We start from the raw sequence: 72089 nt of genomic DNA, 5'->3' as shown, positions 1-72089 counted from the left end.
ACCGGCAGTGAAACTACTTTCACTGCCGGCTTAATAAATCCACCGATAGTGAAAATAGTTTCACTGCCGACCCAATATATCCACCGGTAGTGAAACCCTTTTCACTGTTGGTACAGCGAGGTGCAAAAATTTTGTTTTAGTTTTGCACGTGCATGCTGAGAAATTGAAGCTTCCATAACAAAGGTGATGTATAATTGCATCTAAAACAAATTCATACATAGTAATTAATACAATTTAGCTACTTTGTCTTAACGATTCGCCCTTCATTATGATCACGACGTACATAGGGAGATTCACCCTTCATTATGATCACAAAAAGTTACTTTTGAAACTCTCTTTTATTGGTGAAGTTTCCCTCCCCATTGCGCAACATCTACTCCAAATCATCGACGTCGGCATCGGCCAACACCTCCTCTAGATCATCATCGGCCAACACCTCCTCTAGATCATCATCGGCCAACGTATCTCCGGTAGGTGACATATCGATGTATTCGTCGACCGTTATATCGGTGCACATGTCTTCGTCTTCTCTTCCAATGTATTACCCTTCTTGTATGATCTCAGCTTCACCGTGCTCAGTCCAACGGGTATATCCAGACATAAAGCCCCTTGGTATCAAGTGAAAATGTATCTGCTGGGTGGTGGAGAACTGCTTCTTGTTCTCGTAATCAACGCATAGACAACACATGTATTGAGACTGTGTATTTGACTTGTGCGCCGCGGCTGCTATCAGGAAACCCTCCACATCGTTCTTGTACTCTGCGCTCACACGGCTCGCATCGTACATCCATCTTCTGTTCATCTACAATTATATCATTATTTTAAATCCAAATTCAAAATATCTAGAAGATTTTGCGATCACCAACAAAAAATTATCTCGCCATCTCCTACCGGCAATTGGCCCGGGTTGGAAGAGCCACATTTTGTATGCTTTCGCGTCCGCTTCCGATGAGTATTTGTTGGTGCTATCCCTAGAAATTTTCTTTATTATTTAACCCTTATATATGACTCATTAAAGCAAAATGAAAAATAAATACGCTCATACTTAAAGTTTCCATATTAGAGATTGCTAATTAAATAAAATATAAAAATACAATTGGATCTTGCTACATACCTAAATATCATGGCTAATTTTTCTAATTCATTAAAAATCAAAAATAAATATGCTCATATCTAAAGTTTCTATATTGTAGACTTCTAAATTTATTCCTATGGTTCATTAGGATCAACTTTGAAGATTTGCCTAGGTCTCTATAAGGATAAGATCAACTTTAATTTTTTAGTAACATTTTGAGTTAAAATGCTAAATATAGGATTAACTTTGGGGATTCCAACTTACTTAAGCTCAAGATGCTCCGGCTAGAAGCTTACTTGCTGTTGAGTAAAAATACAAAGTTCACTTATCCTTAAAAAAAAAGAAGAAATGCAAATGAGAAAATGGAGAGTAAAGAAGGGATTTTGTTTGGATAGCTAGAGAAAACTCATCTAGACCTCCTTGACTAAAATTGAGCTTGAGTGGTGGGAGAATCAATGCAGAAGAAGGGATGAAACGGTTGTTGCCATAGGAGATTTTGTGTGAGAGAGAGTACTAAAATAACTCTGTTAGCTCAAGGTAGAAGGTGGGGGAAAGGTGGATATCACTGCCGGCTCATATAATCCACTAATAGTGATGTAGAGATATCACTGTCGAACAGTAGATTAAGCCGGCAGTGATGAGATATGGGTGCATCAATACCGGCTCAATCCATCAGCCGACAGATGATCTTTATAGGGTGTGCATCTAAGACATTGTAGTCTATACCGTGTCCATATTTTTTTTATGATTTGCTTTTGCTCCTCGACAGCAGCCGCCAAGTACCTTGGATGGCTGAGAAGGCAAGCTCCCGTCCACGTACTAGTGGCGGAGCTCGTGTGCTTTCCAGCAAGGAGCAAGGCGACAATCAGCCCGGTGACCTCTGATCCAGTCGTGGGACGACCGTCTTTGTATTTGGAATCTGTTTTGAAGCAGCTCGATCGGCTGATTGGTGCTCTTGCGCAGTCTAAGGCTAATGTTGTTGATGGCGAAGACGGTATTTAAACATAATAAATGAATTCTATTTATGAAAACAATTACATATAAGGCTAATGTTGTTAATGATTATGACGGTAAATATTCAAATATAAAGATTAAAGAACATATCAATGTTCAGGCCTTAGCTAGATATATATTAAATACTATCTTAGTAGCAAATAGTTATAATTCATAATATAAAATTTTCAATGCATAATATACGATAAGCTTCCTTAAATCCGTTAATTTGAAAACTATAGGTACGATAATCAAGACAAAAAAGAAAACATTACCCCAAATCTTTAATATAAAAGTTATTGATACTTTATAAAGTATAAGCTATAATCACCATCCTATCATACCTTGATGGCGGTAGTTTCAACTCTGAACCCCTACTAATTAGAGCCTCGTGATCTAATTAGATCATCTAACTAGCTCACACCCCACGACATGTTTCATGATAAACTCGAAAACTACCTTTATGACTAACCAGTTATGAAATGGCGTTTGACAGCCCCAAATTATGTCACTACATATTCTGAGAATCAATGACGATCTCAGATCTAAGGATCCTGCCGGTATACCATTTATGATAATAACTGATGGCATATCATAATAACAATCCTAACAATATTTCAAGGTGGGTCTATCCAATATTATGCTCCCTAATATAAATGTTCACATTATTAACCTGGTATCTCTATACCTATGATCCATAAAACATAATCATCAATCAATACATGTATTGATCTTATATATCATCATAATAATATGCGACCAGAAATCAATTAAGAATAACATTATGATATAAACAAAGAGTTTCATAAACAAATCACATACTTACCGATCAAAACAAATGATAGTCATTCTTAAAATATCCTAGTAACAAATTCACATGGCTTCAAATGCAGAAGCCAACAATTTATCCTCTGAAACATGTTTCATGTCGGAAATCGTGAAAAATAAAAGACATCATATATTTTTAAGCGGAGCAGCATATCATATGGTCGCAATGGGAGCATGCAATGTAAAGCTCACTGTACCGCGGACGTAACGTAAGCACGGATCGAGTGGTTGTGAGCATGGAACGTTAGTGAAAGACATCGACGTGGTAAGAGAGGAAGGACAGAGAGTCCTCAACGACCACAAGAAGGCAACTCGTGATTCACTGTGTTTTGCACGCAACACTTCTATATATATGTGTGTGTGTACGACTAATTCTAAAAGAAAGTCAAATGTTGGATTGCAAGAGATAACTCTACAGTTTATTGGTCATGCATATTTGACGAGAAGACTAACAGGAGTGTTATCAGGCCCAATTAGAAAGAAGATATATTTACAAAGAATAAATGCTCTAAGTAAAAATGTCTTATGCGCACGAGATGTGCAATGACATGAAAACAGAGTAGGTAAGTATGTCAGAAGTCATTGTACTACAGAATCATTAGGTCAAGTCTTTAAAAAATGTTTCTCAGGGAGAAAGCCCTTATATTTTGAATGTAGATCCAGCTGCTAGGAGAGCATGTGAATGAATTCTACAACACAAATTGGCAAGAAATTTATGAATATATTCGGTCAAGTCTTAAAAAAACAAAAAGCTAGAGCTACCCTCTCAAATTAAAATAAAGAGCTCCATATATGGGCTGAGTTGGATAGCACAACACAAAAGATAGTCTAAGAGCACCTCCAACGTAGTCCCGAAGGGGAGGATGGGCGCCCGCAACACCTCAAAGCTGGTGCTTCTGCTGTGTGTAGAGTCCCATTTTTTATCCATATAAATTGTTAGGATTAGATTCAGAGTTAGAATGGGATGATTCATCACCGTCAAATTCTTCAAACCAATCAAATACCCTATGGTGTCTACGCTTGTCACTGGATCCACGTTGCATCAGATGGAACTTTGATCTAGACGATATATGTATTGCGGGGCAGTCATTCTCGGTACGATTGTTTGCACGACTTGCTTTGGTGTTTTCTTTTCCCTTCATTGATTAGCAAACACAGATGGTCATATGGCTATATATCACATTAGAGTGGATTTAACAATTTGCAAGACTTCTATTAGTGGCATTCTACCTTTCAAGTAGAGATGGCAATGATCGGATCAACTCCAGACGGAGTAAAACCATACATATCCAAAACCCGCTAGTCCCAACCTGATCCGAATCCGAAATGATAAATGGGTAAAAATTGGCACCGATCCTGCACTCGTGGGATGCTCGTCATGTTTCAGGTGCTGGTCAGTTTTTTAGCTATAGCATTAAGCTCAGTGTAGCAACAGCAAATGAACAGCAACCATCAACATTCCCGTAAAATCCACCCTTAACACCACGCCACACGTAGACCCCTAACAGACAAAACATTGCTTAATTTACTGTGGAAATAGTTTAGTCCGTGCTTGTCTCCACAACATTTGTTTTAAGTTTGGCTATTGACTATGCTATGAAATAATGCATATATTATTCAATCAGCATCTGGACATACCTGAGTGTCCTATGCCTCATCACAATCTCAGACTCCACCAGAATCCTCAAAGGACAAGCCTCAATGTTAAATCTTGTTTAATGGTCAACGGCTCGGTTGTTATATGATATTTTGGATCTCTCAAATAATCGCTGCATGAAAACATGAAATACGTCATGAAAACACTTCATCAATTCTGGAGGCTCCAATCGATAAGCCAATTTTCCAACTCGTGCATCTCGGGCAAAGCTTCTCTTTGATATCAAATCTCACAATGCCCTTGGTGTGAGATATCTTGAGAACTATCTGATCATCAGGAGAGCTATCTCTCGAGCACAGGTTGAGGTTTGTCTCCAATGAAAAAATGGAGCACCTAACAACACATCTTCACAGACCAAAAACTACGAGGACAGATCTATCCTGATGGTAGCAAGAGTAACAATACGGTCTATAATACCCACATTCAACCCTCCCTTTTTCCCATTAGTAAGAACTTGTTTCACCAACCTGCTAGTGCTTATTATCGGGCAAGAACACCTGAATTTTTTTGATTGGGATTGTTTAAGCAATTCCCGTAATCGTCGACCCCTTGCCAATTGATTCTGACTTGTTTTATTGAGAGAACCGCTAAAGTAGTGATAAATCCTGCGGACCCAATGCTTTATTTCTGCCTTAGTGAATCCTGATTCTGTATGAATATAGATAAAGGAAGGAAATAATAAATAAGGATCCTTTTTTCACCTTTTTTATTTTTGAAAAGGGAGCTTTATTAACTATTATCATTACATCAAACTGATACAACCGCACAAGAGTTTACCTCTAGCCTCTGCATTACTATCTGCACACAGTCACCTGATCACCCACCTGAAACTCTGTAGGACAGAGAAAGGTGACTAGAGAGATGGTGAATAGGAGCCTCACCAAATTCTTAGATGATCTATCTTAATCTTTCATCCGACACGCCTCAAATAAAAACGTAATCTGACACCGAGAAGAACCAAACTTAATCTTCCAGATCTTAGAATAAGGTCAAGCAATTAAACACCAAGAAGAACCAGAAAACTCAGAAAAATTGGCTCTAAAAGCTTTCCTAACTCGAGTAATCTAACAAACTAAAATGCTTGAGGAATCAAGAACTCAAGAAGCATCGTGCTTGAAGCACACTTTCAAGTCCTCATCCAATAACTAAGATACAGAAAGCAAATTATACTCAGATGCTTCACCAAAGTCACATCTTTAAGAGTAAAACTCACACTTACCTTTATTGTACATTTGGCCTTTACTATTCCCTTTCCGTCATCCTCGAATGTGATATACTCATGCCGCTTATTCAGGGTGAGGCTAGAGAACTCTGATGCATCCCTAGTCATATGGCACGAATAACCGAAGTGAATGAGCAACTTGTTCTCCAAGCCTCCACCTGCCTCTTACACAAAGTAAGAAGATCCTGAATACTCAGTGATGGGGTAAGTTAGAAATTTCTTGGGAATCTAGCATCAAATCACTCGAGGAGAAAGAGTAAAAATAGGTATGTAAATCTGACCCAACATGTTGGGCGTAGGTACCAAGATGGGGAAAATGTGGGTTGCCAAAATGATGTGACTCAAAACCTCTGACACACGGACCAAAATCATAGGTACCATAGTATGGTCTATATCGGACACCACCTTTAGAAGGAAATTGGAAAGCGTCAAAAACCCATGAGTGAGGACAAAGAAAAGGCTCGTGTACACCAAAAGAATGACGAAATATATCCCAAGTGCTCCACTCCCACTCACGTTGCTCATCTCTCATGTGACAAAAGCAGAACTCAACTAGGTGACCCTTTCTCTAACAGTAAATGCAAAAATAGCGTCTCTCAAGAACTGGCCTGTTGATCACTCTAGAATCTCTCATAAGGGCTTTCCGCTCAAGCTGAGGAGCTCTCCTGGGTTGTGTTTAAGCAAGCTCTCTCATCATAGGTTGTGGTATGGGATTTTTCTTTTCTAGCACAAGCTGTGTATCAATGATTTTAGATTTTTCAGTCTCAAGAGCACTAGATGTAGTGAATACAGTCTTGTCAAGCATGTTGTAAGCCACTCCCTCAACCCTGTCCTTCGTTTAGTGTTTATACCAAAAATGAATTTAGTAGAAAAGTACTTTATAACCCAAACCTAGAGCTAATCCTACCTTATCTGCACATATCTTACTCTTGGCTAAAATCAAATCCATATTGCCCTTGCCTTCTGAGCACTTCTCCACAAGAGAAAGGAGGTACTCATTTTCAGCCATGAGCTTCTGAACTTGCTATCTTACCCAGCTAAATTTGTCCTTAAAGATGATACAGGTAGAACAATTCAGTTACACATCCTTAGAACACCCAACACTCTTCAACCTAGACTCTAACTTCTTAATGCACTTGAATTTTATTCCAATATCATTTGCGAGCAAAGAGCAATTTTTGCAAGCACCTAAAAGAGTGGGTCTAGACTCCTCTTCAAAATGATTCTTCTTAGCAGTCTCAAGCCGGTTGGCAACTTGAGCATGCAAAGTTTGTGTAGGGATCAGTGATGTCTTAAGATGAGGGATGAATTAGGATACTTAAATCTAATTGGCTCTAAAAACGTTACAAGATAAATCTATATCAATTTCTATCTAAATGTGCTCTAGGTTTATCTAGTATGTCCACTCTATCGATCAAAATGTTTGCAAACTATAGTCAATCCTAGCAAACTACTCTAGGAATGTAAATACGCAAAGGTAGATTGCAAGTATGTAAATACAAAAATGTAAAGATGGTAGAGAGAGCAAACTCGGCAAAAGAGATTTTTATCTCGTGGTATCAATGGCATAAACACCACCCTATTCCGCATTGGAGCTCCACCAAGGATATAGTCCTAGTCGCCAAGACTCTTCCGACCACGACTCTTGAGCCACCAAGACCTCATGCAAGATGAGCCACCAAGTCATGGCCTAACCACAAGTCTCTCTTCCGATCACTTACTATCGTCTTCACTTCGGAGATTGAGCCATCAAGGCAAGGTTTTCCACGTCCCTGTACAAGCGTCTTACTGCCGCTCCGCACCAAGTCAGAGGGTCAACAAGCATGAGCCACCAAGGATCACGGTGCCGGTGAGTCACCAAGACTCTAAAATGTCGGCATACCACATGTACAATGTAGGATTACTCATTGATCTACTCTCTAGATAGCAACAACTAGCAACAACTCTCTATAGGCCTAATAGCACTAATCACTCTCTAATCTTATACTTAATTACCTTGGATGATCACTTTAAGCATTTTGGTGGCTTGGATGTTTTCTTAGGTGTATATATGCTTCTCTGGACTCCACTACGCTCCAATAGCCGAGTGAGGAGTATTTATAGCCTCAACCCCACACACTAGCCATTGCTCCAATAGCTACAACAGACTATGAACACCGGATGATCCAGTGCCAATAGCAGTACAAACACCAAACCATCTGGTATGTATAGCAGTGAAAACTAGCCATTAGAACTCCACTCAAGCTCAGACGCCAAACACTATAGCTAATACTTGAGCTCCTTAACCTCTCTAGCCACACTATGAACCAACCTATCTTGACTAATCAGCGCATCAGTTAAACGATCTACCTCAATAGAAAATTGATTATAAGATGGTTGTACCTCAGGTAAATCAGGCTCGAGGTCATCATTCTCACCCGCCATGAAGCATAGGCGGGTGAAGTCCTTATTCTCCTTCTTGTTCTTCACAAGCTGCTCCTCCTCTTTTGAGCTCTTATCCTCACCTGAGGAAGTGTCAATGTCGCTGAGCACCGCCATAAATGATCGTGAAGTCGTCTTCTTGGCCATCTTGTCATGGTTCTTGTAGAAAGGTTTCTTGTTCTTCAGGTGCTTATCATAGTCAATGTTGTTGTCTCCCTTCTTCTTGAGCTTGGGGCAGTCCGCTTTGAAATGAGTGATGTCACCACACTCATAGCAAGCACAAAGACCGTCTCTCCTCCGGTCTTGATGATTGTTATAGAAGTGGGTAAATTTCTTCACAATCAATGCTAGATCTTCATCATCAAGTCCATTCACCTGATGTTCTATAATAGAGATCAAAGAAGACAAAGCACAACCACAAAGTGAAGGAATGGCACAAGGAAACCCACCTTCCGCCTGACTGCCACTACTAGATCCTAAAACCAACACCGTGCTCTGGGACAGGGGATTTCATAGACCTATCCTACCCGTCTTGGCTATCTCTGTGGACTTAAGCTTGCTAACAACACATCATAGGTCAGAGTATCATAGCTAGAGGACTCCTCAATGATAGAGATCTTTATCTCCCAAATTCTACAGTCAAGAGCATAGAAAAGCTTGATCGCCCTCTTATAATCAAAATAAGGCAAAATCCCGGTGGCTCTAAGATTGCTCACAATCACAACAAACCTCGCAAACATAACATCTAAAGACTCTATGGGACCCTGCACAAACATCTGATACTCCTGATTATAAGTGCTCTGACGCCTAGTCTTAATCTGGTTTGTGCCCTCATGAAAAACACTAAGTGTAGACCAAATCTCTCTAGCAGTGTGAAGGTGTTGATCCTATCAAACTCTTTACGACTTAGAGTGGTGAACAAGATATTCCTAGCCTTATTGTTGGCCTCATATTGATCAGTTTGGACCTAAGAAGTATGAGCAGTAGGAATTTCATAGTTGGAGTCAACAATTTCCCATATAGCCACGTGCTCTAATCCTCTGAGCTCAAGGTCAAAAGTCTAGTTTAAATTAAATTAAAGTAAAAAAAAATCTGCTTTATGTATCCTTAAATCATATAAATGGGGGTAAATGGGGGTTCTGATGTCTCATAGAACTTGGCTTAAGAGATAAGACTTCATGCACACCTTCCAATACGAATAGTCATGACCCTCAAAGAACGATATTTTTCTATTTCTCTCTATTCTCGCATACGGATCACAAAACCGATTGAAGTCAACTAGTGATCAAACTTGGCTCTGATACCAATTGTAGGACTGATAAGACAACTAGAGGGGGGGGTGAATAGGAGCCTTACTAAATTCTTAGATGAGGGTGAATAGGCTATCCTAATCTTTCACCTAATGCGCCTCAAATAAAAATGGAAGCAAGAAACTGAGAGAAACAAGAATAAATGGCACCGAACATCTCTAAAAGGATAGTTTTAATCATAGCTCCAATGGATGGATCTGAACCCTAAATTTCATATAAAACCATTCCAAGTGTCATAGCTCACAAAAACTTGCAACTCGACGAGGAAACACTCAAATCCAAAGAACTAGGCACCGGGTGAAGAAGCTCTCCAATTTGATGAATCTAGAGGTAAGGGATAGTTCATAACCAACTTATAAATGATTTTTATCCCTCTAGAAATAAGAAGAATAAATTCAACACGATGGAAAAATCCAGCTCTCCAACAAAAACGAAAATCACACAAAAATAAATAAAAAACTTGCAATCATGCAAGGGAACCTAGAGAGGAAAACTAGAAGGAGATAAACACACAGGTAAGATGCAACACAATATTTATTACTTGCAAAGGAACACCCTATTTTTAGCTGATTACAAAGTGGTTTTAGATACACAGCTCTCATCAAAATTATAGACGAAACATTCCTCTATTTCTCTTTTAAAATCCTAGAACTCAACTCTCAAATGGATGACTCAATGATGCTCTCACAGCCCTCCCCTCATTTTTATAGGCCTTGGGAGCTTTCTTGCCTCCCATGTTTCCTAGATTACTTGCCTCCCAAGTAACCTAAATTTCTTGAATTATAAGTAACTTAAATTTATTGGATGCCAAGTTTTCTAGATACTTACATCCTAAGTAACCTTCCTGATAATAACACGTGTATTCTGTCTTGCTATCTCAATCACTGGCAAGTCTCTCCCACTTTCGATCCCTTGGACCGCCTTGTCACTTGCACTAGCATCTCTTTCGCTTGATTTTGTCAACACACCATCTTCATCTACCTTATCAAGCTTTGCTTTGTCTCCGCGTGTACAGCTAGGATCACCCTTGACTCCGCCCGACCTTCTTGATCGTTCGGCACCAAGCACCCCACTTAGCTCCGATCATCCTGCAGTCGACCGTCAAGTTGCATCCATCATCTATATATCGTAGGACAAGCACACAAGCTTTTCAAACTCTATTTCTCTCCATCTCTAGTTAGTCATAATCATAATCATGCATTGTGATATATAGACATGCTCATACAAACTAAATTCAACTCAACTTAAACTATATCAGTGATGCATCACATAAAAAACAAGGTACATATCCTCTTGGTTTCTCGAACTCCAAATCCCATATCCTAACATCAGCATAACTCTCATGTATTGACGTATCTTAGTCACATGCTCAGTCATCTGTTGAACCCAATCTAGTCCCAAACTGCCTTCTCACCTACTGCATCGTAGCAAAATGGTGATATGAACTTCTTTTGCTATAAGAGTTTCAAAAGGTGCGGAGCGAATACCATAATGTAACTATTATTACAGGCAAACCTCACTAAGTAGCAAATGTTCCTCCCAACTGTCTTTCCAAGATAAGACATATAATCTTAGCATATCCTCTAAGACCTGAATGGTATGCTCAGACTATCTATCTATCTGAGGGTGAAAAGCAGCGCTAAGGTTCAATTGAATATGCAAGACACTCTACAAGTTACCCCATAATTTAGAAACAAACTTAGCATCTATGTCAAGAATAATGTAGCGGGGTATTATAATATCTCTCGCATGTAAATCAGTGCTAAGTCACCGGCGAACTTGTGGAATGGAAAGGTATAAAATATGCTACCTTACTCGATCAATGCACATAAACCCAAATAGCATCTCTTCTCCCACGGCGTACGGGGTAAACATAAAGAACTCCCAACTTATGAAAATAACCAAAAAATTCTGAAATATTTTTCTAACATAATCTGCCATGTCTATCACATCACAAAATTTGAACCAAAAACAGTATTTGTACGAGGATAAACAAAAATGGCAATATTCATCAGGGATAAAAAAAAAACTCCCACTTTAAATAGTTAAGGGTAGTAAAATGAGATGAAATTTTGTATGGTGAGTTGAATGGACAAAATGAACAGTGGGGGTAGTAAAATGGATGTTCTTTACAATGGGTTAAAAATATTGAATAAGACATGTTGTCGTGTCGAATGTAATTTGCAGTGCACTCAGAACGTTGAACCCACTGCTAAGTGTTCATGCTTGTACGAAGAAATCCAAGGGCAAAACAGAAGTTTGCACCTTTGAAAGCGCAAAACAATTGGTTTCATATTTCTCACAAAAAAAGTTAAATGCCGTTTGGATCCTTGGCCAATGTGTGAACTGTGAACAGGATGACCAAACCACAATAATATACGTAGGTGACACAAAGTACAAACGAACAGCTATTACATAACATTTTTATTGACCAGCAGAACAAGTGAAATGGCAGAAGGACGAACAGCACCAACATAAATTCGTGAAAGAAACACGCTGAAACAAATGATGTGCAGGAAAAGGGAAACAAAGCGGCGGGACGAAAATCTCTCGTCTGCCCAGCGCATCATGTGACCGTCAAACGCAATCACCGGTGGATTCCACCGCCGTAGTGGATGTTGGATCTTCTGTCATCACGGCAGCACCCGTGTCTCCTTCCGCGGGCAGCTCCGTTCTCTGCATCCTCTCCGCCAAGGTCTCCATGCCCATGTATGACAGGAGGAGCCAGACGTAGGAGAGGTACTCGCCGCCTTTGCCCAAGCTCTTGGCGTGCAGGTACCCCCTGCACCTGGCGGCAGAGAAGCAGAGCATCTCCACCCACACGCCCTCGATCACTCTCCACGTCTTCTCCTTCTTCGCGTCGTCTATGCTCATGAGCTCTTGGGCGAGCACCCAAGCTTCGCGAACAAGACCACCTGAACCCTTGGTGCTATCCTTGGTGCTCTTCACCTTCTGGATTATCTTCCGCGCCAGCTCTTCCTTGCTCCCGAGCGGCGCCTTCTTTTCCGTCTTCTTCTCTCCCGTCGTCTTCTTTTCCGCCTGCTCCTTTCCATCCTGCGGCGGATTGAACAACAATTTTTTGAGCTCATAGGAGGCGGCCTTGAAGAGTCTGCGCCTGGTGCCGGGCATCAGCATCTCCGGCTTGACGAACAGCAGGTACGCCATGTAGTTGGACATCACCCTGCTGCGGCGGGTGGCTTCGCTGCCTGTATCCACGTGGTCGAAGTAGCAGAAATCCGTGGCGAGGTGCCAGAGGAGGACGCTCTCGTCGAACGGCCTCCGCAGGCTCTGCTTGAGGTTGAGTGTCTTGTTATTGTCGCCGCTCAGCTCCTTCTTGACAGTCCACTGGCCGCGGCAGTCGTTGAACCACCGGTAAGTAATTGTCCGCGCAATTTGAGGTTGAGTGTCCGCGTCATGTACATAATAGTTCTTGTCCTTCCACCCGCCGGCGACGTGGTCGTGGACGCGCTGGGTGATGCCGCGGGAAGGCTCGCAGGGCGCCGTGCACCAGAGCCGGTCGAGGTAATCCCTGCACCTCAACCGGCGCGCGAGCTCCATGAGCCACCGGTGCTTGTCGTTGCGGGCCAGGTACCCGATGAGGTTGTACTGCGCAACCTGGTCGTCAGGCAATGGCAGCCCCGATCCCAGGACGAAGCAGGCCGAGATGAACTCCAGGACGGCGGTGCAGCACAGCAGGATGTAGGTGACCGTGACGTCGGCGCCGTCGTACGCCCCCCTGTGGCTCTTCTGGAAGAGCCCGATGCCCACGAACGTCAGGAACACGACGGCGGCGCGCAGCAGGCCGCCGAAGCTCGCCTTGTGCTTGGTGTAGAGACGGTCGAACGCCTTGGAGAGGGCGGCGTGCACCCGGTCGTGCGCTCTGCCGTCGTCTCTCCGTTTACTTTTTGACATGTACATTAGGTTGCTGAGGCGAATGGAGTACGGGTAGTTGAGGTCGACGAAGAAATGGTAGGGCTCATGCTTCACTCTGTGGCCGGACTGTCCGGGAAGCGTCTGGCTATGGCTCTCCCCCCGAACGTACGCAGCTGCAGCTTGCACGAATTGATCGAGCGAATCGACGTTCTTGCACACAGTGCCGTCGTCGCGAAGGGTTTTCTCCAGCGATGAACCGGAAGACTCCGCGATGCTGCTGATGCTAGCGTGCTTGAGAGCCCATGGCTTCTCCAGGCACTTGAGGATCCCGGGGACGAAGAGCAAGATCGCTGCTCGCAGCAATATGTCGTCCCCGGACCACCACGACTTGCGGAACACGTAGATGGCTACGGTGATCTGAGATATGACAAAGGCAGGATTAAAATTTAGCCAAAATTTTGACAAATTTTCGGGAATTTTAGAGGTAGAACGAAATATCTAATTTTGAAACTTTTTTACTGACTCGTGGGACTCAAGCAGAGGGCAAAAAATAATTGAATTTTGACAAAATTTCACAAATTCACTGATGAAAAAAAATTGTAAAACGAAATTGAAATCTTTGGACAAAGGTGAGTTATAAAGTATAGGGACAATTGTAAGCCTTTTGTTCTAAACAACGTCATCAGAGAATATTTGCTTTCGCCGTCTCCAAAAGCTGATTCTTTTTTCTTTTTGACAGCGGAAGCCGATTCTTCAAAAGCTGAATCTCCAAGAACCAAGGCTATTTGGCATCGTAACTTCGAGATGGGCTTGCTAAATTAATCCTAGACTCTACCCGTTTGCTTTTTTATTAATCTTTTGGGGCCAGAATGCACAGTCGCAATACAAAACAAACAACCATAAGTCCATTCAAAATTATGTCAAACATGCCCGTCGAATATGCAATAAAGTGGTTTTTGGAAATTTTATTTCAAATGTATATGTATTTGGAATTATGGGTACCGTAGTTTCTTTAATTTCAATTTAATTTTTCAAATAATGATGATGTACTTTTCAAATCCTAAGCTGCATATTTGTTTTTACTTAACTTATACTACTTGATCTACAAATTCTTAACAAAAAATATAGAGTATCTGTATTTTTCTCTAGTTAAAAAAGTAATTTCTATTTTTTATCTATTTAGATGCGTGGAGGTTTCTAAAAGAGCCAGCAATCGGTGTGTGCCTATCTATATCTGGTACCGTGCATAAGCATTATTTGGTGTACATAAGCACAAACTTTTAGTTTGTTTACCAAACTACTATAAATTTTTTTTAAAATATTTGTAGATACAATCCTTAAATTACTCTACTTATCATTTCATACTGAGAATAATAAAAAAAAATGAGATTTCAGAAAAATGACAATTAAAAAAAGGAGCAGGAAAAGGACAAATCTTATTATTGACGACATATCAATCTTATCCCATTTTTGTTTCGTTTAACATACTCTAGATTTGAACTTAAAATTTTAAAGGATATTCAAATACACAATAGGCTACATCTGGAATTTTGTGAAATCTTTTTATATTGATTTGCTGTGATTTGTACAAATGTTTCCCAAATGGCTCTTGTGCTATATATATATATATATATATATATATGTGTGTGTGTGTGTGTGTGTGTGTGTGTGTGTGTGTGTGTGTGTGTGTGTGTGTGTGTGTGTGTGTGTGTGTGTGTGTGTGTGTGTGTGTGTGTGTGTGTGTGTGTGTGTGTGTGTGTGTGTGTGTGTGTGTGTGTGTGGACGTCCAATTTGTAGAAATATAATTCAATATTTGTATAAAACAATATATATCCCAGATACTTGATAAATATAAATGTATATTAGACCCAGCATTGAATCGCGGTCTCTAAAAACAGATTTGACTAAACTATACTCCTTAAACTATGTGTTAGAGAGAAAGTAAAAATAAGAATCTTGACATTTTCAGTGACCATTATACTAAAATTATCCTGGGCTAAGTAGCCTCTTGGAAGCCCGAGTAGCAGCACTCCAAAAAACCTTTGCCCCCTGGATATTTTTTTAGTAAAATGATTAATCCGATGAATATCTAATTTTCGTTTTTGAAACCGGGGTAGTATGTTAATTAGATCCATAAATCATGCATGCATGTAACTTGGCCGTTGCACTAACCTGAGACACCGCGATTAAAAAATGCCGTCCCCACAGCTCGTTGTCCTCTATGCTGTAGGCTGTTATGCCGTCCTGCCCGCCGAGGTGCAGCAGGAGTATGGGCGCCCAGAGCGTGTCCAGGTGCGCGCTGCCGGGGTGCGTGAGCAGCTCCTCCTCCTCGTGGCGGTTGAAGAGGATGGCAAGGGCATATATGGCTACGGCGTCGCCGCCTTGGTAGGCCAGCCAGGTTACGGATCTCAGCCATGGCGGGATGCGACGCTTGCGCAGGAGCGCGGCGACGAAAAGGAAGTACTGGAGAAGGAGGCTGGCAAGGACGAGGAGTCGCAGCTGCCACTCGTCCCACCACTGCACGGCTTCTGAGAAACCCATGCTCTCAACTCTAGCGCGCGCCTTGCTGGGGATATCTCCGAGCTCGTCCCTCCCTCTCCTTTAAATACTACGAGTTTATCGTAGTATTAGCACGCCCCTCTTTTTGGTTAATTTGGAAGGCTTCTTTTTTCAGACACAAGGCTGTCCACCAGCTTTGAACAAATTAAAGAAGCTTAACGATGTCCCGAGACACACAGTAGGAGAATTCTCAGACACAAGGCAGCAGCCCAGCCGAGACGTGGCCAGGTATTTTCGTCAGTTTCTCTTCAATCAGTTCTGTTGCGTTCATGGCTTATTTTTGCGGATTCGAGTATTTTTATTTGTGTGGACACTTGCTGAAGCAGATTCTGTCGGACGCCGGAGATTGGGAATTCAATTGGAGTTTTTTAGTCCCGATTACTATTGTAACAAGGAGTGTTTCCTCGGTTCCTCCCACCTTCCTCATATGCAAGGGATTCGAGGGTCTATTGTTCTTGCACCAAATCAGATCAATAGAGTTGAGAGGTTCTGTGTAGGGAGAAAAGGACCATATATACTATATATAAAAGTTTAAAGTAACATGCTAAAGAAAATGATGATGATTATGAATGCAAGCAACCGTTGGAATCTTTTTTCTTAACTTGTCTGATATACACCTCGAACAACTAACGTGAGGTTTTATTATTAAACACAAAAAAAGAAGAAACATTACATGCTCATAGCTTTGGCATAAGGGCTTGCCGTACAACACAAGTAATTCTACTACTGGCTTAACGGAATATATTCAGAAAAAAAGGAGTGCTTTACAAAAGGATGTCAAAATCAAATCTTTGTCTTTGAGATTATTTTTCCTTTCTTTTTAGGCTAACTGACTCCACGCTACCACAAAAAGGGTCATTTGCGCTCTCTCTTCACTGTCAGTTCAAAAATAACCGGTAGTGATAACGTATCACTGTCAGTTCTTAAGCTTCAGCCGCACATAAAAAACCACGCCAACAAGAACCGACAGTGATATTCAAATTATCATTGCCAGTTGTAGCTAAGAATTGGCAGCGACATTAGTTCATCAAAAGACATGCCTTTTATAACCGACAGCGATAATGGCTATCACTGCTGGTTGTGTTTACGAACAGATAGTGACACTCAGAAATCTGTACGTCTTCACACACGCGCCTGCTAGGTTTCACACGCCCGGTTGCTCAATCATCTTCCCAGCGACTTTAAATGTTTGCTCTCTCTCTCTCTCTCTCTCTCTCTCTCTCTCTCTCTCTCTCTCTCTCTCTCTCTCCCACCGCCAGCCGCCTCCACCTCCCGTGCGATCCATGGATCCGATGCCGCCTCCATCGCTGCCTCCAAGGATGCCTCCCACACCAACGTCCTTGTCCGAGGAGGAGGCCCCATTGGATGAGGCACCCTCTACCTCTGATTCTGGCATTTCGCTAGGATCCCCCTCGTCAAACGATGAGGTGTGGGATGTATTCATCGATGAGCCACCAAGGGCCAAGAAGGCCTGGATGAGTTCAGAGGAGGAGGATGACACCGATGCCACGCCGAGGACGACAGCGGCGACATTGACGGCGATGAGGATGACAACGACGACGATGATGACGAGGCCACAAACTTCCGTTCGTGGGTCAAGTTTCATCTCGACCATGACTAATTAGCTAGCTTAGGGTTAGTCGACGTGCATGTTCGGGTTTTTGCACTATTGTAAGCATGTCGAAAACTTTTGCTATAATTAGTATAAACTATTAATATGATCATTAGTAATGCTAATCTCATTTAAAATCTATGCATGCATATTTCATTTTTTATTTTATTTTTGTCATGGATTGAGTATACAAATTGAGTGGAATATGATCAATAATCGACAGTGATAGATTGTATAACTACCAGTTTATGTTACGAACCGGTAGTGATACAATTTATCACTGCTGGTTCTGGAACTGACAGTGATAATCATGGTGATAATCATGGATTATCACAGCCGTTTATTCACCGTCGGTCAAAAAACCGAAAGTGATGTCAATTTTAAACCGATAGTAATGACAATTTTTGTTCGACATTTTTAATATTCCTAGCTTGATATAAAATTTTGGTAAACATCATCCAACATTTTCAGAATATTTGATTCAACATTTTCTCAAGACTAGTTGATTCAAACTTTTTTAATTACAAGACTTGACGGTGCAACATTTATTAAAGACTTGTTAATTCAAAGATTTATAACATTTCCAGACTACTAGATTCAACATTTTATTAATGAAGTCAATATTTATACTGTTCACTAGTAGATCACAATCTAGTTCGTTTATTGTGCAGAAGAGCCCTAAGCCAATAGAAGTCCAGCCAGCAAGAAGACATTATCCGGTCAGCGTTGCCCTATAGCGTCCTGACCAAAACGACCATGAACAAAGCAATATGTATGTTCTGCACAAGTATGTGAAATTAATGGAAAGAAGAGAAGTTTTTTGTTAAAAAGGTAAATAAAGAACAGCCAAGTTCCTACGATAAAGGGCCCGTGTAAACTGCTTGCATGAAATTAAATCATTGTTCTCCTTGTAATGTGCGGTTGTGTTGTGTGCGTTTTTTAGTGGGTGCTTTTCTGTCCGGAGGATAAGGATTTTGACACACTATCATTTCACTGACATATAACCCAGATAAGCTGATAATCACGGCGACTAGCATTTTTCTCCGCCTTTGTTTTTGTGAGGATGATGCTGCACTCACACTGTTGAATGCAACCATAAAGAGTTCACGCTTGTAGAGTTGGTTTCCCATTTCTCGAAAAACAATACTTAATAGTGTTTGGCCGTTTGGCTGATGCGTCAATTACAAGATGACCAACTACATTACAGGTGTTACAAATGACATAGAATAAAAACAAGCATACAAATACATAGCATAACCTTTATTGATCGGCAGAACAAGAGAATAGCAGCAGTAGAAACACCAACAACACGTGTAAATGAAAGAAACAAACTGAAACAAATGTGCACAGTGCGGACAAGGAAATCGATGAGGACGAAACTATCCCCACAGCTTCTCATCACTGCACAATTTTCCCGTCAAGCATTCTCGTCGCCGGTGGCTGTCACTGGTGGAGCCGATGTCGGGCGTGCGGCGCCCATGTCTCCTTGCTCGTGCAGCTCCGTCCTCTGCAGCTTCTCCGCCAAGGTTTCCATCCCCATGTACGACAGGAGGAGCCGGACGTAGGAGAGGTACTCCCCTCCCTTGCCCAAGCTCTTGGCGTGCAGGTACCCTCTGCACCTTGTTGCGGAGAAGCAGAACATCTCTACCACACGCTCTGGGTTAGTGATGAACGTGGAGTGATTCTTGTATCTATTTTAGTTCAGCTCAATCAACTAATTAATTATTTTAATTAGACAAATAACTAGTTAATTAATTAATGACATAGATTCATAAATATCTATCGACGCTCTACGTGATCTCTACTCTGATCATCCTCCACATCTTGTCCCCCTCCTCGGGGATGCATAAACGCATGAGCTCCTCGGCGAGCACCCAAGCGTCGTGACCAACACCTGAACCCTACGAGTAGCCCCTCACCTTCTGGATTATCTTCTGGGTGAGCTCTGCCCCGTGTAGTGGTAGCTTCTCGTCGTTGTCCTTTTAACTCATTGTACGCATCCCTGAACAGGCTGCGCCTGGCGCCGGCCATCAGCATCTCCGGGTTGAGGAACACTCGAACAGCAGGTACGCCATGTAGTTGGAAATCTCCTTGCTGCGATAGGCTGCTTCGTGGACAGGTGGCACAATGGCCGCGGCCTGCAGGTGGAAGCAGAAGTCCCTAGCGAGGTGCCAGAGGAGCACGCATTACTAATTTATCAGTTAGTGGTGGATAATAAGCAGTAATAATCTCTGATTATCACTGTTGGCTCGAGGAACCGACAGTGAAAAAGGTTATCATTACCGACTCAAAATTTTAACTGATAGTGATGCTCTTATTATTACTGTCGGCTGAATCCTTGAGCCAGCAGTTTTTTGAATCCTCTTCTCTCTCTCCTACCTCTCTGTCCTTTCCCCTCTCTCCCCTCTATCTCTCCTCTCTCTGTCTCTCTCTCCCTCTTAATACATGCATACAATAAGACACATATTTAATTTAAATCAATAATAAAGACACATTCATTAATACCTAGTAATTCATATCATTCATTAATACATATTAATTAATGTCCTTCATTAATATGATGTTATTTGAACACATATACGTTGTCCCAGGTTGACTTCTTCCTTATCACATACTCTCTACTAGAAGGTATGGTGTCATCTAAAGGTCTCTCATACGTCGACGACACTTGTGCGTTGTTTGAAGTGTTGCGTTTGAAGAATCAAAAGAATTAGTTCTTAAACACGTATATAAATTGAAAAGATAGCATCGATATGTAATTTCATACCTTAACATCATCAAACATGACAGCGTCTCCGTCTCCACTGAATGCGTGCATGAAAGTAAGAATATAGAACCCGCAAAGATCGTTACCGGTTAACTACCTCATACACTTCAAGAGGAAATGATTTGTCAGTAGAATAAATTGAACCTTTTTATTTAGTAGGAAATGCAAGATATGAATATTCTCTGCATACCGGAAAGTCGGTTCTACATCATACTATCTTTTAAACTTAGATGCAAATCGATGTGAATATGAATACCAATTAAACTTAGATGCAAATCGATGTGAAGATTAAATGATCGATTTTACTTATTTAGCATGTCGATGAGGACTTGGTAAGTTGACTTATCTCTCTTTTCTGAGTCCAAGACAATAATCTTGCTCAAGTCTAGGTAGATGACAAGAAGGATTCAATAAAAACTGTAGAAAGATGTCACCATAGCAAATTAATATTAGAATCGAATTGTCTGCGCAAAAACATATTCAAAGTTGTAGGGTAAGAATACGAATGTCTTGTGTTGGTGGTGAAGTAGACACTTCAATAAGTAGTCATCGGTGAAGTCCGGACTCGTCCGTACAAGTTCCTCGTCGACAAGCCCAGGATTGATGAATCCTACTTTATTATCTAATTCTTGTCTGCATATGTGGATCTCCATTCTACAAAAGAGAGAAGTTAGCCATGCAATTTCAAAGTACAAGATCATATAACGTGAATTATATACATAAGTTACTTACAGAGGCCATGCTCTGAGCCCATGCTCTGATTATGGATATGTTGAGACCATCTTCCTGGTACAATTCATACAAGCACTCGAATTTCACCCAAATGAAGCTGTCCTTATTGAGGAAATATTCATCTCTATATCTTATGGGAAACGCCTCTATACCCTTCATGGACTGCTCCAAGTACCACAGATGTAATCGACTCATTTGAGTTGTAAGGTTATTTTGAATATCTGGTTTGACCAAAGATTTGGCCAACTCAAATGGCCATCGAACATCCAACTTTGAGATTTCTACTCATGTAACAAATTGTGCTAGTTGCTCTACTATTAATATAGAATTAGCCAAGAAGTCCCTAATGCTTAGAGCATCCTGAACGATTGGACCTAATTTGGTCTTAGCTTGCTTCTTGCTGATATGTTTATAGTCAGTTGATGGCTTACTTGAAGCCACCCCCATCTATTTAACTTTGGCTATATTCATGAAAAAATTCATGCTATCTTCAGGCACAACAGGCTTCAGTGGATGTGCTAGAAGATGAAAATGAGCCATTACACTAGCATCCACAATCTTTTTAGTTTGCTCCAAATTAAGTAAATAGACATCTTTTGGTTCCTCCAACTTATTAGATGACACTGACTTCTTAGATGATGTCGTATTTTTTGATGTTGCGGAACCTGATCGTGTTTTCTGAGATGATGGTTGGCTTCTTGATGGTGCTGGCTTATTGAGTGGTGGACTTCTTCGAGGTGATGGCTGAGGAGGTGGACTTCTTCTAGGAGATGTCTAAGGAGAGGGAGATCTACGAAGCGACGATGGCCCTAGGTGTCATGGAGGGTAGAGGTTCTTGGGAGCTATACTTGGTGGAAATTTCTCCCATGTGATGAATGTGTGCTCGTTCTCTCTTATAGTGTTCGTCCCCTCCTTTGCGGGGTAGTCCACCTCAACATGACAGTAATAGTCAACTGCCTCGTCTAGTTCGACCACGGCGTAGCCCTCTAGTATCGGACATCCGTGAAAAAGTTCATGGGCACCGTGGGGATAAGCCACGCTAGAAGCCACCTTGATGGTAATATTCTTAGCACCAATATATAGTTCACACGGTGTTCGTGCTGTGATGTGATCCGTGGGATATGTGATGGAGTCAGCTCCCGGAACTCACGTGGACGCATAGGTACTCCGACGACCACCGAGGCTAGAGCCTACAACATTGGGAGATGCTACCGACTGTTCTTGTTCATTCCCAATGGTGCTCCATTCCCTCTTATGTTGTAGCATAAGTTCAAGAATCTTCATTATCCGAGCTTGTTCTGCCTCTCATTCTACATCTTCCTATACTTGGGATCTCTTTCAACTATTGTAACTGTCGACGACATCTGGGAATCCATATTTCCAACCCATCACACCAACTCTTTGTGTGCGACCACCGTGCTCCTTGTTTCATAGGGCCAAGGTGATCTCGTCCCTATCCCTATTTGGTTTGAAAGAGCCTTGTGCAGACTATGTGTGGGCATTCACATGCCTTTTTGCAAGATTTTACATCACTTCCTGGTCTTTAGAGGTTGTAAAGCATAAGCTTCCATCACCTAAGTAAGAAGCACCCCTCACTCAACTTATGTGCTTCTTTCGACAATTTGTACTCTGCAAAGGCTTGCCAATGGTCTTCCAGTTGTGGCTATTTGCCAAAATCTGGTGATGCATCTTTCTGTACATAGGTTCTATTCAGTGTGTCCTTCCAATTATTAAATGAAAGGCCAATGATCATTAGCGCCATACGCTTAACTACTTCCATATCTGTCTCCTCAGGGAACTCGAACTTCTCTAATATGATTGGCCATAAGATATTGTTCTTGATTGAATCAGGAACCACATGCGGATCACCTCATTTGCTAGTCCACAATCTATAGCTGATGCGTATGTGATCCTTAATAACTATCTCACAAACTGACTTGTACAACCCTAGAACTTTCTTTAGTGCAGTTGGCTCCCCTACTGGTGAGACCTCTGCGATGACAAATCGTCCTGTAGGCATCTTCGAGGGACTTCGGACACGATGTCACTCTTGGGATTGCTCATTGTCGTGATCCTCCAGAGCATCAGACATCTACACATAAGCAAAAAAAAATTATTGAGAACCCATACGGTCATATGTACAACAGATGCATTCATCTACCTATGAATTACCTCATCGCTTCCAGTGGCGTCTGTTTGGTCCAGGGTTAGGTAGTTGCTCGGGCTACCTTCTTCAATGTTTGATGACGGCACATCTCCTTCCGGCACTTAGGCCGGATCAGAGGAGCCACCTTCCTGAGTGTTCTGCATATGATGACGATGAGCGGTTGGTGGTGCCATCCCTTCCTAAGTATTCTACATACGATGACGACAAGTGATTGAGTGTTCTGTATATAGAGAGTTGAGAAAGGAGGAGATAGAGAGAAAGCCGACTAGAGAGGGAGAGAGGCTAGAGAAACAATGAGATAACCGGATGGGAGTCAATAGAGAGAATACATACACATACAATATTGTAAATGAGTACTTATGACCACATTTAACAAAAAAAGTACATTTTCATGACCACAAGTGACACATTGATCTTAGGCCACAATCAAGAAACGTTTAGCGTTTCTTATTGGAACTGCCCAACTAAGCACCTAAAGCATGGTTACTAATTTTTTCTTGATTGAATTGCCTAACTGAAAACAAACGACCAAAGCATGAGCTCTGCCTAACCTCCTACTTTCTGTATTGAGAATACCTCTATCATTTCTCAACTTTGCATAGTCCCAAATAAAACAAGTTACATCATCTTACATAGAAAATAATGATGATTACAACTAGAATTAAAATTATGGCATATTTATATGTGAAATTACACTTCTTCTCCTTATTTCAATGTTAGACGATTTTAGCTTCGCTTGAATGACTTGACTGTTGTATGCCATAACAGTTTCATATTTGGACTTGTATCCTTTATAACATGTTTATTTGAATCCATTAACTTGTGTGTAGCATGCCTCCGAATTGGAGAGCACTCCACTTTGCCGACCACGATGAACAACATACTATGTTATAGCAGTCCTAAATTTCAGAAAATATTCATGAGTAGATAGGTAAACTATATATCTCTTACTACAGTCATAAAATAAGATAGGTAAACCAACTTTAAAAACTTGGGGTCCATTGCAACTTGTGAATATTTTAGTAATGTAGTAGTTTTTTTAATTCATCAACTGAAGGCAGGAGTGTTCATCAACGACCATTACTAATTTACTATAACAAATAATACTGATATATTTAGCTAAACTAGAAATTGACTCTTTGTATATATAGTTTTAATAGAATCACAGTACATGAACTATGCATTCTCTGAAGTTCAAATATTTGAGCCACATAGTACAGAGAGCTAAACTGAGAGTTGAAATTAGAAAAGAACTTATAAAACTCTAACTGACATGTTTTGTTCTCAATAACAGATCGAGTGCAAATGGTACGTACTATTACTCATCTATAATTCCTGGTCTAATATTCAAATCAGATAACAGGATAATCAAGGTGATAGTTATGATAAAAAAGAAATTGTCAACTCAAGAAGAGTTTTCATGACAGAAAGGCTACCTTCTATATATGCATAAAAAGAATTTGTCAGTTTTTGAACATACATGTATATTTCAGCAGATGCATAAAAATCTTATTTAGTATTGCTCAAAAGAAAAGGCTTCCATAATCAAACAAGCGGACTTGCAGTAGCTTCGCCTGAACCGTTGTGTTAAGATATGCAAAGTTGAGCATAAATGGTTTTCGAAAACAGGAGGGGGGGGGGGAGCAGAGGGAGACAAAACAGACATTTGAACCAGACAATCTTAGCACCCATCAATACAGAGAGTCAACCCACCTGGTAGGTTTTGTATGTCACGGTGCTTGTTCAGAGAGAATCTACATTTTTCAGAGAGAAACTACATGACTGCCTTTCTGGAAGAACGATACCCAAAGCAAATGACTAGGACCAATGCACAAAAAGGTAAAGAGTATCACTACTGCACTTGCCGATAGCACCTCTTGCCACCGCCGGGGAGCGGAGATTAAGGATCGGTGGCAGTGGAATATCTACACGGCTATAATGGGCCGAAAAAGAAGTCAAATTAACCACTCATGTCAAATTAGCCTTCATATGCAGCAGAGGGCCTTCTATCTACTGAGTTAGACAAGCCCGGCAGCTGAGAGCAGAGAACCCCAGCGGCGTTCGTGCACCAACATCGCCGCACTGGACAGAATAACCTGGTCGATGAAGTAAAAACCGAAATAGTCACTCGTGTCACAGCAGCCTTCCTACGTATGAAAGCCATACCATTTTGCTTATACTTTTTACAGGCAGAACATATGGGCATGCAATACTAGTCCCAGAGCAGCGCCTGGATGAACTACATCGGGGGCATGGACCAGATTCTGGAAATTTCATGCTAGGGACAAAGTATGCAAAGTACACAACTGGACTCAGGAAGCGATATAAATGGAGTAACTATACCAGGGATAAAGCTATTGTCGAAAACATGTTAAGACACGGAAGTGTAGCGTGGAAAGAAGACATGTTGAACCCTGAACATCAATCAGTCTAATTCGCAAATGAGTTGAACATTACACACAACTTTCTTTATACAAATCACCCTAATGAACCTTCTATCACAATCATTCAACGTAGAATAGGAATCCATATCATTGGTGGTTCAGCTTCATGTTAAAGATCCAGAGAAGACATCAACACATCCACAATCTGAAGGGGATGATACGGAGGGGGATGAGCGGGTGGCGTACCTCCACAGAGATGGGGGTGGGCGACGGGTTGGGGATGAGGCTTGGGGTTGCCGATGAAGTTGACGCCATGGAGACGGCTTTTTGATGCGTGTGGTCGTTGGGTATGCAGCACAGGGCAACGAGGTGGCGCGGGCTCCAGGGATGAGGACTGGGATAGCGGCGTCGAGGACAGGGACGATGGCATCAGGGAGGCTCTGGGGTGGCAAGCGAATCAGCTGCGGCAAGAGGACAGGGATGGCGGGTCCGAGCGATGCTCTGGGAGAGGGTGGCTCTCCAAGTGGCTGGGATGGCAGGGCCAGTGGCACTCCGGGGAGGGGCCGTTGAGGACAGGGACGGTGGGGCTATGAGGAATGCGGCTTCAGGAACGTGGATGATGGCATCGGGGAGGTAGGTGAATCGGCGGTGGCAAGAAGGGGAAGAGACTGATGGAGGCATCATCATCGGGGAGGAAAGCGAAATTTTTCTAAGTGTTGGGGAGGCTCAGGGGCGTAGTGCTTTTATGGGGGGGGGGGGGGGGATTCATTGCCGGCTCAAGGGGTACCCCTGCAGTGAAAGGGGGGCTTCACTATCGGCTCAAAGGTTGAACTGACAGTGAAAGGGCGCTTCACTGCCAGCACATGAGGTCCACTAATAGTGAAACCCCTACCATTGCAGGCTGAGGGGTGGGGGGAGCAAAAACATTTTGGTGCTACGTGCACGAGCGTCGAACCCATGACCTCTGTGCCAAGTTCGAACAAACAAACCGTTGTGGTACTTAAGTGTATTCGACTTAGATGGAATTGAGCAGCTTTATTAAGATTCAGTTAAGGTCCAATTAATCACCAACCCCAAATATTCATGTTAATTTTGATTTCAACTTGCTATATACCTAAATTTCATACCTACAGTTTGCTATATACCTAAATTTTATAGATAAATTTTTTAATTTATTAAAAATGGAAAATAAATACCCTCATACCTAATTTCTATATTAGAGCTTGCTAACTAATTAAAACTATATAATTGGAGCTTTCTATATCTAAAACAAATTCATACATATGAATTCATTTCATTTGGTAAACAAATCAAATTAGTCATTCATTAATATATATTAATTCATATCCTTTATTAATATGCAAATAAAGCTACTTAATCTGGCTTAATGATTAGCCCTTCATTATGATTATGGTGTACATAAGGAGGTTCATTGGTGTCTTCCATGAGACCTAAATCGACGTCCTCTACGAAAGGAGGTAGTGAGTCAAATTGATTGTAGTCTTCCTCATCGACGACATTCTTCACTCCGATAATCCTTCTTTTTCCTTGAAGATACATGTGGTTCCGCTCTGTGTTAGCCGGGTCCAGGTCCTTTACATAGAAGACTTACATAACATCTTTCACAAGTACGAATGGTTCGTCTTTGTATCCGACGAGTTTTTGGTCCACTGTAGTCATACTGTACTTGTCGATCTTCACGCCCCTTAGGAGTCTGACCCATTGGCATCAGAAATAGGAATCTTTAACACTTCATAGTCGAGCTCCCAAATATCCTATATGAATCCATAGTAGGTCTTCCTATTTTTATTGCAGTTGTAGGCATCTATATGAATACCACTGTTTTGGTTGGCGCTCTTATTATCTTGTGCTCTCATATAAAATGTAAAGTCATTTATGTCATATCCTTGGAATATGAGGATTGTTGTTGACGATACGTGAGCCAACACATTCAACTACGCACACGCTATCTGCTTATCCATCACCTGTTTACGTAACAAGGTGCCAAAATGATCTCTGTGCTCTCACGCGATCCAAACATCAGACTTCCCTTGGTTTTTGGTGCATAGCATTTTCTAGTGTTCTTCGACATACGGGCCCACTACAATTGATTGTTGTAGAACTGCGAAATATGCTTGCGTGAATGAAACGGGGTTGTTAGTGCGGAATGAGTTTGCACCTATCATCCCTTTCCCCTGTAGCCTGCCATCATGGAGAGATACATGCACACCAATCGATTTGAGATTCATGTAGTTGACACAGAAATCAATGACCTCCTTGGTTCCCTAGCCCTTGGCCATGCACCCTTTTGGCCGATTTCGGTTACGAACATATTTTTCAGAACTCCTATGAACCTCTCGAAAAGGTACATCTGAGGTAGAAACACGGGGCCAAGAATCCATATCTCTTTTACAGTGTGAACGATGAGATGTACCATGATATCAAAAAATGATGGAGAGAAACACGCCTCAAGCTGGAATAGAGTCTCGACCACATCTTCCTGTAGCTTATCTAGCTTGGTTGGATCGATGGCCTTCTGTGATATCGTATTGAAGAATGAACATAGCTTTACGATTGAGTTTCAGACCTTTAGCGATAGAATACCTCTAATTACAATTGGATGCATCTGTATCATCATCACATGATAATCATGCGATTTCATGCCAGTTAATTTCAAATCTTTTATGTTTACTAGTCTCTTTAAGTTGTCGAAGTAACCGGATGGAACTTTGATTCCATGTAAGCACTTATATATTGCAATTTTCTCCACCTTGCTTAGACTGCAACTAGCGGGACCAAGATATTTGTCGCCTTCTTCTATATCTTCGAGATGTATATCCTATTTAAGTTTCAAACGTTTTAGGTCCGTATGTGCTTGGAGTGTATCCTTTATTTTGTCAGGTATGTCTAGTAACGTACCAAATAAGCTATCACACACATTCTTCTCAACGCGCATGACATCGATTGCATGTTAGTTACATTTATATCCAGCACTTAGCCGCTCTCCTCGTTTGCTCCATTCAGCATGATGCCGCTCCTCCTCCCAGTTCGCTGTCTCCTCGTCGCATGTCGGTTCGTCGCCTCCTCGTCCTCGTCGTGCATCGGCCCACCGCCTCCTCGTTCTCGTCACGCGTCGGCTCACCGCTGCCTCCTAGTTGCCTCCTCGACGTCCCCATGGCGAGCAGCAGTGGCGGTGGAGGTGGAGGGCGTAGATCTAGGCAGCGTGGAGGCTGCCGCTCCATCCTATCCTGCCGCCCGGGTCCGGGTGACCACCCTCGTACTCCCTACCTCCAGATCCTCAACGGCGTATCCCTTTCCTGCCCGGAAGGGCCACGAAACACCTGGGTTAATTCTCAAATTTAAGTTAGCAAATTGTAGTTAGCAAATTATAGTTAGAAAATTGTAGTTAGCAAATTATAGTTAGCCAATTTAGGTCCTGAAATTATATATGTATTTTAGTTCAAAATATGTTGGCTTATTATTAGATGTGTATGTCATGATATTAGATGTGTATCGCTATATTGATGTTTTAGATGTTACCATCACTTTCCAGTGAGTAACTAGTTTGGTACTTCCTTGTTCTATAATTGATGACTTGGTATAATTGCGAGATTATCCACATGTGCCGATTGATATGGCATTGGAGTTTTTTTCTCTGGGCATGTAGACGTACCTATGACTTGTCTTAAGTACATCTACATGCTTAGAGATGAAAATCCCTTTGCTATAAATTATAAGAAGGTTAGTTAATATTGTAGTTTGCAGTTAACAAATTGAGAAACTAACATGCCGATTGATGTAGATGCTTCCTTATCTACAATGGATACATGACATTATTGCGGATCTTTGTGGCACACCACCTGTGGTGATGACCACATTGGCTGATAACAATAAAATAAAAATCACTCTCTCTTTTTAGCATTGCTTTTCCTAAAGAAGGATATATCACTTTAACAGCATCAAGCTCCGAAATAGAGCAAAGACTTATGGCTGAAAGATCTACTGTTCACGCGCTTCTACAATCGATTAACCTACAACTTGGATATATGTTTCCGGACTATAGCTATTTCAAATTGTAAGCGCTTGAACAGAATGAGGATGTGCTTGCAATGACTCCTATGCTCACGGTTACATGCACCTGAAACGGTTAGTGACATAAACCTATAGTTTGTAGCTAGGATTATTTCAATAATATTAAAATTTTCCTCTATATTGTTGTTCTTTGTCTGTAGAATTTTTACTGGAACACTCGGATGTGGATGGATCATAGCTTGACTTCAATCTTACGTCTTTTTGCCCAGCAATGAGGGTACACATTACTTGGTACTTAATGCAGGAAGGTCCGGGAAGGAAAGTAACAGTCACACCTTAAGTTTCAGTGTGATAGTAACAGTTTTGTTATTTATGAAAGTCCAATAAAACTTCCGTTCGAAGCATTAGCTAGTGCGCTCATTTATGCACTGAATCATTTAGATGTACTATTTGGAGTTAAAATTTTAGATATCAACTATGCATGTAATGATATTTGATGTAATTTTAGAAATGTCTGTAGTTTGAATTAATGTATTAAGTGTTTATCGTGACTTAAACATTAGAACAATGGATGCATGCGCATGTGATGTATTTTGGATTTTGCAATTTTTTTTGCTGTTGAATATCTATCATTGCTGGTTCTATTTTAGAACCGACACTGATAATCAGTATCCGATGACGGCTCCTAACAGGGAACCGGCATTGATAATTCATTATCAGTGCCCGTTTGTGGATGGAATCGGCACTGATAGTGATTTTCAGTACTGGTTTCATACTCGGCACTGATAGTCACTGACTAATAGTGCCGAGTAATCAGTGTCGGTTCAAAACCTGCTACTGATGACGATTTTGAACCGACACTGATTAGGTATTCTGCAGTAGTGCTACAACATAGTGAATTGGTACTCAATCAGTAAACATGCAGAAAATTAAATATTTTTAGAATAAAAAACACATATTTTTTGGATAAACAATAAATATTAGGAAATTTATATTTTTACATGGAATAATGGATACCTCAATTTCATGAAATTTTTTCCAACGTTAACTTATATTGACGCTGTACATTGGAGCTTCAATGTTGAATTTTAGTCATTTTACTTCTATTCTAATTGATTTAAAGAATTCTTAGCAACATAGGTATATATATTATTTATTGCCCCTAGTTAATTTGGTAATTTCTATCTAGATTCTTTTTTATCTCTTAGGAATAACATAGATGTTACGTACTACTGAAGAAGCCAGCAATAAGTTTGTATATTATAGGATTACCGTGGGAGCTTAGAGGTGAATAATCAATCTGTAAATGCGTATATATACAATTCATTTAGTTGTAAAATAAAAGCAATGCATAATTTTTACAATAAATGTACCAGCATTAGACACTATATATTGAATCATAATTCTTGCACTGACCAGTTGAGGCACTGCAGTGATTCCCATATATATATATATAAACACATTTGACTTCTACGTTTCTTCTAACTATATGTGTGTTGAAAATACAAAAAAAATGATATTGGCTTAGTTTCAGTGGAAAATGTACTAGAGCTGTTCGGCTAAGTAACTGCTCAATATAGTATGAGAAACGAGGGTAGTATGATAAATCCATAAATCATATATCTTGGTTCTTGCTCTACCTGAGGTATCACGGTTGGAATGTGCCGTCTCCACAGCTCGTTGTCCTCAATGTTGTATACAGTTATGCCGTCGTGGCCACCGAGGTGCATGCAGCAAGAGGATGGGCGCCCACAACGCCTGCAAAGCTGGCACTGCTGTGGTGCGTGGACACCCATTCTTGCATCCTGTGACGGTTGAAGAGGGTGGCGAGGGCATATATCACTATGGTGTCGCCGCCTAGGTAGGCCAGCCATGTTAAGAACCTGAACCAAGGAGGCATATTCGATTGCGCTTGCGAAGAGGCTACCCAAGACGAAGACCCGCAGCTGCCAGTCCTCCCACGATTTCATAGCGTCTGAAAACCTCATTATTTCACGGACTACTCACCTCCTCTCAAGTCTCAACTCTATACGGTGCCAGGGACATATATATCCAGGCACCTTCCTTCCTCTCCTTAAATAGTACTACAAGTGTTGTCAGCTGAGTTCTTGCTCAATATGTATTTGTTTTCGTTTTTGAGTGCATATGTTGTAGAACTCATTCCCATGTCTCTTTTTTGTTTTAGAAGACTTCTTGTTTCGACACAGTGCATCAGCTTGCCCAGCTTTACAGAAGAGCTTATCGAGGATAAGAAACATATAGGTAGGGGAAGAGCGAAAGTGCTGTTGGGATGTCTTAAAAGACTTGGCCAGATTAGTTCCATTAATTTCTCTTCAATTCGTATTGTCCAAGAAATTTCTTTTTTTGGTTACTTAGTCTTTGATTTTATGTTGAACAACTTCCTAAGCGTCTTAGACGACAATGACCTCTTCTGCAGCAATCAAAACAGCAAAAGATCAAAAACCATTATGTAATAATCTTTAAAAGAATAGTCATTCCAAGAAATATTTCACTCAAATAAAGGATATATCCACACTGAATGCCTTTTCATCATATGATTCTCTTGCAACAAAAAATTAGGAAGTGTGTGCTGAACTGCTTCCAAAGCTTTAAAGTAACATGCTAAAGAAAATGCTGATGATTGATGCAAGCAACTGTTGGAATTTTTTTCTTGGAACGTCTGATATACACTAGCTAGATCATCTAGCGTGATGCTTTAGAAAATACTAAAAGGAAGGAACTTTACTTGATTGTTACAGGTATATATAGCATAAAGGGCTTGCCACACTTCACAAGTAATTCCATCTGCAACCTTTTTGGAAGAGTATAATATATACCTATGATTGTTTTGGGAAAAGGAATGCTCCAGGTCATGATATTGCGAACAGATGCATCCATCTACGTACATATATATTGATTACGAACTGGATGTCACTTCAAAATTTTATCTTAGAAGCATGACTTAATAACCCGGAAAAGATAACAGTGTTAAGAAAATTTGCTTGAGTAAGTTTCATAAAATCACAGTACGATCTGGATAACTATCAAAATAATGCACACTTTTAAGAATCAAAACATAACATTTTATTGTTATTCCAGGTCATTAAATCACACTTTTAAAGATTAATATTTGCAAAACAACACCTTTTGAGGAATGATCTCCATGCACGTAACTAAAAACTGCCCTCTACTTCTGCGGGCCAACTTAAAGAGAAGGGTGCTAGGGCTTGCGATCATTGAAAGAGCCAAAAAAAAAAAAAGGCAAGCATCACGTGTTGCCTACCTGAAAGAAGGTGACGCCAACACCAGATTCTTCCATATGAAAGTAGTGGCTGCAAGAAGGAAGAACTTTATTCAGAGGCTGTGAAACAAGCAGGGTGGACTGCCACACATATCGAGAACTGGAAATGCTCCCCTTCACACGTCCGATGTATCGGACGGATGGCTCTCGCAGCCCATAGTACCTTGGGCCGGCCAAAAAATATTTTCGCATTTCCAATATTTCAGACGTTCAAATTTAATGTTTCAGATATTATAAAAATTCACTACGTGAAAAACAGACAAAGAAGACACGAAATTAATGACGGCTCATAACATGACCCGTCACTTATAATAATAGTGACGGGTCACAACTTGACCCGTCACTTATGAGTGGTGCAAAGTGACCCGTCACCTATAACAAGTAATAAGTGACGGGTCACACTTTGAACCGTCACTTATGACTGGCCTAAGATGACCTGTCATTTATGACAAATAATAAGTGACGGGTCACCTTGGACACTCACAAGTGACAGGTTAAATTGTGACCCATCACTTATGACTTTACATCAGTGACCCGTCACTAATGAAAATAGTTATAGATACTTAGTTCACTAATATTTTTATTTTTCTTATTTTTATCACCTAAGCAGCATTAGAATAGGAAATATATATAATTTCTACTCAAGTTTGATATAAGGGGTGACAATTATGAACACAAACGCGTGTTCCGAAAACGGTGCATAAACTTCGTGGGGGGGGGGCGAGAACTCAATCTTCCAAGCAGTCTTTGGCCTCAAAAAATTCACCGAATCCGATAAAGTTGGAGAGAAATAGATGTAACTTTTTCTGTAGATGTATGTAGAGTCAAAAAAAAATTCAAAATCCGAGTTCGTATGCAAAAGTTATACCGTTTTACTGGATGCACTTCGGTGCACCTATCAAATTGCAATCATTTGCATGAGATGTTCATAAATTCATAAAATATCAATACAATTTTATAGGTAAATTATAACCAGTCACCTATCAAATTTTATATGTAAAATAAAAAAATCAGTCATTAGTGACAGGTCAACATTACAACCCGTCACCTATAACCTTCATAAGTGACGGGTCACGGTTATGACCCGTCACTTATGACCTTCCACAAAGAAGGTAAAGGATAAAATATCCGATATCCATCACAAATACACGATAGCTGAGGCGGTAACATGCGCGCGCGATGGGAGGTGGCGGGTTCGATTCCCGCTTGACGCAATGACAGAAAATAGTGCTGAAAAAATAGAAGTGACCCATGACCAGTAGTGATAGGCATGAGTTGGGATGGCTCGGGTGAAAAAAAATATTTTTTTGACTTTTTTTTGTTAAAAAAATGCGAAAAACGTAAATCAGTCATAAGTGATGGGTCACAGTTATGACCTGACCCGTCACTTATGACCTTAATAAGTGACGGGTCAAGTTTTTACCCGGCACCAATGACCTTATTAACTAGTCATCAGTGATGCGTTTGGGGTGACGGGTGCGGCACCCATCACCTATAACAATTATGACCTGTCACTTTTGAGCTTTTTTCACGTAGTGACTGGGCTTGACCATGACATTTGTCTATTAATCTATAATAGTCTTTAACATTAGAATTAAAAAATGTTTCTTCAAGTGATTGTGTTATTTAAGTTCAATTCCTTGGGTTATCATATTGAAATTTACATTGTAGAAGATATAGTACTCCTATTGCTTAACAACTCTAAAATTTAATATTCTGATGGAACTGAGTACTATTCACTAGGCAGTTGAAACATGCATCGGCTCAATTCATTACCCAAAGTTGTGAATGCACCTATTTGTTGCCTCATAGTTGATCATTTTCCCCTGTCTATTGTTCCATCTTGATAAATCTTCAAGTTAAAGCATAGAAATTGAGATATGTGCTTCGGTATTCTTTGAATTGATCGTAGTGTTTGCTCATTTGATGTGTGACTCATTTTTTTATATTTTTTTGGAAGTATGATTCAGATTATGTCATGTCCTCGTATGGATATAATGCACCAAAGAGATATCGCAACATTATTTCCTTGGCTATCCCTACTGTGTTATTTGTAATTGAACCATCAGATTTATGTGTCATGTCCTCTAATCATGAAGATGAGGCCAACCAAAATTGTCCTTCGTCCGTATATCCTTCTCAAAGTATATTGCCATTGAGTACATTGTTACAAGGTGAAAAATCTAATGGTTAGTATACAACTTACACACATCTGTTCATGTTGCATGGGTTCTTGCATTTACATTAATATCATGTGACTCCATTTTAGGAAGAAAGCATGCTCATGATACGACACGTTCTACTAACGTGTCAGAAGAGTCGAGACAAAGTGCTTGTAGGCAAATAAATGAGCAAGTTGAAGCATTGTGTGCATGTGATAGGGCGCGCTATGCAAATATGACACTCGAATAGAGAAAAGAAAGACAAGACCATGAAAATGCCCGTCGCGCATTGCAACGTAACAACCCAAGTCATGAATCAAGGAAACTATTAATACAGGAGAAAATTGAAGTAAGGCATGCATGTGATAGGGCACGATATACAAATATGACACCTGGGCAGAAGAAAGCAAGGAGAGATCGTGAAAACGCACGCCCAAGCTGCGACGCAACACCCCAATTCTAGAGACCATTGCGATGGAAAACACCATGGACAATCCAGCGGACGATCCCCTTCTCGCTAGCATATATATGTCCCAGTTGAATTCATAAAAGATGGTGATTGTGCTACTCTTGCTAGTGAGGATTACCCTATGGACATTCAAGCTTCTTCAGAGCAGAGTCAGGGAACCATGTTAGAAGAGCAAACACAATCAAGGCATGATCAACAAAATGCTCATAGGCAAGCAAGATGTGCACGTGATAGGGCACGCTATGCAAATATAACACCGATGCAGAGACAAGCAAGGAGAGATCGTCAAAACGGGCAATGGACATTGCGACGTAACACCCCATGTAAGGAGTCCATTGTGATGATAAATCCTTTGTGGTAAGATTAATATGGAGGGGTTTGATCGCTTCTGAGAGGAGAAGAGGGTGTATCATAGCTTAATTGTGAGGAAGATGACTCCATAACTTCTTCGTGATGGGAGTTGAACTTTGTACTTGTTGATTGTGTGGTGTTATTTTGCATTAGCCTCACCCAGCCAATTATATTATCTTGTGAAATTTTTTAGTTTCCGTTCCAATGCACAGGCATTCAACTATAAAATAAAAAGAAGATAAGTCTTAGGTTTGGATCGGTCCCACCCATTATCGCCTGACGCTGCCCACATCTGCGCTCAAACCCTAGCTGTTGCTACGTGGCCGGCACCTACAGTAGCCAGCCACCGCCTACAATCGCTAGCCGCCACCTACCATTACCGTTGTCGCCTGGCCCCTGTGCAGTCGCCATCGACTTCCCTCAAAGCCCCCTCACTCTGTCTTCCAGTATAAAGCCAGCGTGTCTTCTAGCATGTTTGAATCTTCGCCGTTGCCGTCAAGGTCGACCCATGTTGCCACTGCTGCAAACATGGCAAGCGCAAGGACCAGCAGAGCCAGATCCAACACTATGAAGTAAATCGACAGACATGAACAACGAAGCCTCGCAGACAAGGTCGTTAGGGGTCAAGTAGCCGCCTCTCACCAAGAGCCACTTTGTCGGAAAAATCATGCCACCGATTGTCGTGCTTTCCCCTGAAACTTACTGCAAGGAATGAGAGAGAGAGAGAGAGAGAGAGAGAGAGAGACTAATTTAGGGGGTGGTATTGCTAGTTGTATGGCTGTGAGGAGCACGAGTTAGGGACAAGGGGGAGAAGAGTAGCATATATGGATGATTGGAACGGTGTGGTTCCCATAACTTAATGAATTGGTACCCGTGCTTACGGGCTTCACGTGAAGTCGATCAACATATTATGATCGTATGGTTGCGGATGGCGGACGGGCGAAAGTGCATCAACATGCACCACCCAAAATTAGTCTTTACCAACTATAATATATAATTGTCTATATCTGAGTAACAAATTCTAGGCGTCACTACTCAAAGCCAAGGTTAGTTCTATCATATGTAAGGCCCAAAGCAAACTTGGCACAATGGACTTTAAAAAATAGAAAAAATATTTCTCTATTTATTCCGATCAGACAAAAAAATTTAGGCAATAATAAATTAGTAAAAAAGGAACAAGAACGCCTGAGATATGAATACATCAAGTGTTTCGCAAACAACATTCTCAAAAAGTGATATTCTCCTTTGATCTTGCTACCACAATGCACATGCAATGCAAAATAAATGCATAGAAGTAGACATGAGTGCACGTTATATGAAAAGTGAATGCGTAGCATAAAACAAATATATCTTGTTATATTTTTCCACTTCTCAAACTTATTCATGGTGAATCCAACAACATGTCTTGAGTGAAACGATGGGGCCAACTTAAACAAAACCCATGTTCATCACTATATTGAAAAGGATAGACAAGCACCTAGCATGTATACATATAAAATGCATCTATATGACAAGGCATCACATGATGATAGAAGCATTTATCATATTAAACATAATATTAGACCTAGATACGGTAAGATAAAAAAGTGACCCAATCATAAAACGATAAAGCTTTTGGTCAACCGGTTTACCCTTTTTATCCATGTAGAGATGTCCATTTGTAGGCATAGGAGACTTGATTAGCTTGCAATCATCTATCATGAACTTCTTGAGAATTTCCTTCATGTACTTTTCTTGATGGATGAATGCTCATTCCTTTAATTGCTTGGTTTGAAACCCAAGGAAGTAGATAAGCTTGCCAATCATCGATATCTCAAATTCTCTAGACATCATGTCACCAAATTCTTTGCAAAACTCATTGTTAGTTGAACGAAATATTATATCATCAATATAAATTTAACACAAGAAAAACTCATTGTTAATGATCTTTATGAACAATGTAGTGTCCACCCTCCCTATCTTAAATCCTTTATTGATGAGGAAAACATGTAAGTGTTCATACCAAGCTCTTGAGGCTTGTTTGAGTCCATAAAGTAACTTGTGCAACCTATAAACATGGTTAGAATATCTAGGATCCTCGAATTCGGGAAGTTGTTCATCATAAACAAGTTCATCAATGAAGCCATATAAGAAAGCAATCTTCACATCCATTTGATAAAGTTTGATATCATGATATGAAGCAAATGCAAGTAGGATACGAATAGCTTCAAGCCTTGTCATGAGAGCAAATATTTTCCAAAATCCACAAGATAGATATGACCAAGTCTAAAATCTTTAAAGATTAGATCATTATGCTCCTTGCTAGTTATGACAACATTACTAAACAAGCATGTGAAGCCTAAATCACATAGATGAGCTACGGAAAATAAATTAAAACTAAGAGCTCTACTAGAAGCACATTAGAAATAGAAAGATCATTGGACATTGCAACCTTAGCCAAACTTACACAAGAGATCAAGCTTGTTGTTTAGGTACCAAAAAAGTTTGGTACCCTTGATGTGAGACACAAGAGCTTTTGGTATCCAAAGTTGCCTAAGAAGCTTGCCTTTAGCTTGAATGCCAATAAACTTTGACATAACTTTGCTACTCTTGAGCTTATGTAATAAGAACTAATTTTCATTGAAAGTGGATATGTAGTTAGGCGGCAAAGTCGACAGATGTTGAATAGGAATTGGATAGTCCCTTATGTGATGGCTGGTGATCTCACAATATTGGCAAAATGAACCGACTTCCTTGATGAAGCAATTATTTATTCCCGGTGACTTTTTGATGATTTTCACCAAGTTTGGGAAGCACACAAGACCTCTCTTGTTAAAGTACATCGCATTCTTTATGAGGATTTCCTCATGCTTATATTCCCCCTTGATCAACCGGTCCACATAAGAATTGGTTTTTTGCAACCTTATTTGTGAGCTCTTGCTCCCTTGCATGATTAGTATTAGAAGATGCAATAATATCACATGAAGAAGAGCATGGTACATCTAGAAGATATTTACAAGAAGTAGATGCATTGACCTTAACAATATCAATGTTAGCTAATTCATTATTTCTAGTATCAATGGCATCATAAGCAAACCCAAGTTATTGGAACTTGCACTTCAAATCTACATGTTCAACAAAGTTTAAGCTTCTTGTTGCTTTCTTCAAGTGACTTACTAATTACAACTACTTCATCATGCTTTTTGAACAAATCATTGTATTTAGCAAATAACTTATCATGGCTAGACCTAAGCTTAGCATGTACATTTTCAAGAGACTTGAGTTTAGCTTTTTGCTTCTTGATGATAGTAGTACAGTTATTCATAAGCTTAGATAGGTCGTTAGGTGAAAGACACTCATCATCACTACCACTATCATCTTCATCGCTACTCACCTTGTAGTTACATTTTGCCATGAGGTACATCTATGGTGGAGGAAGTGGTGGATGCTCTTTAGAGATGGCGAGGCCCATGAATTTCTTATCTTCATCATCACTTGAATCATCACTTAAACTCTTGCTAGAGATCCATTCACCAACAATGTAGGCTTGGCGATCTCCACCATTCTTATTGAAGAGCTTCTTCTTTTTCTTGTCTTGACTCTTCTTCTTATGCTTCCACTCATCATCATCACTTGAATCATTTGACTTGATCTTGTTCTTGTTTATCTTGTCGAGATAAGGGCAATCATATGACATGTGGCTATAGTCACCACAATTATAGCACTTCTTCTTGTCTCCGTCATCGAACTTATCAAATTTATTTGAGCGAAACTTGTTCTTCTTAGGTTCAAAGATGTAGCCCTTCTTGCCCAACTTGGATATCATCTTTGTGGTTCTTCTTATGAGGTGGGCAAGCTCGGTGTCGGAGTCATTACCATCATCTTTATCACTTTCACTTGATGATAGAAGCTTCATCTTTATCTTCTTCTTGTTTTTCTCAACTATCTTGGCTTTAAAAGCAAGATTCTTCTTGAAGGGAGATTTTTTTTATCCCCAAACAATAACATCTCATGAGCACGAATCTTTCCCACGGCATCGGTGATGGTTATCTCATTGAAGTCTTTCTCATGAAGTAGAGAGATGGCAATGTTGTATTGTAGTTTAGGAAGCACCATCAAGATACGTCGAATAATGTCCCCTTGAGACAATAAGTAGGATTAAGTGAGTTAATTTTCTCAATAATCATGTTCATGCAAGAATACATACCATTGCATAACTCATTGAAAAACATCTTAAATTGATTAAGATTGTTCATTAGCACATGATATCTTTCCTCCTGAATTTTCTTTGAGCCCACATGAATTTCACATAGACCGATCGAAATATTATGGGCTAACTCCTTGCTTCTTACTCTAGAGAAAACTGATTCACTAATTCTCTCAAAAAGAGTATTTCTAGCCTTAGCATTCAATCTAACTTCTTTTTCGGTAAAAGGTTTTTAAACCCAATGGAGGTGGCAACATAGATATCACCCCCCAGGAGCCATTTCTCTATGATGTTAATCCTATGAAGAGCCTGAGGCTCTTATACCAATTGAAAGGATCGAATGATCCAAGAATGGAATGAATTGAATAGTACGAATTAAAACTATTTCTACCGAACTCTAGAACAAGTAAACAACCTTATCCTAGATGAATAGTAAAGCAACTACAACACACAAATTAGATAGAATTCTAAGAAAGAAAGCATGCAACCTACAACACAAAGTAAAGGTGGAATATTATCTTGCAAGAATGTAAATACTCAAAGTAAATGTGGAAAAGTAAAGAGATAGATAAGAAGACACCGGATTTTTTTCCCGAGGTATCGTGAAGTTAACACTTCCCCCTAATTCTCGTTAAAGCATCCACTAAGCATATCGCTCCCTCTTGAGTCACCAAAACTCTCCTTGAGCCACCAAGACTCAAGTGCTCACTAGTGATAGCCACGTCTCCATCTCCAGATTGGCGGGCTTCAAACCAAGCACAAAGCTTCATCTTGGGGCTCCCACAAGAACTCTAAGAGCTCACCAAGACCAGCTAGGTGTTACCAACCACCAACAATATCAAATCTAGCTTCACTTGATCCCAATCAAACCTAGAATACAGTTAGATGCACACTTACTACTCTCCTTGCATTAATGATATCCTTAATCTTCAATTTAGAACTTTGCAAATCACTCTAATGCACTCCCTTGCCTCTTGATACACACTAAGTGTTTCTGCTCTTCTGGCTTGCAAGGTTCTTCCACTCAGACGAAATGAGGTGGTATTTATAGGATAGAGATCCAAAACTAGTCGTTGCCCAATCACTAATATTTTCCGTGAATGTTGGATCATCTGGCGTGCACAGTCTTCAAACACCGAACCATCTGATGTGAATCGTCCACCCAGGACTAGCCGTTACTGCCACTGAATCCTCCGATGAATTCTTGAATACAAGCACCGAACCATCCGGTGTGCATACTTTCATCTTCCAGTGAACTGAAGGAAATCCCTCTGGACATTACCCCGGCGACACCTCCAATATGCGCTGGACCATCCAACGTGTATAAGTCTGTCTTCCAGTGAACATAAAATTCATCTAGGCTTTACTCCGACGACGCCTCCAATATGCACCAAACCATCTGGTGTGTACAAGTCTGTCTTCCAGTGAACACAAAATTCCTCTGAACTTTACTCCGGTGAAGCCTCTGGTGTGTATGCCGGACCATCCGGCGTGTACAATCTTGAACTCCTTCTAAAAATACTCTGGTGTGTATAACAGTTCACCGCCGGACCATCTGGTGTGTTCAACCTAGAAGTCCTGCTTCTGAACAAATCTTCCGGCGTGTACAACTCTTCAAGGACCGAACCATCCGACGTATAGAAGTTTTGCTACTCTAAGTATCCTTTATCTCCTTGTGACACTTAGAACTAGGTTGTCCTTAATCTTGACGTTCACATCTTTTGATCGCTTAACCAACCAATTAAGGGACCAAGAGTGCCCAACAACATTGTAAACCATTTAAGTATACTTTAAAATAAACTTATTAATTACAATGATATAATTATCATTAATCACCGAAACTCACCAAAACATTTACCACCTAACTACACCGGACGCCAAGAGCTTGAGTTCCGTTAGGCCCATTAATGCACGTTACAGCTTTTAGTCACATATTGCTTTCTTTAAATAAAAAAGTTCCATATTGCTTAGCCAATAAAAATAAGGACCTCTCCACAGATGTTCTCAAGTTGTACACAACAATATGATCAATAAAGAGAAAGGCCATATGGACTATATCTTGTGTCCTTGTCCATCTTTATTTACTATTGCTTGTTTAATTAGTGTACAGTGATGTAATTTTACACCAGATCTATTTATGTTTCTTATTATTATGTATATCAAGAAGGCAATCTAGCCAAAACATTATCCAGTATGAATACACATTTGTGCGACATATAAAAACAGTTATATGATTATTATTCTTCCGCGCAATCGGGTGGACCATTCTACTAGTTAGAGAGATTCTGCGAGGGCATTTGCTTAGTATTAATAAACCAGCAAAAACGGAAGACCGAAGGCAAGTCGTTTCAAACAAATACAAGTTGGCAAGTAGGGACGTAAGAACAGTTTTGTTCAGATCAAGCTCCAACCTACGGGTCGGAACATTGATCCAGCAAGCAAAGCAAAAAAACTGAAGTTCAATTTGTATTTGGAAATAGTTGGTCAAATCTTGAGCCACGAATAGGCGCGAAGGAATCACGCAACAAGTTGAAGAGAAGTTTATGAAAGTATTTGGTCAATATCAAACCAGTTGAGGCGAGACATGTGAACGAGTTCTGCAACACAAAAAGAGAGAGAGAGAGAGATGGAGGGGCGGGTAGTACGATGACTTGTAGTACTTATGGAGAGGAAAGGGAGCCAGGATCCCAAGATGTGTAGAGTTGCATTGCTATTCTGATGAGAAGGGTGAGTTGAGACTCGAGAATGGGTTTCTCAGAAGCAGTGCAATGGTGGGAGGAGTGGCAGCTGCGCATCCTTGTCTTGGGAAGCCTCTCCCTCCAGTACTTCCTCTTCGTCGCCGCAGCCTTGCGCAAGCGCCGTACTCCATCGTGGTTCAGGTCTTTAACTTGGCTGGCCTACCTAGGGAGTGATGCTCTGGCGATATTCGCCCTCGCCACCCTCTTCAACCGCCACAAGCAGCGGGAACGGGCGTCCACACACCGCAGCAACGACGTGAGTCTCGAGGTGTTATGGGTGCCCATCCTCTTGCTGCACCTTGGCGGGCAAGACGGCATAACTGCTCACTCCATCGAGGACAATCAGATGTGGGCGCGCCATGTTCTAACTGCGATGTCTCAGGTTAGTGTAAGAATCGTGAGACTGCAGTATCTTTGGATAAATATACTTCCACAATCACCGATACATATATATATGTCTTTTTAAAGGTACAAATCGGACAGCGCACACACCATACTCATCTCCGAAATGCAACTTTCATTACGTCCTTCTATGTTATACAATTATAAGCACAGCAAATTATATTATCAAGGAAGCGTGTTTTAAATAAACCTATTTATATGCTTTTTCACGTTTTAATCAAACTGTTTAAGCCTTGTTTGGATGGCCTAAATCACCTGCCCCTACACACGGCTGGGCCTGAAGTTTAGTTCAAAATTTTAGCCTACCAAAATGGATGGGCCAGAGATTTGGGCCATCCAAACAAAGTCTAAAAGGGAAATTTGTATATTCAACATATAAGTCAGTCGCAAACCGAGCGTAGCTCCGTTGGTAGCTTCTCTCGTCGTAGAGGCTATTCGTCCGGACTGAAGCCCGTGGGCTTGCTCTCTTGAGTTGATTTTTTCCATATAGCCTCATGCATCTGTAGGTTATAATGGGATCACGACGTGTCCGTCGTTGGCAGAGTTGAAGGCTTCGTAATCCTCTTCAATAGGCGTGTGTGAATAGATTGTAGATCTAAGGTGTGTGGTGTGTTTGTGTAAAATATGGTATGAGTTCAAATACTATAATTTGTACCCAGTGTTGAGGTTAAAAACTTATAAGTCAGTCAAAGTTTGATTTACCCGTTGCAAGCCATTTTGTTTGAAAAACAAGCCCTAGAGGGTAGACGGTAGGTGGAGCCACTAACTTCGCTGACTGTGATGACTTTTTTCCAACGTGGATCGAGGAAATGCCAATTTACCCTGTGACATGATGTGGCATGGGCCATCCGAATCCGTCTACTCCTAATCCATAGTAGCATGTCATTTTTTCCAAAACTGCCATGAATAAAAGGATGATACAACTCTCCCAATGCATAGTATCAAGTGGTTTCTTAGGGCTTTTCCAGGCAATTAATTGATGCATGTGTTGTGTCTATGAGTGTAGACCTAGAACATGTACCCAAGAAACAACTCTACTCAAGTGCGATACTATGCGTTTTTCAAGGGTTGGAAGCCGATGGGATGTCTTATTTAAGTTATTGCTTTGGTCTCTCTCCTCTTTAATTTCTTGCCACATCAGAAAAGCATCTTACATGGCAGCCTATTTATATAATATTCCATCCGTCCCAAAATATAGGGCGTATTAGGATTTAGAAAGTCTTTAAAAGTATACTTCGATCATTAATTTATTACAATATATTATCAATTGCTACAAAATTAATATCGTATTAAAAGATCTATGAAATACGGGTCTATTGATACAACTTGTGTATATTAAAAGATACATATAATTTGATTAATTGTTGATCAAAATTTATAAAGTTTGATTTTTTTTCAAATCTTCACACCCTCTATATTTTAGGACGGATGGAGTATGTATGATGTGTATCCATCCTACTCTACTTGAGTTGTAAAGGTTGAAGGTACGGTCATGCAGTGATGACTAGCTATAAACAATGGCATTTCCCATGTCCATCTTAACAAGAGAAAGTATAAATTAGTGGTATTAGGGAGCAACGTGGGTAATGTCAATGATTGTCTGCTTCTAGGATGTATTTGCATCAAAATGATTTGACAATGGCAAATCAAACTATGACTTCTAGCGTGTAGCAGTGTGTGTGAGGGGGGAGGTGGCACACGGCAACGCGCCAAGGCCTGTAGGTCAGTGGCCAGACTAGCGCCGCGAACACAACTGCGATAAGGCGCACAGCGGCGGCTCCAGTCGGTGGTGCACAATCCTCGCCATGGCGAGGTTGTGGCCGTCCTGGTGTGGCGGCAAGCGACCTCGCCACAGCGAGGTTGTGGTTGTCCTGGTGTGGCGGCAAGCGGGTATCGTCATCGTGGGCCCTAAAAACTTAAAGTAGAAATAATCGGTACATGGGAATATACCCAATTAGCGAGCACTCTCGTACTGATAACGTATTGTAATAATCACGTCACCATGCACTAATCAAAGTAATATTTAGATTAATAAGGGCGGAGAAAAAAAAGTGAAATAAGATGGCCTATATATATTACAACAAAGTACTATGTTTTGGGTTTTTTTTTTGTCTTGTGAGGTGGTCCATATGTACTCACTTTGGTCCGCCATATATTTTGTTAGATCGCCATAGCCATCTATGTGTTTCGCAAGTCATGGTCAGGCGGGGACGAGAGACTGTTTAAAGCAACAATCTTGACCTTCATCCCCGGGATTCTCAAGTGCTTGGAGAAGCCATGGGCCCTCAAGAAGGCTAGCATCAACAGCATGGCGAGAGCTTTTGGTAAAAGGGTCCACGAAGCGACTGGCGTCAATTCGCTCGACGGATACGTGCAAGCTGCAGCGCGTTGCGTCCGAGACGACAGCGACGGTGGCGAGGAACCATCTGATGGCGAAGTGAATGATAAGCCCTACAGACTCTTCGTGGACCTGCCGTACTCGTATTTTGTTCGGCTTCAGAACCTAAAATGCATGGTGCGAATTAGCAAAGACGAGGTGCAACTCCGGCTGTGCTCGGGGCTCTCCAACACGTTCCATCGTCTCTACACCAAGAGCGAGGTGTACAAAGGTCGCAGAGGTGGTCTGCTACGGGGCGTGTCCGTGATCCTGACCTTCTCGGCCATCTGGTTCTTCCACAAGAGTGACCGGGAAGCCTACGACGACACCGACGTCAAGGTCACGTTCATCTTGCTGTGGTTCACCGCCGCCCTGGAGTACATCTCAGTCGCCTTGAAGTCATATTTGAACTGTTTCCTGAACCTGACTGGGCTCCCACAGCCTGACCAAGTTGCCCAGTACAACCTCATAGGGCACCTGGCCTGCAACAAGAAGCGCGCTATACTTACGCTCCGGCTGGGCTGCCTCGACCGATTCTGCTGCATGCCGGCGGCGGCGGGCGAGTCTTCCGGCAGCATCACCAACCTCGTCCACGACCACATCACACACGGGTGGAGGCACTGCATCACAGACGTGGCCACGTACCGCAGCTTCAACGACAACCGTGGCCAGTGGACACTCGCGCGCGAGGGGTGCGGCAACCTGGAGACGAGACTACAGAGGCCGTTCGACGAGAGCGTCCTCGTGTGGCACCTCGCTACGGATTTCTGCTTCCACCAGGCGTCTCGGTGGCCTCCAGAAGCCGCCCGCCACTGCAGGGTGATGTCCAACTACATGGCGTATCTGCTGTTCGTTAACCCGGAGATGTTGATGCCAGGCGCTAGGCACGGCCTCATCAAGGCTGCCTGCAACGAGATCATGGACCTGCTCAAGATGCATCAGCTACGCAATCCACCGGAGTCCATGAACAACACGGCACCACCGGTGGAGGCCGATGCAGAGCTCGCGAAGAAGATATTCAGGACACTGGAGAACAGTGCTGATTCACGTTTCGCTCACGACGCCTTGGCGCTCGCCAAAGGGCTCATGGGCATAAGCGACAGGGGGGAGGGGGAGACGAAGATGTGGAAGGTGATCCAGGGCGCGTGGGTGGAGATGCTCTGCTTCTCTGCCGCCAGGTGCAGAGGGTACCTGCACGCCAAGAGCTTGGGCAATGGCGGCGAGTACCTCTCCTACGTCTGGCTCCTCCTGTGGTACATGGGGATGGAGACCTTGGCGGAGAGGATGCAAAGGACGGAGCTGCATGAGAATGGAGACATGGGCGTCTCTCCAATACAATCGGCGCAAGAAAATGACAGAGCGCGCTCATTCCTCCTCCCCATCTTCACCACTACGACCAATTGGCGCTGAGTTGTGGAAGCATGGAGACAGTTTCGTCCTGGTTGATTTCCCTTTCTGCAGAATATTTGTTTCGCTTTGTTTCTTTCAGGCATGTGTGTTGGTGTCGTTACTGCTGAAATTCTGCATTCCTGCAACCAGTCTTGTTCCTCGAAGCAATTATAAGATATGCGATCGATGTCTGTTCAAGTGATTTTCTACCTCCTACAATTATAAAAACTATTATTCTACACATATCTCTACCAATATATACATAGCGTAGTTATACATAAATCGCAGCGAAATAACGAATAAAATAAACAAACACCGGTGCAGCCGTAAGTCATTTGCCCACGAGACAACCGACCAAAGTTAGTAGTAGTATAGTAACTACTCATCACCACACCGCTCTCGGTGAGGCATAAGTAGCCGGCTTCTAAACTTTTTCTGTAAAACAATCAACAAAGCACGGTGAGTACGAAGGTACTCGCAAGTCTTACTCGTATGGGTATATATATTCCCAACTCTAAGGATAATGTATTTTTATGAATTAGCAAGGAATAGATCATAATGAATAGATCATAAGGTTAAATTGAATTATCCTAGCATGACCATAACTGACATACGAATATGGTTATCTCAATATAAAACAAAACTGAAATATCTCACATTCTCCCACAAATAACTACCATATCACCAATACTAAGCAAAACTATACGGTGACGTCTAATGAATATTAAGCTTGCTTATCACTGAGAGAGCGGCAATTCGAATTGATTTTATACCCTGTAGGGAAGTATATCTTTACTCACACGATACGAGACCACCCTCTATATAACCCGTCAGTTGCAAACGATGATTCACGTAACAACCCATCTCAAACCTTTGTTCTCATGCCTGAGTATTCGGTAGTCACCTAGGTCTACTCCCGGAGCAATCTTAAGTGCCTCTTACAGGCCATCTCGCTCACATCATGGGCGCATGAGTCAAATGAATACAGCAACTTACAATACTTGGCTCATCCTTATTCTATTCGGATATGTGGTAGTACAGAAAAGTACCTAAGTCAATAACGGCAACAAACGGTGCTTGAACGATGTAAGCGATCTATAGCATCCGAGTCCCTCTCCTGACCTACCCCTAACACCGCCCACATCTCGTCTCATTCTCACAACTCATTTTCCCCATCATAAATTTCATCTTGAAAAGTAAGTAAGCCTTCCACCGCTCAACTTCTACCAATGGCGTATGCATTGCTAATCATTTTGGATAACTTTCAAGTTAGACAATAACATGGTTATACCCAGGTTATAAGGATAGAGATCGTCGATAACAAAATAGGGATAAATGCAATAAGATAAATGCTACCTGATTTTTTAACATCAACTCGCAAAATATGCATATAAAACACATAGCAATATCTAGCAAAATTGACCAATAAATCACCAAAATATAGGAGAAATATGCATTAATGCTTGCCTTGGTGCTCAGCTTCACAATCAAGATCAACCACAATTTTGCCTCAAGAAAACCCGTTACCCTCCGGTTCGTCGATCACTAAAAGAGTAAAAATACATCGCAATAAGCATGATGAAATGCTATTAAATATGCTTTATGATGCATGATCATGAGCAAGATGCAACGTGACATGTCATGAATTTTTTTCCAAAAGAACACTTAATTGATCGGGCTAGAAAGGATCTAAACATCATATGGGATAAACTAAGCTCACTGGGTTCTTCGTGTCTGGTGGTCAGACTAGGTGAGGTGGCGATCAGACCATGAGAGTTGGACAGAGGAGAAAATAGTGTTGAGTAGCTATGGCGGTCAGACCGGACCCATGGCGATCAGATCGGCTTCAATGGTGGTCTGACTCCTGACTATAGAGTCCAACTCAATTCTAGTCAACCAAGTTCCCATCCAGTGATCAAACTGGCCCAGGTGGCGATCAGACCATTGGGCCTGGTCGAAGCACCTCAACGAGGTCACTAGCAAAGGCTCCAGCGATACCTTTGATCAAGGGTGGTACCCAAACACTCTACAAGGTTGGGGGATCCATTTTAGGTGGTTTGAGCCACATGCACCGGGCCAAAAGCTTAGGCCCCATGGATTGATGTCCATGGCTAGGTGGAGCTCGGTCTATGGCTATGGGGAGTGAGGGAACTTGAGGGGAAAGGAGGGAAAAGGGGTTGGGGAGCTTCATCTTTGTGTGGGAAAGCTTTCTAGAGGGTTGATCGGCTCTGGGAAAGCTTTGGTGTGGAGATTGACTTAGGGGTGTTCCAGGCGACCTAGAGGTGGAAGAAAGCCTTGGGACTCGCTCTGGCGAGGGGATGCTTGGGGATGAGCTCGGGAATGATGTGGGGAAATTGTGAGTGACCTTCTCCTTCAATCTTCTGCTTCTTCTGTTGAGCTCAAGGTGGAGGAATGATGAGGGAGCTCTCATTGCTCTCTCTCTCTCTCTCTCTCTCTCTCTCTCTCTCTCTCTCTCTCTCTCTCTCTCTCTCTCTCTCGGGTGGGAAAAGAAAATGCATGAATGAGGAAGCGAGTGAGAGGTGGTTGTTGGGGAATGGGTAGGCTATGCTAGCCTAAAATAAAATTTTCTACCGAATTCACCCAGAAAACTATGCTAGTAGGAGATCATAGACCGTTACCACTTAATGCGAAGTGCAGCGGAAGAAGAGTTGTATTAGATCGATCCAACGTCGTGTGTGTTAATATCCTCGAATAGCTACTCGACCAGCTCCATGACCTGCTCCGAACAGGTGGTCGTGCTCCTTAACCAGTTCCTCGACCAGCTCCGAGTAGGTGGTCGTGCTCCTCAACCAACCACCGAGTAGATATGTCATGTCATTAACTAGCTCTGAGTGGTCATGTCATGCTCTGTGACCAGCACCGAGTGGTCATGTCGTGCTCCATGACCATCCAGGCAAAAAGGTATGTCAACCAGTCGAGTAGGTGTTCCCGACCAGCCAGGCAGCAGCGTCATGACCTTCACGCCGAAGAGATCAGCATCGCAATAGCAACAACGTCTCTATGGTATCCACACATACTGGGCAGTATCGTCGTGCAACGGTGTGCTAGCACCACGCACACAACTAGGGTTTGGGAAGATAGTGTGGAGGGTTGCGGCTAGGGTTTTAGAGTAGCTCAACTCTGCACGCCCCACCCCACATCTCTCCTTATATAGAGCTCGTTAATGGGCTACTACGTTGGAAGCCCTTTAGGACTCTAACTCCTCGTGAATCACAATCCAATTAAACCCATATACGAATCTAATATGTATGTCTTGTTCCAACCTATTAAGTGTGTGACCCGTTAGGTTCATGTACAAACGGTACGACTCGGAAACCCTTTTCGAACCGAAATCAATAGCGGTCCCTAGCAAGACATGTCGACTTTCGAGTATACACAAATATCATATCGGCTGAACCTTGATATACATATGCACTGATCCCTTTGCCTCACAATACCAGTCAAGCTCAATGAGAGATATGTGCCACCCTTTGTGATAGCTTGACATTCACTCAATCAAGTCATGGATTATCAAAACCATGATTAACTCTTTAATCACATTGGCATGGTCATACACTTTCTTATCCAACGACATTGAGAGGCCCAGAGATATCTCTCCTGTTATCAAGGAGGGGCAAATTCCATCTTGATTGCTCACACCCCACGACATGTTTCAAGATAAACCCGAAAACTACCTTTATGACTACCCAGTTACAGAGTAGCATTTGGCAGCCCCAAAGTATGTCACTAAACATTCTAAGAATCAATGAGAATCTCATGTCTAAGGATCCTGCAAGTACACTATTTGAGATAACAACTGATGGCACATCATAAATAATAATCTCAACAATATATCAAGGTGGATCTATCCAACATCATATTCTCTAACATAAATATCCACATTATTGATTCAGTATCTCTGTACATATGATCCATAAAACGTGATCATCAATCAATACATGTGGTGATCTTATGAATCATCACAATGATATATGACCAGGAATCAATTTAGAATAACATCATAATACAAACAAAGAGTTTCACAAACAAGTCACATACTTATTAATCAATGTAAATGATAATCATTATTGAAATAATACATTATTTAGAAGTCCATAAACATAGACTTGATACAATTATCTCTATGATTGTCTCTAGGGTATATCACCTTCAGTGGTCGATTGGATTTTAAGTGGGGGTTCTGAGTTCTGGTGGTCAGACCATGGTTGGGCCCACGTGCAAAAAATTCTTATTCTTTTCTCCGTTTCTACCAATTCTTTTCCCTTCCTTCCTAAATGATCTTGGACTACCTAAACTACTTCAGAACAATTTCCTGGTCATAAGTATATGGTGGGAACTCGAGTTGCTTAACGCTGTAACATGTCAAAAAGTTTTCAAACACTTAAAACAAAACTATGAGCATGGAACATGATGTCGTGATACATATGTGTGTTTGATGACTAGGTTATGGTTTTTGAGGTGTGGCATAGAGGTCTAGTGGGCGATGATTGTGGTGAGAGGCAAGGAAGCCATTGGGTTAGCACAACGAAGGGTGGCAAGCATGGATTCGATGAAAGGAATGTCGACATTACGACATAGACGGAAGGTAGTGAGCGTCACCACCATCACAGTGTTTTATTGAAACTACTTGGCAGAAAAAATATTATCTGCTCTTCTTTTTTTGCACCAAGCTGCCAAAGCACGGTGACATTGGATGCGAGTCCCCGATCTAGCACCACTATCCACCACCACCAGTCCGGCATGTCGGCGGCCACAGGAAACAACCTAAAATCCTCGTTCCTAACCTTGCTGGAAAGCTCCAAAAATCTGTTGACTATAACCAGCTCAATTTTGGTCGAAAGCAAATATTAGATTCAGCTAATTACATCTGCTCTTGGTATCGTTGCTCGGCAAAAACTTCACTTGAGAATTTTTCATTGAAATTTGCCTTGTACAGCTACGGTGATGGTCTTGACGTGATAAAGCCTTTTTTGAGGATTATTACAATAGAATAATCCATCAATGTCTTGATGAGCAATGTCCATGGCCCAATCAATATGCCCAATACAATGTCATATGGCACTTGGCCCGCAACAGGAAGCACATGAGGCATAGGAAGTGAAAGCCGAATTAATCTCACGCAATAATTCAATTGATTAGACATGGGTTACATATATAGGCATAGCCCTTCATTATCCTAGCAACCATTTTATAGAAACAACACCAGGGGGATTAGGAAGGGGGAGGCCGGTACGGATACGTGAGATACGCGACACATAATAGGTGGTGAGATGGGCGGCTCATGGCACATACACGTCACTACTGCAAAAACCCCCTTCACTGCCGGCATCAAAATCACCTTCACTGCCGGTTTTGGAGCCGGTAGTGGGCAATAGGCAGTGATAGTACTATACTAACACTGTCGGTCTGGGGACCAGCAGTGAAAGGGGTTATCACTGCCAGGTGAAGGCTTCAATCGGCAGTGATAGTCGGGCATCAAATCGATGTTTTGGGGGCTGGAAAAATTGAAAAAAAAATCTGCACCCGAGGAACCCCCACTCCCGCGCAAGTCACAAGTCACGCGATTTTTCGCGCGAAATACGCGCTCGTGCGGTTCGTGACACTCAAACCCGGAACCTCTCAGCTCGCGCGATATATCTTAACCATCCCACCATAGAAGTACTAATGATACTATTAGCATATGCAATCCTTTTGACATCTTATGTCTGAAACTTTAAATAATTATTTGTATATCTAAATGACATCAAATGAAAAAGTTTTCAACTACAAAGTTGTAGATTTCGTATAAAAAAGTTATGAATTTTTTAAAATAAGCTGTCATCCACTATCACTGTCGGCTCGTGTTACGAACCGGCAGTGATACCCCATCACTGCCAGTTCATAACACGAGCCAGCAGTGGTACCCGACCAGTCACTGCTCATCCGTTATTACTGTCGGTGCTTCTTATGAGCCGACAGTGATACTTGACGAACTATCACTGCTGGTTCATGGCTAGAGCCGACAGTGATAGTTCAGGTATTACTACCGGCTGGTGCCTTCACCCGGTAGTGAAGTATCAGTGCCTGCTCAAGTCATCAGCCAACAGTGATGCCCTTCATCACTGCCGGTTCATAAGCCACATTCGCTGATTCTTCCCGCACGGCTTTTGAACCGGTAGTGATGCTTCATCACTGCTGGTCCATTAGCAACCGGCAGTGATGGGCCAGCATATAAGCCTGATTTTGTAGTAGTGCGTGCCACACATGTATATGTCTAACACTCCTCCACAATCGGAATGGCAGAAGGGAAAACGTTCATACTGGACCAAAATTTCATGAAGACAAATATTGGAAGACCTTAGTGAAGTATATGCGTGTTGTGATGATGTTGGAACATGGAGAACGCATACTTCACCAAGAGCTACACGCTCATGGACAAAGTGTGCGCAAGTCGATCTCAATATGTTTGGTATGATGATGTTGCACAGGGTTGGCGGAGAGGTAGACCGCACTAACGTTGTCACAATAGACAAGAGTGGCACGCCGGAGAGGATTGTGAAGCTCCAAACATAGCAGGCGCAGACAACTAGCCTTAGTGACGCCAGCTAGAGCGGAAGATAGTGTACTGTCGCTTGGAAGACCACGAGATGAGATGGTCCCCAAGAAAGACACCATATCTAAAAGTGGACTTGTGAGTGTCTAGACAGCCTATCCAGTTAGCATCAGAGTACACAATAAGCTCAACTGGCGAAGTCCAATGAAGGAACAGACCATGATCAAGCATCCCCTGAAGATACCGCATGATGCGCTTCACCAAGGCAAGATGTGGCTCACGAGGGTCGTGAATATAAAGGCAAACTTGTTGTACAGTGTAAGCAATGTCCAGGTGAGTGAAAGCCAAGTTCTGAAGAGCGTTTGCAAGATTGTGATAGTACATCGGATCAACAACTAGAGGCCCCTCGCCAGAAAGTTTGGAATGCATGTCTATAGGTGTGCTACAAGGCTTGTAGGTGGTCATACCCATGTGCTCCAAAATATCCAGAGTGTACTGATGCTGAGAGAGAAAGAGTGCACCATCCAGACGGCTGACAGAAGTCCCCAAAAAATGATAAAGCTGACCAAGATCCTTCATAGAAAATTCTTGCTGAAGGGCGGAGATTGTCCGGCGAAGAAGCCCATTGGAGGAAGCGTTAGAACAATATCATCCACATAGAACAATAGGTACATGATGACCGCACCATGACAAAACATGAAGAGGTACATGTCAAACTTGGCCTCCACAAATCCAAGAGACAAGAGATGAGAGGTGAAGCGACTATATATACCATGCACGGGGTGCGTGTTTCAGACCATAGGGAGACTTGTTGAGCTGACAGACATGATTGGGCTGAGAGGGATCAATAAAATCTAATAGATGCACACATAAACGATCTCAGAAAGGGTCCCATACAGAATAGCATTCTTCACATCAAGTTGATGAATCAATGAGTTGTGAGATAGTGTCAAGGTGAGAACAATGTGAATGGTGGCAGGTTTTACTACTGGATTGAACGTTTCATCAAAATCAATACCCGAACATTGTGTGAATCCATGGAGAACCCAACGAGCTTTGTACCAATCAAGAGAATCATCTACAAGGAGCTTATGGTGAAAAGACCACTTTCCTGTCACAATATTGATGCCAGCAGGATGAGGAATGACTAATGAGATCCACATATGGTTCACCTGGAGAACTTCAAATTCCTTGGTCATAGACTCATAGTGGCATTCTAATATGGATCAGATAGGGCTCCATGATATCTCTTCAAAATTGGCAAAATCACGAGTGCATGAAGATTTAAGAGATCCATGGGAAAATGAAAACCAGATTTGCCCTAAGTGACCACACGATAATATTTGGTCACTAGCGGGATGTGAACGGCGGTCAGTGCTAGGGTGCCAGCAACAACTTGTGACGCATGGTTAGCAAGGGCAGCTGGGCCAACAGCCTCATGGACACCTAAGCAAGACAAGGAATGACTAATGGGATCCCACATATGGTTCACCCAGAGAGCTTCAAATTCCTTGGATATAGTGGCATGCCAATTTGGATCAGATAGGACTCCATGATATGTCTTCAAAATCAGCAAAACCACATGTGCATGAAGATTCAAGCGATCAATGGGAAAAATGAAAACCAGACTTCCCCCAAGTGACCACACGATAATATTTGGTCACTAGTGGGATGTGAACGGCGGTCGGTGCTAGGGTGCCGGATCTGTTGGCAACAACTTGTGACGCATGGTTAGCAGGGGCAAATGGGCCAACAGCCTCATGGACACCTAACATGATCGTGCCATGCGGCTCCTCCTAGATGCCTAGGGTTTGCATGCTGGAGGTTGACGTGTGCAGTGATGAGGAGCTGAGACCACCCGACTGCGCGCCGTGGGCATGACGCTGCTGGCAGGTGTGCGATGACAGCAGCGGTGCCCACTGCAAAGAGCCCAAGGGGGCCACATGGATGACATGATGGGCGACAATACTAATAATAGCCCACGACAAGGTGTTAGTATGGGCAGCAAGATCAACCGAACCAGGGGACATTGCTAGGCAACCTGCAGAGGGGTGTGGCCCAATGAGAAGCAACAAAGACTCCATATCCGACAAAAATCAATGTCAGAAGGCAGCGATGGCGCTGCCATGTCAGCAAACAGAAAGGATGACTCATCAAACGTGACATGCTACAAAATAATAATCATGTTAAATGACAGATCGCGATATCGATAACCTTTATGTTCCAATAGATAGCCAGGAAAGATGCACATGGTTGAGCGGGGCAAAAGCTTATTAGCAGCCATAAAGGAAAGGTTATGATAACACCGGCACCCAAAAACATGAAGATGGGAATAGGAAGGTTGAACACCATAGAGGATGAAATATTGTGTGGAAAAGTTGAGTGTTTTAGTGGGATGATGGTTTAGAAGATATGTGGTGGCATGTATTGCTTCGACCCAGTAGCGAGGAGGTAGGCTAGCCTGGAACAGGAGGGAGTGCATGATATTACTGGTAGAGCGAATGACACATTTGGTTTTTCCATTTTGCTAGGAGGTATGAGGACACAACATGCAAAGTGCAATGCCATGTGTGTGCAGTAGAGTTATCAAACTCACAACCGTTGTCACACTGCACACTTTTAATGGGAGAACCGAACTAATTTCGAATGAAGGAGAAGAATAAGAGAGTTTGGCAAAAGTGTTTGACTTGAGGCGTAGTGGAGAAGTCCAGAAAAAGTGGGAGCAATCATCAACAAGGACGAGATAATACTTGTAACTAGATACATTAGCAACAGGTGAGGTCCAAAGATCACAATGTATTCAATCAAAGTTCTTGAAAGCACGAGAACTAGATGTAGCAAAAGGTAAATGAATGTGGTGATCGAGTTGACATGAATGACAAATAGACTCCGATGCGTCATTATTACACGACATTGCAGCAGCGGTGCCAAAAGGGTAGAAGAGGCACCAGCAACAAGGGCATGCAGACAGGGAGGGGATGACAGCAGCGGGTAGAGATGACCAGTGCTATTGCACCTGGCGATCATGCTCTTGGTGCAAAGGTCCTTCGCAAAAAGGCTATATGCAAAGGTCCTTCACAAAAATCAACAGAATAATTATTATAAATGGTAAATTGATGAACATAAATTATTTTTTTAATTATCTAAGAAGTGACAAGAACGTCCCGGAGATGAAGAGGACCTTAAGCTGCAAGTATGGAGGTAGAGCTGGTGGAGGTAATAGGTAGAAATGACCCGTTACCAACAATGATATTAGACAGAGTAGAAAATAAAGGTGGATCAGAAACAAGATGGTTACCAGCATTTGATGTCATAGGAGAAGTAGCATCAGAGTCCATGAACCACTCCACATTGGACAGAGGGGTGAGCGCCATCATGTTGAAGGCGTTAACGAGCGCGTTCTGGTCCCAGTAGTCGGTACCGAACATGGGAGTCCATGGTGCCTGTTGCTGGGGCTGCTTGAAGTATACCGGACATGGCGAGGAAGGTGGGAGGTAGGACAGCAACGCCCGGGTGTGCGGCCGTCGAGGTGTGATGCACCAGCCGTGGCTACTGTGGAGGGCCCATCGGCCAAGGACCAAGGAGGCCGAGGCAGGCGTGGAGTAATGTCTGGCCACACATGTACCGTGCATGTCCAGGGGTTGAAGAACGACGAACACCTGACCTACCCTACCGGTGTCGTTGCCGGTGTTGTGGTGCCGCAGTTGCTGCTACAAGAGTTGTTACAATTGCCGCGGTGACGATTATTGTTGGTGCAGTTGCCACCGGAGATCATGGAGGTGTTGTCGTGGCCAGTAGAACCGCCAGTAGTGGCACCCACACCAGAGGGGCGGCGGTGGCCATTTGTGGCAGTGACAACAAGGGTAGTGGAAGCAAACCATAGTTTGGAGGACATCGTGATCTCCTCAAGAAGGAGATCAGAATGAACCTCGATGAAGGAGGGGAACGTCTTTTGCCATTTCAATAAGGCCGCCATGTAGGAGAATTTCTCATTCAGTCCGCGTAAAACAGATAGAACAAGGGTGTGGTCATCATCAATGGTCTTTAGTTTGCAATAGTAGTTGGAGATATTGAGGTCACCCTAGATGAAGTTACGGCGAAGTTCATCGTCCTCACCAGCCATGGCGGCGCAGTCTCCTGGCAGCGAAGATCATCGTCCTCATCAGCCATGGCGGCATGGGGAGGGGGAGTGGCGTCTAGGGTTTAGCATAAGCGGTGATGAGAGGTCGCAAGAGCGAACATCTTGGATACCATGAAAACATAATTAATCTCACGTGATAATTCAATTGATGAGCAATAAGTTACATTTATAGGCATAGCCCTTCCTTATCTTAACAACCTGTTTACAGAAACAACACCCGGGAGATTAGGAAGAGAAGGCTGGTTGGAATACGCGAGATAAGTGGCACATAACAGGCGGCGCATGGCACATACACGTGCTACGCACGTCTATGTCTAACAGGAAGCTCGTGGCCTTGCTGCTCTGCAAGAACTACCTCGACCAGCTCTGGTGCATGAAGCTGTGCGAGTTGCCATCCCGCGACATCACCGGCCTCGCCTATGCCTACATTGCGAAAGGGTGGACCGAGCATCACATAAACGACAACCTACAGTGCGTTCAACGACAACCGCCGCCAGTGGACTCTGAAGCGCAAGGGGTGCGGCGCCCAAGAACAAGAATCTAGAGAGGAGCTTGAGGAGGCCATTTGACTACAGCGTCCTCATCTGGCACCTCGCCACAGACTTCTGCTTCCACCTGACGGACCCACCTCCCTCCCAAGAGACCGCCCGTCGTTGCAGGGAGATGTCCATCTACATGGCGTACCTTCTGTTCGTCAGCCCAGAGATGCTGATGACCACCGCCAGGCTTTCAGAGCCACAAACAAGAAGCTGAAGAACATACCACTGAACGAGGGAGAGACCATGCATAATTACATGGCAATGGACGATAAAGAGCTCACCGAGAAGATAATTCAGAAGGTGAAGGTGTGGTTCAGGTCGCTTGGGCGCTCGCCGAAGAGCTCATGGATTTATGCAGGGAGGAGGAGATGTGGAGGGTGATCCAGGATTCCAGGGCGTGTGGGTGGAGACGCTTTGCTTCTCTGCCGGCAGATGTAGAGTACCTGCACGCCAAGAGCTTGGGCAAGGGTGAGGAGTACCTCTCCTATGTCTGGCTCCTGTCGTTCATGGGGATGGAGACCTTGGCAGAGAGGATGCAGAGGACGATGGAGCTGTCAGAGCAAGGAGATCAGGGGCCCGGTCCGATATCGACTTCATCCCTGATGGCCGCCGGTGACAAGAAAGTTTGACCAACAAATGGGTGTTTATGATCACACGGTGTGCTTAGTTGAGTTTTGCCCCAGTTTCATAGCATTTGACACAGTTTGTCTTTTTCAAGCATGTTTAATGGTGGTGGTCTTGCTACTGGTTCTATTTCTCTGTTCTGCAGATCGTTTTGTTTCTACCTACAATTTCTATCTAGTCATCCTATTATGTGGTTTGGTCATCATCTATGCATGATCGTTGATGTGTGGATGTTATTGTTTCGTCTTAATAATGCATTTGACGGTGTGAGTGGTTTGCAAAAAAAAAAAAATTCAATGAATCAAATTCTACACCATGAAAGTACAGACAGAAACTGAGCTTTGACTTTATAGCTAGATAGTCAGTGGAGATGATTGTATTCCCATTTATCATTGATCAAATTCTATATTTATTCTTTGTGTGTATTAATAAAGTGAATTTTTTTTAATGGTAGACTATATAACTATCGACCGCGAGACACTTATAATAACTTCATTAATTTTTAAACTCCATATCTCTAATCCTCAATAAATATTATGTGAGTACATACGTATGGTAATATAAATATGATGTTTCTAAAAATTGATAGTACAAAGGCAAGTAACATAATTTCTTCGACAGGTGCTTCTGTGCTCTTCACGAAAGTAAATATGCTTTTACGTTGTCCTTGACTGTCGGATTTACAACAACCTATATCTCGTTACTGCCAATATTGCTTAAGTTATGTGCTCTTCACAAAATATTTGACGTTTTGAACAACACGGTTTTTGATACGTACATTCGACTATTATTTTTCACTAAAATATACTTATAAAGTCTAATAAGTTTATGATATTATGAAAATATTTTTCAAGATAAATTCACACATATATTTTTATGTTTTGAAGCTAAATATTTTAAAAGTTGTTAATGATCAAAGTTTGAAAAGTTCAACCAAAATTTATCAAAAAAAATCATGTATTTATAACTAATGGAGTATTAATTGATGTTATTCAGCATTTCAACGAGCTAAGCTAGTGGTCTAATGTTAGAACCAGAAGGCCTTGTTCTCACTCTCTAAGTACCCATCTTTCTTATATTATCAGAGTGGATAAGCCGAAAAACGTTGGAGAGAGAAAAAGGTTAGAAACATTTTTAGCTAAATTTGCACACTGCCACTACACTTGAAAATTATTACGAACAGCGAAGAATATGAAAAGTATTTGTTCAAAGGGAAATTTCTCTGCTTCGCTTCGAGTCTGGTTGCTGCGGAAGACTGTGGGCTCACGCCATTCTTTAATCTACCAAGCACGTGCTCGTTCACAGCCGTCCATTTCTGATCGAATGGTATCCATGCCGTGCCCGGCTCCTCCAAGACCTTAACCCCACACTCCTCTCCCTCCTCACCCCTCTCCCGGCCGCCGCCGCCGCCGCCGCCAGAGCCGAGGATGCCGAGCGCCTTCCACTCCCTCCTCCTCCCCCTCAAACGGAAGCGTAAATCCAAGCACCGCCGGAGCCGCATTCACCCAAAGGGGAACGAGCCAAGCAAACCCATTAACCACCTCCCCGTGGGTGCCGCCGCCGGAGACCCGTCCTTCCACCTGAAGAGCTCAACTTCGGCCTCCGCCGCGACCGGCGGCTGTATCGTCCAGCCGCTCGGCAACCTCCTCCTCTCCGCCTCCCCGCGGGCCAACCTCCGCGACGCGGGCCTCGGCGCGCTCCGCCCGCTCCCGGACGACCTCCTCCTCGACGTCCTGGGTCTCCTCCCTGCGCGGGACCTCGCCGCGCTATCGGCCGCGTCCAAGGCCCTCTGCGTCGTCGCCTCCCACGACCCGCTCTGGCGCACCCTCGTCCTCGATGAGCTCGGCGGCGGTTTCGACTTCGCCGGGTCATGGCGCGCCACCTACATCGCCGCCGCCTCTGGAGGCCGGGGCCACCTCCCCCCGCGCGTTCTTCAGATCAAGGGCTTCTACTCCGACTACCTCTTCCAGAGCTGGCTCTGCGCCAACATGGAGATGCGGCCCGAGTGGCTGGCCCGGGACAACATCGAGCGCCGACGCGGCATGTCCGTGGAGCAGTTCGTGGCCGAATTTGAGGAGCCCAACAGGCCAGTGCTGCTGGAGGGGTGCCTCGAGAGCTGGCCGGCATTGCAGAAATGGACCAGGGAGTATCTGCTGGAAGTCTCTGCCGGGAAGGAGTTTGCTGTCGGGCCGGTGAGCATGACACTGGATAGGTACTTCCGGTATGCCGACAATGTGCAGGAGGAGAGGCCATTGTACCTCTTTGATGCAAAGTTTGCCGAGAAGGTTCCAGAGATGGGGAGGGACTACGAGGTGCCGGTGTACTTCAGGGAGGACCTCTTTAGTGTTCTTGGGGAGGAGAGGCCGGATCACCGGTGGGTTATCATTGGACCAGCCGGGTCGGGATCATCGTTCCATGTGGATCCTAACTCAACATCGGCATGGAATGCTATCATCAAGGGGGCCAAGAAGTGGGTGATGTTCCCACCCGAGGTTGTGCCACCAGGCGTCCACCCGAGCGTGGATGGAGCAGAGGTCACTAGCCCTGTTTCTATCATGGAGTGGTTCATGAACTTCTATGGGGCTTGTAAGACCTGGGAGAAGAGACCCATCGAGTGCGTCTGCAGGGCTGGGGAGGTTGTTTTTGTGCCTAATGGATGGTGGCATTTGGTGATCAATCTTGAGGAGTCCATTGCCATTACCCAGAATTATGTGAGCAGGTTAGATTTCACACTGCAAAAAGTTTCGTTGTTATTCTGGAATCATGCCATATGCATTGCTTTTGCTTAATGTTAAAGAACCACCCTCAAGTGGACCTATATGGGCTTCTATCTATGTCCTTTTTAATCTTGGTGAAGAGTAGTACTCTTTTGTAGGAATGTATTTTCAAACTTCTATCCTCGTAATGTTTCACAAAGTAAGTGTACACATTCAAAATTTGAGGGGTTTCCAATTTCAGTACAATCTCACATGAAAACCAGTGTTCTGTGCTTCTAAGTATATTTTTATTCACAATAAAACTTAGTGTTTGTTGTTGTTGTTGTTGATGTTGATGTTGTACAATCATCTTTTTAGTTGGATCTTGTGAGTTTCATCTCTAGTTTACCCCAACTTGCTTGGGACAAAGGTTTTGTTGTTGTTGTTGTAATAAAACTTAGTGTTGATTGTCTCTGCTTTAACTTAGTTTTATTTTTTTTTACTTCACCCCTATCAGATATAGGCGTCCATATTGTTGTAAGACTAACGGATTGTGGAAATATTTGTCAACCAATAGGGTTCTTTCTTTCGGTATATGAATCAACGAGAGCCGTCTTTTGGGTCCAAAATTATCCCAAGCCATAAGAGCTTAATTTTCCTACTTTTCCCGCATAATGAGATCCTTCTTCACTCGCCAAAATTGAATTAAGTGTTTGAGAAAGGAAAAGTGAAGCTGAGTTCTTGCTTTAGTTCAGGATTTAGACTCTACACATCTGGGCAGCAACCTGGGATGCAATGCTAGTATTAGTTGAAAGTATTATATACAACGTTCACTCCAGATTTTTCTATTTCAGTTTGAGGTTGTCCAATGAACTTATGTAGCTAGTCATGCTGAAGTTTCTTGAATATTGTTTGTACCCTGAACTTGATATTGTCTGGTCATCTGTTGTAGTCAATTATGGTTATTTGGAAGAGTGTACTGGAAACACTTATTCTATATTTCTGCATGGATATAGCAAAAAGAGAACTCTTGATTCACTTGCAGTTACTACATGGATCCTGTCAGCGCTATGCTACTTATTTGTGAATCCATATGCTATTTGCATTCAAAATATTTTGGTCGTTCTTTCCCTGTGATCCAGGAGGAATTTGTTGAACGTTCTTGACTTTCTCAAGAGGCCCAACGCAAGCGAGCTTGTCTCAGGAACCAAGGACAGGGTGAACCTGCATGACAAGTTCCGTGATTCCATAAACACAACTTACCCCGGCATGATCAATCAGCTTGAACTTGAGGCGCAGCAGAAGGCCGCTGCTCGGAAGAAGAAAGCATCGTTCTGGGATTCTGCTGTCGACGCCAACACCGGAGGATTCAAGTTCTCTTTCTGAATTTCGCGGCAGCTAGGTCTGCGATCCTCATACTTGATCCGCTTTTCTTGGCAAGAGTTCTGCAATTTTGTGGTTCCATTTCTCATAGAGCAGTCAATTTCGATGTGCTCCGAGAGAACCTGAATGGACAAGGTTTCGTGAGCTTTCGCATTGAAGTGTTCACAAGGAACCTGGCTAACTGATTCTCTGGTTTGTGCAAGGCTACGAGCTGAGCGGTCATATTAATGGCATCCTAAATTTTGAAATAATTTAGTCCAAGAACAATTACATCGTTGTTGTAGCATGTAACTTATTATGTCCTGATACAACTGAGGATTGTTTTTTGAAGGAATTAAGTCCCAAGAACAAGTACATTGTTGTTGTACCATGTAACTTATATCCCGAAACAATTGAGAATTGGCTTTACCAAAAAAAAAAAAAACAATTGACCTTTGGCCTTCTACATGCAAGCTCATACATCTTATGTGACGGTGCTCCAAGTGCACCGAAGTCCAAACGTAGCATGTTAACTATATGTAGCTTCAGGCATTTTCGTTAACATTTGGCACTCGTGTGTGCGGGACTCCGAATATATAAGCAATAGAAACCATCCAATCTATACGGCGATCAGAGAGTTGACGGGTCTCACAAAAAAGGAACTTCAAAAGTCGCAGCCTTGTAGGTGACACGTACATATGGTTTACATTGATCCAAAATGTACAGCTCTGATGTCAAAGAAAAAGTAATCAGCTTTGAAGTACACAGTACACAACAACTGATCACTCCCGTGTGTGAAGTCCACAGGCCTGTATGCTGATATGCATCCGTTCCTTGACCCTGATGCCCCTAATTTAGAATCTGAAATCTGTACACATATTCATATTTCCAATTCTCTTTGGGAGTTTCTGGAGATCACCGCCGAGATGATCCTGAGTTCAATTCCAAGCAAGACAGAAGGCATAGATAACAAAGACTGCCCCAGATCATTGTATGGGTCGACAGAACAGATCGTGCAGAGTCCTGACATTTGTGCGAAGTCGGCCATCTTCTGGAAGAAGGTAAATTCCATTTTCGGTCTTTGTTTAACGTCATTCTATGCGAGTGTTCTCAGCCATCTGAGTAGCCCAAGAAGACCAGCATCTAGCACGGGAGATCTTTGCTCAAGTCCTGGAAGAAGGGCAAAGCAGTGTATGAATTACAAATCACTCGTACAGCGTTGTTCATCAAGTGTGATTTCTCTACTCCTTAGCACCTAGCATCAAACACATTACGGGTCTGTTTTATTGAAACATCGAGTTCTCTCTGGCCAAGGATAGCAGAAACTGAACTTACCAATATCTGCAGCAACTCGGTGAGCACACATGATCCCTGAAAATGCTACAGCAATGACACCTTGCCCAGGAAAACAGCTGTCACCAACGCAGTAAAGGCCATCTATCGCCTGTAAATTGAGTACATGAATTTCAGTTCAACAAACCTTGTAACAAAATGAGGTCATCCAGTACATCGAATCACCCAAAGACAGTTGATTTCGGATACTTACAGTAGTATTGAAAGGCATTGCCAGTAAGCCCTTCGGTTTACCCCGTGGCATTGGTCCATATGTACCATCATTTCGAGCAAGAAATCTTCGGTGAGTTTTTGGTGAGCCTACCTGGTGAAACAAAAACATGTTTTGCATTACAAGAGGTACAAGTACCAGCGACCAAAACAATTCCATTGAATTTCACAGCATAACATCAAAGGTACGTGTGACTAGTCCATGAAAGCTTCTGATGTAAATATTTTGTCAGACTTGTGATGAATTCAGTTTCACTGAACTCCAAGGCTATTTTTGAAACTCAGAACCCAACTCTGCTTTGATGCTTGCCCAGCCAGAAGCTGCATCCTAATGGAAGGTTCGAAGACCATATTGCATATTATAGGTTATTTGTTACTCGATATGGGTTATACCATTTGAAAAGCGTATCCAAGAGCTTTGTGTCAGTGCTCTGTACTCTTCACCAGGGATCATCATTGCGATTGTGATTTAGGGCCAACCTAGAAACATCTCTCCATACTGGATAGATTGGACTAGTGTTGTGAGCAAAGTCAACAAAAAATGACGAATATACTGGTTGGACTGTTCTAATCCATAATCATATACATATTCACACATATGCTCCATTATCAATTTAAGGGCTGCTAGCAGGCACTTTTAAGTTTAGATAGGAATCGATCAAAATCAAACGATGGAACATATCTATTTAAAATACAAACATGGATGGAAAGATGATACCTCCTTGAGGACTATTGAATCTTGAAGACCAGGAAACAACTTCTTTTCAAGCCTTCTTATAATCTCATTGGCGACAAGCTCCTTTTTCTGCTCATATTCCTTCCTAGAAAGACCCTGCCAAAGATGAAAACAAAGCAACATTAAAAGGCATGGTTGCTCAGTATTGAGAAAATTTACATCTCAGCTAGAGCACTGTCCTTACCTCCCAGTCTTCTATGCCTGCGGTTGTAAATATATGAAGTATATGATGTCCTTCGGGAGCTAATGATGGATCAAGAACTGTAGGGATACTTAAAAATATGCTTCCATAAGGCTTCTCCAAATTACTCCAATCATCCTGCCAAATACACTCCAATTAGTACAGAGAAAAAATGCCACTAACATAACTTTCAACAATATGGCATACCCAGCAGTGGACAACCTGATGCATACCTCAAGTACAAAATGGTGGCAATCAGTACCAGCAGGCAAAACTGAGGCTTTGACACCCATATGAATAGAAAGGAATGATGGTGCCTTAACATAATTCTTTTGGAAGTTTTTCTCCTCTTCTGGAAGCTCCTCATCTTTCAAGAGTTTTCCTGTACGATCAATAAAAGGAAATTAAACACTGCAACAAGTGAAACTGAACGAGCTAGTTTTCCTTGCTTGAAAGTTCCGATTAAAAAAATATATGTGCAGAATCACCAAACGTGTCCCATCTTGTGGCATTTGATATCACTGTTTTAGCAAAGAACTCTTTCCCATTCGATAACCTCGCCCCAACCTGTAGCAAAGAAGTGCTCAGCTAAGATACAAAATCCAATATAAGTTCAGGTATTTGAGTCAGTACAATAACTCACAGCTTTCCCGTTTTCAATAATAACATTGGTCACATTCGCCTTGTAACGGATTTTGCTGCCCCTGTCAACAAGGCCATCTGCCAGGGATGTCGCAATACCACCAACGCCACCAACTGGATAATTAATCCCCCCAAAGTGCCTATCGCACAAGACCTGTTATGTTGACATTGAGATAACAGAATTTTGAATGAATTTGAAATGAAGATCTGAAAGATAAATATTGAACTTACCATGCTTGCATTGATCATGGGTGTTTGCAAGGCATTGACTGTGCTCACAATAAAACACTACAAAAACAATGAATTATCTTGAGTCTTCAGCTATATTAGCATTAACTGAAAATCACATCATCCAAAGAGCGAAATTTGAAAAAGTGAGTCAACTCACAAATATCTCACACCTCGGCATCTATGAAGGAGAGTAACTGCTGATCTTTAATGAACTTGCGAGCAATATCCCCAGCATTCTGTGGCAAATAATAAGCTGCAAAAGACATAGAACTAAGATTTTTATTGTGCTAACCAATCTGATTAAGCAGTGAATATGATGTGCTATTCAATTTTTTTTCCCCCTAACACACAGCAAATAATTCTTCCATTTTTTTTGTGACATTACATTTGCTTCAAATGAAGTTAGCTAATTCCCTATATAATTTTCTCTGTAATGAATGTAAAGAGTACATTTTTTTATTTCAATACAGGGCTGCAGTTTAGATACCTAGAGTTAAGCATTCCAGAGGCTTCTGAAAAAATTGCCCAAAAAGGTAAAGAGGCTCTTCCAGGGACTTCAGCTCCAATGAATTTAATGAATTGAAGATCTGTTCAAATGTGATTGTGAGATATCTGCTGAAATTTGTTACATTGGACAGTACAACTGCAAACAGTACGAGATACAAGTAAGAAACTGAAGAACGGTACCTTCCAACATGTGCCATAGAATTGAAGGATCCCTTCCTTCTCATGAGGAAATTTGCTAATCAGTTCTCTGATGAAGTCATCATACTCCCTATGCACAAGAACAGAGAGATCGCCCGGTAGATGGAAATGAACCGTAGAAGGGTCAGGTATGACTTCCATCTTATGCCCAACTGCTTCTAATGCTTGTGTAATCAAATTCAAGTTTCCCTGGATGACAACATATGACATACTCATTAAAAGGTTGCAATGGGTGGTTATATAGAATGTGTTAAAACCAACAATAATACTGCCTAACAAGTACCAGTAACATTAATACTGCCTAACAAGTCCTAGTAACATCTGAAAGCAAACAAACATGCACATCCAATCCCGCTAGCCCACCTGAAAATGTGAATTCACTGAAGTGTCCATGATACAAAAATGCACATTTACACCCGCTGACCTAACACTGCACACAAGTGTGCAGCATGCAGTGCGTGCCCCTTAACACCTTGACATGCACCCACGCACGCATGGGTAGCACAGCCATTGTCAACAGAGTACGCATGTATTCTCCATTAGAAGTGGCCTTATACTTCAAATCAGGCTTATTTGTTGACACAGAACAGCCCCCAATGCAACTGCAAACTACCTAACAGGGCATCATCAGGTGCTAGATGCCCATCGAAAATCCCAACTTTTGCCGTGGACTAAGCAATGGCCAAACCAATCAGAATTTACCTCCCGATTCACCCTTTTGACTACATCAGCACAACCAAAAAAATACCACAGCACAATCCCAGGAGCACGCGCGTCCAATTCACTCCTAACACATTCCTCTCCGCAATCACCACGCACAACCAACCATCCGCAGGCACAGAAAACCCCAGCTGGCGGCGCGCCGCCCGCTCACCTTGTCGGAGAATCCGAACATGACGGAGGAGCCAACGTCGAAGGTGAACCCGTCGCGGCGGTAGTACCCGGAGCTTCCCCCCGGGATGAGGTACTTCTCGAGCACGAGCACCCGCGCCCCCTTCGCCGCGAGCTGCGTCGCCGCCACCAGGCCCCCGATCCCCGACCCAATCACAATCGCATCATAGCGCCCGTCACCCCCCGCCCCTCTCTCCTCGCCCGCGACAGACACCGCCGGCGGCTTCTCCGAGGCCAGCGCCGCGGCCGCGGTCCCACCTCTCCTGCTGCCGCCGCGGGGCCCGGTCGAGGCGCGGAGGCGGGAGGGAGTGGCGACGGGGGCCAGGAGGAGTGGGGCGTGGAGGCGCGCGGGGGCGAGCGGCGGCATGGCGAGGAGCGGAGGCGGCGGTGGAGTCGGTCGGGTTCGTGCGGGGCGGTGGGAGCGAGTGGAGTGGAGCGTGGCCGCGTGTGGGCGCGGGTTTTAGTGGGAGGAGGCTCGTGCGGTGGGGGGAATCTAGTGGCGAGAGAGGGGCGTGGATTCCGGGGCGGCAGGAGACGAAGGTGGGTAAGGGGAGGCGCCGAGGCCGGGTGGGCAGAAATGGTCACTCAGGTCGGCCGGGTGGGCAGAGATGGTCACTCAGGTCGGCCGGTACGGTCCGGCTCTGCGTGGTACGGTTCCAATGATTCGATTTCTGTAACGGATTGTACTGTGTAAATTCCCATGTTTTCTCTCGGCCTACGACATAGCTCGTCAGTATCGTATTGGGTCCATTCGAGTATGATTACGCTTCGGCGGCACGATTAATCTGACGAGCACGACAGGCACGGTGAGCACAATGTCATAGTCGGTCTAATAAAATAAAAAAATAGATATAAATTTTAAAAATATATAGAAAATAAATAAAATATAGAAAATAGATTAAAAAATAGTTACAAAATTAAAAATATATATACATAAAATAGAAAATAGCTAGGCCATATGTGCCTAATCGGATCGTGTCTGTCCGCGCGCGACCTGGGGTGGACCATGCCTGTGCCGGCTCGACTCAGCCGAGTCATACCGTGCAGACACGTTGTGCCGCGCGCTCGGTCCAGACACACCTTGTCCCATTCCGTATATTAATAGTGCCTACAGTATCATACCTCAGACCGATCAATGCGTACAATCCATTTAGACATATTTAGGTATGGGGTTGATCTCACATGAAGACCTTGGTCGGTGGTGGACAGTCGGTCGGCCACTGGTGGTGGGCCATGATGGCAATCCACTAGACTAACTATTGGAGTGCCAATACTGTCAAGTGACTACTGGAGTGGCTGCACCACTTCAAGCGAAGAGCAACTCTTCAAGCCAAAACTAAAGCATGTTCCCTTTCTTTCTCATCTGTCGACCTCTTTCTACTCATCTCTGTCCTCTCGGTCGCTAGCCGTATTACTCCTCTGGCACCCCCTCCATCGCCATCCTCATCTCACCGTGTCGTCTGCATATCATCCATCACGCCACTTCCTTCCTTTCCCCAATCGGCAATCAACAGAGCGCGATATTGTTGTATATATTCCTACAATGTAAATTATAAATCGTACAAGAAAATTAAGGGCTAAGACTTTTCTTAGGTTAACCATCAGTAGTAGTAAACCCCAAAATGTTCGGCCTAGTCAGAGTGTCCCGTCTCTAAATGTGATGTTACATCAAGCAAGTTCATGTACCTATCTCCAACGGAGGGCTAGGGGTCTTAGGCCCCAACCCGGATGTATTTGGGAGCCTCCAAGCCCTCGTTTAATTTTTTGTATGAAAAAGAAAAAAGAAGATAAGAAGAAGAGAGCGAGGAGGAAGAATAAAACGAAGAGCCTCTTAGTTTTTGAGTCCAGATCCACCACTGCCTATCTAGAGGAACAATATTATATGACCACTCTTTAAAACGTATGAATTATCGAAATGTAGGCCTATCTCAAATACAAAACTATAGCCATCTCAAGAAAAAAATATATATATATAGATGTTTGGGTGAAGAGGTAACCTTGTTTTTTCCACCCAAGAGAGTATTACTTTTAAGTCTAGCTAAGAGAGCTAATTTGATCCTTTATCAAGCAAGTCTTTGAAATTGAGTTCCTTGATCCCTATTTTTATAATGAAATAAGACAATGGAGTTTTTATTCTCTGAAGCTTGATTCCGAAGAAAGCAAATACATTTTATGGCATGTTTAGTTCACTTCCACATATGGCCACATCCACAAGCTACTACATGTGGACTCCAAGCTAAAAAGGGATCTGTGGCAACGAACCAACCGCTACTAATTGTCTTGCAATGTTTGGCAATATATGGTGATCAACCAAACATGTCTTTTGACCACAAAAATGAACTACAAGAGAGAAACACTTGATTCAAGGGTATTAGTTTCTTTGGAGTGAGAATCTTCGTAAGGTAGCTTTTAGAGCCTATATGCTGATCAGATTTACTTCATCCTATGGAACCTTACTTATAATACCTGTGAAGTTTCGAATTAACTTTTTGAATTTTGGAAGGGCAAAGTAACACTTATTTATAACTACAAGTCTCGGTGCATTGTTTGCGTATAACTAAATGAAGCACAAGAAAGCTGAGCGAAAAGTTTAGCATGCGAAAAGCATAGTAGCCAATTTGTTCACACCATGTGTTGTTCAACTTTGAATTAAAAGTGAACGAAGACACATAATACAGGGGTTGAACATCTTACCAAAAATTGTCACATAAGAGAAAAGGACAACTAAATTTGATCAAAATGGACAAGTTTTGGTATGGAAAACTCGGGCTCCCATGGCCACCGGCCCAAATATACAAGCCTTTAAACCAAATCTCGTCAAATTGATACCGAAATGAACTCAAATGGGGAACCTACCAGGGGCTAAGGCAGGGTGACCCTCTCTCCCCTCTGCTATTCAACATTGCAGCAGACACTTTGAATGCTTTGATGGACAAAGCATCTTCCAAAGGGCTGCTACAGGGAGTGGTTCCCCATTTGATTACTAGAGGCATCACCCATATCCAGTACGCTGATAACACCATATTTATGATTGATGGATCTGACACCTCTATTCTGCACCTTAAGGTCATTTTATATTGTTTTGAATGGTTGTCTAGAATCAAGATTAATTCCTACAAAAGTGAGGTCTTTACATTTGGCATGGTGCAGGAGGAGCAGTATAAGGTGGCCAACATGCTTAATTGCAAATTGGAAGTGTTGCCTCTGAAATACTTGGGCATCCATGTCTCTGATCATCACCTTGGTATTACTGTAGCCACTGAGGCCCTCACAAAAATGAACAAAAAATTAGACCCATGAAAGGGGAAAAATTTGACCTATGGGAGCAAGTTGACCCTAACAAACTCATGCCTAACCAACCTGCCCATGTATACTATGGGATTCTAACTCCTCCCTAAAGGGTTCACAAGAAGATGAACACCATCAAAGCTAGGTTCTTCTGGAGGGGTGCTGAGGATGTCAACAAATACCACTTGGCTAAATGGGATGCCATCTGCAGGCCTAAGGACTATGGTGATCTAGGTATTTTGAACACAAGGATTATGAATAAATGCCTGTTTGTCAAATGGATTGCCAAGATTTACTCAGGGAAGGAGGGGACCTAGCTCCAACTCCTCAAAGGCAAGTACATGCCAGATGGTAACTTCTTCGCCTCCAAACAGAGAGGGACCTCCCGGTTTTGGCAGGATTTGCACAAGGTCAAGCATCTCTTCCATTGGGGGACCAAGTATAAAGTGAACAGAGGCAATAAGGTCTCCTTCTGGAAGGATGTATGGCTGGGTGAAACTCCACTTAAAATCCAATTTCTGGCCTTGTTCAGCATGTGTGATGATCAAGATGCCTTGATATCTGAATGCTATGTGGACAATGAGTGGGAGATCTATTTTAATAGGAGTTTGACAGAAAATAAAATACTCCAATAAGAGGAGTTTCTACTCAAGTTACAAAACATTCAACTGAATGGGGCAGAAGATGAGGTGGAATGGGTCCTTGATAAATCAAGGAGATTCACTTCTAAATCCTTATGCAGGTTTCTGACCTTCGAAGGGGTCATTTACAGAGGGGCTAAGATGATCTGGGCGACTAAATTACCCCTTATGATCAAGATTTTTTTTTTGGTAGATGCTCCACAATAAACTCCCAGTAGCCTCCTCACTTAAGAAAAAGGGTTGGAAAGGGAACAAATCTTGCTGCCTGTATGATAAAACTGAGGATATC

At 42.5% G+C, this 72089-nt stretch overlaps 4 protein-coding genes across 4 annotated transcripts; 2 read left to right on the top strand and 2 right to left on the bottom strand.

Moving 5' to 3' along the window:
* Nucleotides 1-11941: 11941 nt before the first annotated feature.
* LOC133900725 (uncharacterized) lies at nt 11942-15936 on the bottom strand. The gene is made up of 2 exons (XM_062341949.1): nt 15552-15936; nt 11942-13796 (listed from the first exon to the last, which is right to left on the bottom strand). The coding sequence occupies exons 1-2, from the start codon at nt 15918-15920 to the stop codon at nt 12084-12086; spliced, it is 2082 nt and encodes a 693-aa protein (XP_062197933.1). The 5' UTR covers nt 15921-15936; the 3' UTR covers nt 11942-12083.
* A 26799-nt stretch (nt 15937-42735) lies between these two features.
* LOC133900720 (uncharacterized) lies at nt 42736-47167 on the top strand. The gene is made up of 2 exons (XM_062341943.1): nt 42736-43221; nt 45406-47167. Exons 1-2 carry the CDS (start codon nt 42847-42849, stop codon nt 47026-47028), a joined length of 1998 nt encoding a protein of 665 aa, XP_062197927.1. The 5' UTR covers nt 42736-42846; the 3' UTR covers nt 47029-47167.
* Nucleotides 47168-60115: 12948 nt separating this feature from the next.
* On the top strand, nt 60116-63388 carry LOC133899961 (arginine-specific demethylase JMJ22). The gene is made up of 2 exons (XM_062341010.1): nt 60116-61583; nt 62703-63388. Exons 1-2 carry the CDS (start codon nt 60292-60294, stop codon nt 62944-62946), a joined length of 1536 nt encoding a protein of 511 aa, XP_062196994.1. The 5' UTR covers nt 60116-60291; the 3' UTR covers nt 62947-63388.
* A 172-nt stretch (nt 63389-63560) lies between these two features.
* Nucleotides 63561-68411, bottom strand: LOC133899960 (prolycopene isomerase, chloroplastic). The gene is made up of 13 exons (XM_062341009.1): nt 67855-68411; nt 66963-67169; nt 66763-66862; nt 66446-66528; nt 66276-66332; nt 66046-66198; nt 65891-65969; nt 65636-65784; nt 65406-65540; nt 65204-65317; nt 64469-64579; nt 64258-64366; nt 63561-64092 (listed from the first exon to the last, which is right to left on the bottom strand). Exons 1-13 carry the CDS (start codon nt 68236-68238, stop codon nt 64019-64021), a joined length of 1755 nt encoding a protein of 584 aa, XP_062196993.1. The 5' UTR covers nt 68239-68411; the 3' UTR covers nt 63561-64018.
* Nucleotides 68412-72089: the final 3678 nt, after the last annotated feature.

This window comes from Phragmites australis, chromosome 19, assembly GCF_958298935.1.
Source record: "Phragmites australis chromosome 19, lpPhrAust1.1, whole genome shotgun sequence".
NCBI classification, from domain to species: Eukaryota; Viridiplantae; Streptophyta; class Magnoliopsida; order Poales; family Poaceae; genus Phragmites; species Phragmites australis.
Note: the sequence above shows the minus strand (reverse complement) of the source record. Positions and strands in the feature narration are given on the sequence as shown.

Excerpts from the sequence above, each read along its gene's own strand:
- LOC133900725 (XM_062341949.1), bottom strand. The coding sequence starts at position 15,920 with ATGGGTTTCTCAGAAGCCGTGCAGTGGTGGGACGAGTGGCAGCTGCGA. Across the intron at positions 13,797-15,551 it reads TTTTAATCGCGGTGTCTCAG|ATCACCGTAGCCATCTACGT; the intron begins GTTAGTGCAACG and ends GTCATATCTCAG.
- LOC133900720 (XM_062341943.1), top strand. The coding sequence starts at position 42,847 with ATGGGTTTCTCAGAAGCAGTGCAATGGTGGGAGGAGTGGCAGCTGCGC. Across the intron at positions 43,222-45,405 it reads TTCTAACTGCGATGTCTCAG|ATCGCCATAGCCATCTATGT; the intron begins GTTAGTGTAAGA and ends ATATTTTGTTAG.
- LOC133899961 (XM_062341010.1), top strand. The coding sequence starts at position 60,292 with ATGCCGAGCGCCTTCCACTCCCTCCTCCTCCCCCTCAAACGGAAGCGT. Across the intron at positions 61,584-62,702 it reads ACCCAGAATTATGTGAGCAG|GAGGAATTTGTTGAACGTTC; the intron begins GTTAGATTTCAC and ends CCTGTGATCCAG.
- LOC133899960 (XM_062341009.1), bottom strand. The coding sequence starts at position 68,238 with ATGCCGCCGCTCGCCCCCGCGCGCCTCCACGCCCCACTCCTCCTGGCC. Across the intron at positions 67,170-67,854 it reads TGTTCGGATTCTCCGACAAG|GGAAACTTGAATTTGATTAC; the intron begins GTGAGCGGGCGG and ends GTTGTCATCCAG. Across the intron at positions 66,529-66,762 it reads TCTGGAATGCTTAACTCTAG|CTTATTATTTGCCACAGAAT; the intron begins GTATCTAAACTG and ends TGTCTTTTGCAG.